We start from the raw sequence: 72,089 nt of genomic DNA on the forward strand, positions 1-72,089 counted from the left end.
CACAATGAGATGGAGAAGCCTCAGAGAAGGCACCAATGTGGTTACTCCAGGGTGACAGAGGCGTGACTCACTTCAATTTTTGTTGTCACAATTGCTTTTGAGGATCTAGCTATAAATTCTTTCCCAAGGCTGATGTCCAGAGTTGTGTTTCCTAGGTTTTCTTCTAGGATTCTTAAAGTTTGAAGTCTTACATTTAAATCTTTAATCCACCTTGAGTTACTTTTTTATATGGTGAAAGGTAGGGGTCCAGTTTTATTCTTCTGCATATGTCTAGCCAGCTATCCCAGCACCATTTATTGAAGACTGCCGTTTCCTCACTGCTTACTTTTATTGACTTTGTCAAAGATCAGATGGCTGTTGGTGTGTGGGTTAATTTCTCAGCTCTCTATTCTGTTCCATTGGTTTATGTGTATTTTTGTACCACTATCATGCTGTTTTGGTCACTGTAGCTTTGGAGGATAGTTTGAAGTCAGGTAGTGTGATGCCTCCAGCTTTGTTCTTTTTGCCTAGAAGTCCTTTGACTATTCTGGATCTTTTTGGTTCCATATGAGTTTTAGAATAGTTTCTTTCCAATTCTGTGAAAAGTGATATTGGTCATTTCACAGGAATAATGCTGAATCTGTAGGTTGCTTTGGGCATTATGTCCGTTTGAATTATATTGATTCTTCCAGTTCGTGAGCAAGGAATGTTTTTCCATTTGTTAGTGTCATCTATAACTTCTTTCAGTAGTGTTTGTAGTTCTCCTTGTAGAGCTCTTTCATCTTCTTGGTTAGATGTATTCCTAAGTAATTTTTTTGTGGCTATTGTAAACGGGATTACTTCTTGATTTGGCTGTCAGCTTGACCATTATTTGTGTATAGGAATCGTACTGACTTTTTACAATGATTTTTGTATCCTGGAACCTTACTGAAGTCATTCATCAGTTCCAGGAGCCTTTTGGTGTACTCTTTAGGGTTTTCTAGGTATAGAATCATATTGTCTGTGAAGAGAGATAGCTTGACTTCTCTTCCTATTTGGATGCCTTTTCTTTCTTTCTCTTGCCTGATTGATCTGGCTAGAGCTTCCATTAATTCTGTGTTGAATGTAACAAGATAAGGATGCATATTGTAATCCACACAACAAATAAAAAAATATAAAAAGCTATTATTAAAAAGCCAATGGAGAAAACAGACTAAAATACAAAAAAACGCCTCAACCCAAAAGAAGACATGAAAGAAGGATATATATAACAAATAACAGCGAGACCAAATAGAAAACAAAAAGAAAGTGGATACACTTAAACACAGCCATGTCAATAATCCCGCTAAATATAAATGTATTAAACACTCCAACAAAAGACAGAGGTTGATGAACTTGATTTAAAAATCAATATCCAATTATATGCTCTTAACAAATAATGCACTTAAAATACAAAACACAGCTAGGTTGAAAGTACTAGGATGGAGGAAATATGCAATGCAAACAACAGGTGAGTATGGAAGAAATAACGGAGCTTCAAAATACATGAAGCAAAATTTTACAAAGTTAAAAAGAGAAGTAGATAAATCCATAATCACAGCTGTAAATTTAAGCTCTCCTCTATTAATTATTGGCAAATGAAGCAGACAGATAAATTAGTAAGGATATATATAGTATTTGAAAACTCCTATCAACCAAATTTGACCTACACCAAGATAAACCAAATTCTGGGTCATAAAATGAGTTTCTATATATTTTAAAATATTTAAATAATGAAATATGTTCTCTGACCACAAAGAAATTAAATTAGAAACCAATAGCAAAAGCATATCTAGAAGATCCCCAATACTTGGAAATTAGGGACATTTTTCTAAATAACTCATGGTTTAAAAAGAAATTAGAAGTGAAATTAAAGATATATCAAACTGCATAAGAAAACACAATATATCAAATTTTGTGAGATGCAGCTTAAGCAGTCCTAAGTGGAAAATGTATAGCTTTATTTTTATATTAGAAAAGAAGAATGGTTTGAAGTGAATAATATAAGATTTCACCTTAAGGGGCTATAAATTACATTCAAATTGAATAGAAAAAATAAAATAGTAAAGATAAGGAACAGAAATAATTGAAATAGAAAAAGCCAAAGTGATAGACAGTAATCAAGAAAGCTGAAGACAGTTTTTAAAGGAATAAAATTCATAAAAGCCCAGCTAAAAGTAATCAAGAAAAAAAACACAAAACATAAGTTACCAATTTCAGAAATTATAGAGGTTGCATCGCCACACATGCTACACGCATTTCAAAAATATGAAGGGAATATTATGCACAACTTTGGTCAACAAATTTGACTATTTAGATGAAGTGGAAAAAGCCTTTGAAAAACAATTTTCCAAACTAACATTAGACTGGACCTTTTGAATAGTGTAAATACCAAAGTTAATTCAAAACATAATAGATTCTCAAAAGGAAAGTTTCAGGAATGGATGTCTTCACAGATGACTACTACTAAATACTTAAGGAGGAAACAATACCAATTTTAAACAAATTGAACATTACAAAACATTGCAGACATAAATTAAACACCTAAATAAATGAAGAGATATACATTCAGAAATTGAAGGTCACAAAGTTGTTAAGATTTCAATTCTCCCTATATTGATTTATAAATTCAACACCGTCACAATGAAATCATAACAGGCTTTGACATTAATAGAAAAGCTGATTCTAAAATTTTTAAGAATGTAGGGAGTGTAAATTAGTTCAACCATTGTGGAAGACAGTGTGGTGATTCCTCAAGGATATAGAACTAGAAATACTATTTGACCCAGCCATCCCATTACTGGGTATATAACCAAAGGATTATAAATCATGCTACTATAAAGACACATGCACACGTATGCTTATTGTGGCACCATTCACAATAGCAAAGACTTGGAACCAACCCAAATGTCCATCAAAGATAGACTGGATTAAGAAAATGTGGCACATGTACACCATGGAATACTATGCAGCCATAAAAAAGGATGAGTTCATGTCCTTTGCAGGGACATAGATGAAGCTGGAAACCATCATTCTGAGCAAACTATCACAAGGACAGAAAACCAAACACTGCATGTTCTCACTCATAGGTGGGAATTGAACAATGAGAACACTTGGACACAGGGTGGGGAGCATCACACACTGGGGCCTGTCGGGGGGTCGGGGGCTAGGGGAGAGATAGCATTAGGAGAAATACCTAATGTAAATGACGAGTTAATGGGTGCAGCAAACCAACTTGGCACACGTATACCTATGTATCAAACCTGCACGTTGTGCACTTGTACCCTAGAACTTAAAAGCATAATAATAATAATAAAGAATGTATGAGGGACCTAGAATAGCTGAAATGATCTTGTAAAAAGGAGAGCACAGTTGGATGAGCTGTGTTACCTAATTTTATGTCTTAGCATAAAATTGTGACATGACATGAAATTAATCATGACAATGTGGTTTTGGCATAAGGATAGGCAAATAGATCAATGGAACAGAATAGATGAGGAGTTGGCAATCTCTTTTTCTAAAAGGACAGATAGCAAATACTTTATGTGATGCAGGCTATACAATCTCTGTCACAACTACTCTGTTATAGTGTGAAAGCAGCCATAGCTGATAGTTAAATTAATGTATCTGTGTTCTAACAAAGTTTTATGAACACTGAAATTTCAATTTCACATAAATTTTACATCATAAAATATTCTTTTGCTTTTTTTCTCAACCATTTAGAAATGTAAACCAAAAAAAAAAAAACAAAAAAACAAAAAAAAAGACCCAAAAACACCTGTCTTAGTTTACAAACCATACCAAAACAGATACAAATGGAAATTTGTTTGAGGGAAGTGGAATGATTCATATTTTGACTGAGAATTAAACAAGGCCACTGTACCTTGGAAGGATTTTAGATAAGACATCCAAGATAGTAGGTCGTGGTAAAGGGTGGGAGAGAACAGAATGAACCACTGAATGGGGGTGGCTGTAGGGAATGCCTTTAAGGAAACACCTTCTCCCTGCTTTGTGACCCACCAGAATTGAACATGGGGAAATGATGAGGGTAGCAGGTCATTTTGAAATGGACCCAAACAGAGATATAGATCAATGGAACACAACAGAGCCGTCAGAAATAATGCCACATATCTACAACTATCTGATCTTTGACAAACCTGACAAAAACAAGAAATGGGGAAAGGATTCCCTATTTAATAAATGGTGCTGGGAAAACTGGCTAGCCATATGTAGAAAGCTGAAACTGGATCCCTTCCTTACACCTTATACAAAAATCAATTCAAGATGGATTAAAGACTTAAATGTTAGACCTAAAACCATAAAAGCCCTAGAAGAAAACCTAGGCAATACCATTCAGGACATAGGCATGGGCAAGGACTTCATGTCTAAAACACCAAAAGCAATGGCAACAAAAGCCAAAATTGACAAATGGGATCTAATTAAACTAAAGAGCTTCTGCACAGCAAAGGAAACTACCATCAGAGTGAACAGGCAACCTACAAAATGGGAGAAAATTTTTGCAACCTACTCATCTGACGAAGGGCTAATATCCAGAATCTACAATGAACTCCAACAAATTTACAAGAAAAAAACAAACAACCCCATCAAAAAGTGGGCGAAGGACATGAACAGACACTTCTCAAAAGAAGACATTTATGCAGCCAAAAAACACTGAAAAAATGCTCACCATCACTGGCCATCAGAGAAATGCAAATCAAAACCACAATGAGATACCATCTCACACCAGTTAGAATGGCAATCATTAAAAAGTCAGGAAACAACAGGTGCTGGAGAGGATGTGGAGAAATAGGAACACTTTTACACTGTTGGTGGGACTGTAAACTAGTTCAACCCTTGTGGAAGTCAGTGTGGCGATTCCTCAGGGATCTAGAACTAGAAATTCCATTTGACCCAGCCATCCCATTACTGGGTATATACCCAAAGGACTATAAATCATGCTGCTATAAAGACACATGCACATGTATGTTTATTGCGGCATTATTCACAATAGCAAAGACTTGGAACCAACCCAAATGTCCAACAATGATAGACTGGATTAAGAAAATGTGGCATATATACACCATGGCATACTATGCAGCCATAAAAAATGATGAGTTCACGTCCTTTGTAGGGACATGGATGAAATTGGAAATCATCATTCTCAGTAAACTATCGCAAGAACAAAAAACCAAACACCGCATATTCTCACTCATAGGTGGGAATTGAACAATGAGAACACATGGACACAGGAAGGGGAACATCACACTTCGGGGACTGTTGTGGCGTGGGGGGAGGGGGGAGGGATAGCATTGGGAGATATACCTAATGCTAGATGACGAGTTGGTGGGTGCAGCGCACCAGCATGGCACATGTATACATATGTAACTTACCTGCACGTTGCGCACATGTACCATAGAGCCTAAAGTATAATAATAATAATAATAATAATAATAATAATAATAATAATAATAATAAAAAGAAAAAAAATTAGCAAAAAAAAAGAAATGGACCTTCGGGTAGTATTTGGGGTGGAAAAATCCCCTTTCTCCAACCACATTTTGGCCACCCCAGCAACACCACCCCCACAGAGGTATCAGTGCTTTGTGATGTCCAAGCCACCCCAGGACTACCATTGGATAGGGGTGCCCCATTCTGACCAAACAAAGCTGAAGGGTGGGGCTCCTCATTACCCAGGGGTGGGTATACATAAGGAGGTCAGGAGCATGGGGTAGACCACTGGGAGGCTTAAATATGGCTAAGGAGACCCACACACCAGTGAAGCCTAAAGAAAATATGAAACAACCAATTATAAGCACGAAAAAGCCAACCCCAAGAACCAAAGAGAAGAAGGAAAAGAAGAACTCTTCTCAACAAAAGACCAACAAAAATGGCAAGGTCAGGTGATCCTATTCTTGTTCCTTCTTTTCTTCCCCCTCTATTCTCTCAAGACCCCTATCCTGTCCTTGCCTAGCACAACCCCCTTCCTCAGTGTGCACTCCTATTCATAAAGCTCCCCTTCCTATACAACCTCTTTCTCTTCCCCTAAACCAATGTCCTTCTGGCTCACTGTGTTGTCCTTCTAGGTGGAGAAGAAAATCATAAAGGTAAAAAAACCCCTTCAAAGGAATTCAAGAAAAAAAACTCAGTCACCTCCTTCCTGCTCCAAAAAGCCTAGGATAACAATGAGACCAACAATATTTGTGTGTCACCACGAGCAGAATAAGACACAACAAAAAAATCAGAAGAGCAAGCACAAAAGACAACAGAAAATAAAAATCAGAAGAGCAAGCCCAGAAGCCGCTGGCAAAAGCAAACCATCCCAAGTAACCATCTCTGCTGCCAGTAAATGCAGAGCGTGGATCAGAAACGTACAACTAGCAACAGCAACTCTGGGGAATCACCAATCACATAAAGGCCAAATCTGAGACCAACAGTGTTCCACCCATGCTGATGAACGCAATAAAATCAGCACAATGTAAAAGGATGATGTGGATGTTTGTCTGTAGTGGGGAGGGGGTTAAGAAAGAAAAACTGCTAAGAGGGAGAGAGGCAGGGTCCTGTATGGTTGGGGGCCAGACCAACAGGTATACAGTTAGCTATCGGGGGATAAGGAGTGAGTGAGGACTAAGAAGTGAAGACAAATCAACACTTTACCCCACAGACAAGAAGAAAAAGGGCTTTGGTGTTTCTACATGTACTTAGGGTAGGTGTGGGTAGCAACATCAAGGTCTAAATTCCCAGAACCCAGTTAGGAGGAGGGTTTTATGTGTGATGTGTGTGGCAATAACACACCCCACAAAAAGACAATAAAACCACCTCCAGGTCATCCGTGTCATAGTGGTGTATGTCGTAACCCACACTATCCTATAAGCAAGTAAAGGCCCTCAGGAGGACCCAAAACTCATCCTATCAAGAGTCACTCTCTTGCGATAGTTTACTGAGAATGATGATTTCCATCAAGAACAAAAAACCAAACACCGCATATTCTCACTCATAGGTGGGAATTGAACAATGAGAACACATGGACACAGGAAGGGGATCATCACACTCTGGGGACTGTTGTGTGGGATCATCACACTCTGGGGACTGGGGAGGGGGGAGGGATAGCATTGGGAGATATACCTAATGCTAGATGACGAGTTAGTGGGTGCAGTGCACCAGCATGGCACATGTATACATATGTAACTAACCTGCACATTGCGCACATGTACCCTAAAACCTAAAGTATAATAATAATAAATAAATAAAAGAAAAAAAAAAGAAGAAAAAAAAAAAAAAAAAAGAAAGTGTCACTCTCAGCACCCTGAAAGACAAATAGTGAAGTTTGGAGGCCACAAACCCAGCACTAATTAGGTCACTTTCTTGTTAAGTAGCTTAGGATGGAGCAGTGGCCTACCAAGCGTGGGGGCAGTGGCAGAGGTCTGCCCACTTGCTGGCCATAAAGAAAAACATTGTCTGCAGAGAATTTTAATATAAGAATAATAAAACCCAGTAAAAGTCAGTCTTTTACTTATTAGCACCAGATACAAGTTTTCAATTTTTCCCTACCCAAATCCTCTTCTGGTCTGAGTTGTGAAAGATTGCTGTGGTTAAATTTAAGCTTGAATAAAATCAATGTAAGGTGCAAATTAGCTGATTTTTAATATTTATGTTTTAATAATCATTTTATTCTACAGGGAAGTTAATTTGGATAAATCCTTATTAAATAGTTGATGCAAGACATAGGCTGTTCCTTTCTAAAGTAAGCTCTTAACAATTTGGAATTGTTTTGATGCAGCACAGGCAAGCCCCACACTTGGGGCTTAGGTGGGAGGGTTCTTGGCTTCACTCAGGAAAGAATTCAAAGGCAAGCCAGTGGTGTTAAACAGCAACTTTAATTGAAGCAGAAGTGTAGAGAGCAGCAGAGGTACTGCTCCTGCTCCTTGCAGAGCAGGGCTGCCCCATACGCAGTGTCCCCAGAATAGCAGCTCAGAGGCAGTTCTACACTCATGTTGATTCCCACTTTTAATTATATTCAAATTAAGGAGCAATTTATGCAGAAATTTCTAGGATGAGGGTGGTAACTTCCAGGTTGTCAGGTCATTGCCATGGAAAGGGGCAGTAACTCCTGGGTGTTGCCATGGCAATGGTAAATTGACATGACACATTGCTAGACAAGGCTTAAGGAAAGCTAGCTGCTTCTGCCCTAGACCTGGTTTAGCTAGTCCTCAATCCGTTCTGCTGTCCAAGCCCCGCCTCTGGAGTCAAGTCCTGCCTCCTACCTCAGTTTGAGCTTGCTTTGAGCATACTTCCAGACTGCAGTCCCTGTGGTAATATATGATACATATGTCTACACTTTAAAAGTACACGAAATTAAAAATTATAACGTGATTATAAAGACAAAGAACAACCAGAGTTACCTCAGCTCTGTGATTCTGTGTAATCACTTGCTTTTATTGGTGTCTAAATCAGTGAAACGAAGTGTTAAATTTAAGGAGTAAAATTTGGGGGGATAAAGACATTTTTATTACATTTGAAAATAAAATATTTTACTGAATTTGAACAATATACTCAAGCATGAAATGTATTCTTTAATTGCTCATTAATACTACATAAAAATCAAAATGCTAAAATTTTATATCAGTTGCATAATTTAGTAGTTGCCTACATTTTACTTTTACATGTTTTAATTTTCTTAAAATTGTCTTATGATTTTTACTATGACAACTATATGCAAAATGTTTTATAGAGAAAATTTACACTGTATTTTCTTTCTTGTTATAATTATTTGTGTTAATTCATGTGTATTACTAAAAATATTCTGTTGAGGTAGCAGCGTTAAAAATATATCTCACAACTTAGTGTATATACTAAAAATCATTCAATTATGCACATTTATTAAATGGTTAATTGTACATTAAATGAATGAATTGTATGGCATGTAATTATAGCTCGATTAAATTGGCTGTGTGTGTGTGTGTCTGTATCCAGGTGAGAAGTATATTAATTGTGTCATGGAGGGAAATATTTTTTATCTAAAATCTCTCATAATTTGGCCCCAGTCTCTGGTATTTTTGTTTTTCTTTTTTCTTTTTGTTTTAAACAGCTCTATTGAGGAATAATTAACCTACAATAAACTGTATGTTTAAAGTATGCAATTTGATCAGTTTCCACATATATGTACATCTGGTAAATCAACACCTCAATTAAAATACTGAACATATTCATTCATAATCTCCAAATGCTCAAAACTGGAGACAATCCGAGTGGCCATTAATAGATTAAATAATAAACAAATTGTTGTATATTCATACAATGGAATACTACTCAGCAGTAAAAAGAGGATGAACTAAGAATACACATAATGACATGAACGAATCTCAAAATAATTACACTGAGAGAAAGAAACCAAACAAAGTATTTATGATTCCATTTATATAAAATTTTAGAAATTACAAACTAATCCATAGTGATAAAGAAAATCATTAGTTGCCTGGAGACAAAGTTGAGTCGGGGTGAAAGGAGCAGAAAGGAGGGATTACAAAGGAGCACACAGAAACTTTTGGGAATAATGGATATATTCATTACCTTAAGTGTGGAGATGGTTTCATCAATGATTATGTACGTCAAACCTTTTCAGTTTGTACACTTTATTTATTTATTTTTTGAGACGGGGTCTCACTGTGTTGCCCAGGCTGGAATGCAGTGGTGTGATCTGGGCTCACTGCAGACTTGACCTCCTGGGCTCAAGCAATCCTCCCACCTCAGCCTCCCTAGTAGCTGGGGCTGTAGGCACACATCACCATACCTGACTAATTTTTTTTTTCATTTTTTGTAGAGAGGAGGTCTCACTATGTTGCCCAGGCTGGTCTTGAACTCCTGGGCTCAAGGGATCCTCCCACCTTGGCCTCCCGAAGTGCTGGGATTATAGGCATGAGCCACTGTGCCCGGCTGTACACCTTAAATATATGCATTTTATTTCATGTCAACTATACCTAAATAAAGGGTTCTTAAGCTATTGTTATTCTAGAGAGATAAGGGCAGATAATTACATTTACAGAACAAAAACAGAATGGACAACTATTATATACCCATCATAACTAAAAATAATAAATAAATAAGCAATAAGATCCCCAAACCAGGATGGTTTCCAAATGTAATAATAGAACAAAAACTAGTTCTTGAAAATTAAAAAATATAACAACTAAATTTAAATATTAATTAAAAACTCACGCAACCACATGATTAAATTCCAAAAACATTATTTTAAATAAAAGAAATATACTCTATAATTTTTCTGAAGTTTGAGAAGAGTCAAAACAATATGTGGCAATAAATATCAGAATACTGTTTACCTTTGGGTTTGATATTGACTGAAAAATGGGCATGAGGAAATATTCTGAAGTGATGAAAATGTTCTATATCTTGATATGTGTGGGGGTTACATGACTGGGTATATACATGTGTAAAAGTTCATCTAGTTATACATTGAAATTTGTGCATACCTCAATTTCAGAAATTGAATACTAATGCTAAAATACAAAGTGAAGAAATTCCCTATGAAGTAGAATAAAAGAAAAATAAGAGCAAAAATAATAACTTCAGAAGGTCAATCCAAAAGATCTAACATCTGAATAATAGGGATTCCAGAAAGAGAAAACAAAGAAAATAAAGAACGTGCAATTATCTTTAGTAATATATATAATTTCCGTAGAACTGAGGTACTGGAGTCACCATTTAGACTAAAAGAACCCAATGAGTGTCCACCAAAAGGAATGAATATATACATATTATCATCTGAAATTTCAGAATTTTGTGATAAATAAATTATCCTGAATGCTGTCTCAGATAAAAAAAGTCAAATATCACATATGAAGGAATGAGAATGAAAATTGCATTTCACTTCTTTATACCAATACTGGATGCTAGAAGATACTGGAAGAATGTCTTAATATATTATTTATGGAAAATAAATTTTATCTTAGGATTTTATACTGAGCCAAACTATGTTTCCAATGTTATGACAGAATAAATACATTTTTAGATATGCAGGCTTTCAAAATATTTACCTCCAATTCATCCTGTTCTGGTTACATAAAAACGACCCTAAGTCATAGTTGCTTAAAAAAACAACAATAATTTTGTTGTTGTTGTTAATGACTCAAATTCGAGTAGGTCTAAATGGGGAAGGCTGGGCTCGTGTTTCAAGTGGTATCAGTTAGGGCCCACTTCAATTGAGACCTGAAAGGCCCACTTCAAGATTGCTCACTCATGTGTCTGGCAGTTGATATTGGCTGCTGGCTGAGAGTTTAGACAGAATTGAGAGCTGGAGTCCTTGATTCTCTCCATGTAGTCCTCTACCTGTGACCTGTGATTCTTCATAGCATGGTGGCTGGGTTCAAAGGATGAGGATTCTGAGAGAAAGCCAGGTAGAAACTACTGATTTTTATGGCCTAGACTTGGAAACCACAAGGCATCATTTCTATCATGCTCTGTTAGTCAAGGTATGCTCAATGGTCTGCCCAGGTTGAAGAGGAGGGAACACAGAGTCCACCTCTGCACAGAGGAGTGGCAAGATTCTGGAGAAATATGTTGGACAGAACATATCTCTGTGGCCATTCTTGGGAAATAAAATATAGAATTTACTGCACACTCTTTCTAAGGCAACTATTGGAGAGTGGGCTACACTCAAATGGGAGTGTAGGCCCAAAAAGTAGAAGATGTGGATCTAAGCAATCAAGAATTCAACACAAGAGAGATGCAAAGAAAATCTCTAGGATGAGCTGGGCGCCATGGCTCATGCCGCAATCCCAGCACTTTGGGAGGCCAAGGCAGGTGGATTACTTGCAGTCAGGAGTTTGAGACCAGCCTGGCCGACAGGGTGAAACCATATCTACTAAAAATACAAAAATGAGCCAGGCATGGTGGCAGGGGCTTATAATCCCAGCTAATCACGAGGCTGAGGCAGAAGAATCGCTTGAGTCCAGGAGATGGAGGTTGCAGTAAGCCGAGATCTTGCCACTGCACTCCAGCCTGGGTGACAGAGCGAGACTCTGTCTCAAAAAAAAAAAAAAAAAAAAAAAATCTCCAGGATGATGGTAAAAAGAGATCTCTAGATCACAGCTGTTCAGCAGGCCTAGAGCAATGAGTTCAGATTCCAGCAGTCCTGAAAGTTCTGGGAGAGATTTCTTCAAGAAGATGAAATTGCCAGGAGGAGAGTTTGGGGTTGATTTGGTGGTAAGTACATAGAAAATCAAGTAAGTTTTAAAAATGCTAGGGAAAAATGTGAAGGAGATGGAAAATAATCATAATGTACTTCATGACTAAGTTGACTATTGTATCTATATAATCATAATAATGTTAACATTGAATATTGATCTAAAAGTATAACTATATTGAGAGCATATGGATGGGTCATGGGATGTGTGTGTAAGAGAGAAGCAGAGAGAGAGAGAGACAGGTACAGAGGCTAACTCCTATCTTCTGTAGCATAAAGTCAATCTAAAAAATGCTTCAAGCTGTAAACCCAAGCCCTATTCATGCAAGCATGGAATTTGGAGAAGTAGCTGTAAATAGAAATATAATCAGCTCAAAGAACTAACTGAAAGTGGTTGCATCTGGGGAGCAGAATACAAGAAAGGACTGTTGCTTTTTTCTTTTTTTTTTTTTTTTGCCATCACGGGGCCAGAATTTCTCTTAAAAAAAATTATTTAACTTTAAGTTCTGGGATACATGTGGAGAATGGACTGTTGCTTTTCTTAACAGGTCTTATAGATCCAGTTGTCTCTTTAAACTACATGTGTATATTTATTTAATAAAAAATAAAACTAATTTTATTTATTTATTTTTTAAATTTATTTATTTATTATATTATATTATACTTTAAGTTCTAGGGTACATGTGCACAATGTGCAGGTTTGTTACATATGTATACATGTGCCATGTTGGTGTGCTGCACCCATTAACCCGTCATTTACATTAGTTTATCTCCTAATGCTATCCCTCCCCCATCAACAACCCCATGACAGGCCACAGTGTATGATGTTCCCGCCGCTGTGTCCAAGTGTTCTCATTGTTCAATTCCCACCTAAGAGTGAGAACATGCGGTGTTTGGTTTTCTGTCCTTGTGATAGGTTGCTCAGAATGATGGTTTCCAGCTTCATCCATGTCCTTACAAAGGACATGAACTCATCATTTTTTATGGCTGCATAGTATTCCGTGGTGTATATGTGCCACATTTTCTTAATCCAGCCTATCATTGATGGACATTTGGGTTGGTTCCAAGTCTTTGCTATTGTGAATAGTGCCGCAATAAACATACGTGTGCATGTGTCTTTATAGTAGCATGATTTATAATCCTTTGGGTATATGCTCAGTAACGCGATTGCTGGGTCAAATGGTATTTCTAGTTCTATATCCTTGAGGAATCACCACACTGTCTTCCACAATGGTTGAAGTAGTTTACAGTCCCACCAACAGTGTAAAAGTATTCCTATTTCTCCACATCCTCTCCAGCACCTGTTGTTTCCTGACTTTTTAATGATTGCCATTCTAACAGGTGTGAGATGGTATCTCATTGTGGTTTTGATTTGCATTTCTCTGATGGCCAGTGATGATGAGCATTTTTTCATATGTCTGTTGGCTGCATAAATGTCTTCTTTTGAGAAGTGTCTGCTCATATCCTTCACCCACTTTTTGATGGGGTTGTTTGATTTTTTCTTGTAAATTTGTTTAATTTCCTGTAGATTCTGGATATTAGCCCTTTGTCAGATGGAGAGATTGCGAAAATTTTCTCCCATTCTGTAGGTTTCCTGTTCACTCTGATGGTAGTTTCTTTTGCTGTGCGGAAGCTCTTTAGTTTAATTAGATCCCATTTGTCAATTTTGGCTTTTGTTGCCATTGCTTTTAGTATTTTAGTCATGAAGTCCTTGCCCATGCCTATGTCCTGAATGGTATTGCCTAGGTTTTCTTCTAGGGTTTTTATGGTTTTAGGTCTAACATTTAAGTCTTTAATCCATCTTGAATTAATTTTTGTATAAGGTGTAAGGAAGGGATCCAGTTTCAGCTTTCTACATATGGCTAGCCAGTTTTCCCAGCACCATTTATTAAATAGGGAATCCTTTCCCCATTTCTTGTTTTTGTCATGTTTGTCAAAGATTAGATGGTTGTAGATGTGTGGTATTACTTCTGAGGGCTCTGTTGTGTTCCATTGATCTATATCTCTGTTTTGGTACCAGTACCATGCTGTTTTGGTTACTGTAGCCTTGTAGTATAGTTTGAAGTCAGGTAGCGTGATGCCTCCAGCTTTGTTCTTTTGGCTTAGGATTGTCTTGGCATTGTGGGCTCTTTTTTCATTCCATATAAAACTAATTTTAAAAAGATATTCCTCCTCCAAATCAGTCCATTAATTGCAGTAGTCTTCCTTTCTTTTCTTTTCTTTCTTTTTTTTTTTTTTTTTTGAGACAGGATCTCACTCCCATTGCCCAGGCTGAAGTGCAGTGGTGCAATCATGGCTCACTGCAGCCTCAAATTCCCAGGCTTAGGGGACTCTCCCACCTCAGCCTCCTGACTAGCTGGAACTACAGGCATGCACCACCATGCCTGGCTACTTTTTTTTTTGTATATTTTTAGTAGAGACAGGGTTTTGCTGTGTTGCCCAGGCTGATCTCGAACGCCTGGGTTCAAGTGATCCGACTGCCTTGGCTTCCCAAAGTGCTGGGATTAGAGGCGTGAGCCACCACGCCCAGCCTAATTGCAGTAGTCTTCTAAACTTCCTGCTGAGGCCATGGGCAAAGCCCGGCTTTTGTAAAAAATCATTTCCCTTGACGATAAGGCTGTGGCATTTTTTTTTTTTTTTTCAGTGCTTACTGCTTCCACGGTACTTAGCGTTCCTGCCAATAAAAGAAGGTGGGGGGTAATAAGAGTTGTTCAACTTCATTAGTAATGGGAAAAATAAATGCAAATTAAAACAATAATAGGTTGGATTAGGAGATATAACACTGCAGTGGTTAAAATCATGGGCATTGGAACCAGGCTGCCTGTATTCAAATACAAGCTCTATTGCTTGTAGCTGTGTGACCTTGGACATGTTGCTTTAGTTCTCTTAGCTTCAGTTTTCACATTTGTAAAAAGGAGTTTATACAGTATTTTCTTCCTATGGTTGTTGTGAGGATACAACGAATTAATACGTACAAAGTGCTCAGAACAGAGAAAATACTTTGCAAAGTAATTTGGCAAATCTAGTAAATTTGAAAATGCTTATACTTTGTGGCCCAGCAATTCAATTCCTAAGTGTCTCCCTGAGCAAAACTCTCAGAAGTGGGCACAAAGGGACATGCCACGAGAGCATTTTCTCCAGTACTCTTTGTCATAGCAAAATATAAAATTAAAATTAAAAAGTGGAAACAACCTAATTATCTCTCAGTTGATGAATGGGTAATTAAGCTGTGATTTACTTATACAGTAGAATGCTACATAACTATTAAAATGAATGAACTAGAGTGAATACTACAGCAACATTAATCAGCATGAATAAGTTTTTAAAAACAATATTGCATAGAAAAAATGAAGAAAAAGAGCAAACATACACTATTCAATTTTTAAAATTGTAAGAATATTTGAAATACTCTTTTTTTTTTGAGATGGAGTGTCACTCTGTCACCCAGGCTGGAGTGCAGTGGTGCAGTCTTGGCTCACTGCAAACTCCGCCTCCAGGGTTCAAGTGATTCTCCTGCCTCAGTCTCCTGAGTAGCTGTGATTATAGATGCCCACCACCATGCCCGGCTAATTTTTTGTATTTTTAATAGATACAGGTTTCACCATGTTGGCCAGGCTTGTCTTGAACTTCTGACCTCTAGTGATCTGCCCACCTCGGCCTCCGAAAGAGCTGGGATTACAGGCGTGAGCCTCCGTGCCCGGCTGAAATAATTGCTTATATTCATACATAAGTACAAATATATGCACAAAAGTGATGCATGACAACTGCAGGACAGTGTTTACCCAAGGAGAGATATGGATGAAGAAGTCATGGGTTGTAGAGTTTTGCTGTATTTGTAATACATTATTTCTTAGAGAGAGCTGAAGCAAATGAAGCAAAACGGTAGCGTCCAGTTAATTGCATGGTGATTGTAGGTGGCTGTTTTATCATTTTATCAAGTGCAACTTACAATTAATCTGTAGATTTAACTTCTATAAAATATGATTAATAAACTGAAAAACATTATACAAATGTTAGACCACTATCATTATTCATATGTCATTATTCAGGCAATATATGAACATGCAGGGCAAAGATAATGCTTAAGTTGAGAAACAGCCAAGGTGTAATGCTGGTAGACTGTCCTAGCATTCTAAATTCCAATGAGTTTATTTTTATTTACTTATTTTTTTTGAGATGGAGTCTCGCTCTGTCACCCAGGCTGGAGTTCAGTGGCGTGATCTCAGCTCACTACAACCTCCGCCTCCTAGGTTCAAGCGATTCTCCTGCCTCAGCCTCCCCAGTAGCTGGGATTACAGGCACCCTCCACCACGCCCAGCTAACTTTTGTATTTTTAGTAGAGATGGGGTTTCACCATGTTGGCCAAGCTGGTCTCAAACTCCTGACCTCAGGTGATCTGCCTGCCTTGGCCTCCCAAAGTGCTAGAATTACAGGCGTGAGCCACCACGCCCGGCCTGACTTTATTCTTTGGGTCACTCATGAATAATGAAGACTGATTAACAAAAAATAAAATGATTCCCACCTACTGCTGGAAGTAGCAATGGAGAAAATTTGAAGAAGACCAAACACTGATAAAATTTCCCATCCTTAAAGTCTGGCTAGCTCTCTCCTCCACTGTGAACCCTTCACTGATCACCCTCCTCCCCAGTCAGAATCCACCTTCTTAGGCTCCTGCAGCATTTCATCACAAGCAATGTTCTCATTAGCTTTCCATGAATTTATCTTCCCCAATAAACTGTGAGACTGAGAACAGAGGATATCTCTATTTCACTTCCTATATTCCCTGCTGGGAATATCCTTTCTTACCCACCCGTCAAGCCTCAGGTCCAGAAAACCCTTTCCTGATTCCCCCAATTTGGGTTAATGCTCTTCCTCTGTGCCTCCATAGTACCTTAAGCCAATTTCTGCTGCAGTGTGTGTCACACCATATTACTGTCATTCCCTGTTTACCTGACACTCCATAGAGACTGTGAGCTCCTTGACGTCAGGGACTGTGTCTCCGCAGTGTTCAACAAAGGACTGGCCTATAGAGGTATTTCAATGTTGCATACTTAAATCAAGAAAACGTACCAATTCTGCAATTAAGTCTTATATACGCATAGCAGATGCTCTGGCTTGATTGTAGTCGAAGTATAGCTGGTGTGGAGGGTTGAGTTCTAATTGTCATTATTGATCTCGTTGTGAGCATGGAAGAACCGTAAAAACACCAAAACCTAGCTGGGAGTATATACAGGAGTGACACTTTTCAAATGGGCATAATTAACAAGGGAGTGTAACAATTTTGTGATGGCCTTTCACGTTCATTTTTCCCAAGCCCCATCTGATCACCTTTTTAGTAGTAATATATGGAATATAGTAGCTTGGTTTTTTTGTTTTTGTTTTTGTTTTTTGTGTGTTTTTTTTTTTTTTTTTTTGACACGGAGTCTCACTCTATCGCCCAGGCTGGAGTGCAGTGGCATGATCTCAGCTCACTGCAACCTCCGCCTCCCGGGTTCAAGTGATTCTTGTGCCTCAGCCTCCCGAGTAGATGGGATTACAGGTGCATGCCACCATGCCTGGCTAATTACTGTGTTTTTAGTAGAGGTGAGGTTTCACCATGTTGGCCAGGCTGGTCTTGAACTCCTGACCTCAAGTGATCTGCCCACCTCAACCTCCCAAAATGCTGGGATTACAAGCGTGAGCCACTGCACCCTGGCTATAGTAGTTTGTTAAACTAAATACCATTCTGTTAGCTTTTTATTTATTTGTTTTTTGAGACAGGTTCTCACTCTGTCATATAGGCTGGAGTGCAGTGGCACAGTGACAACTCACTGTAGCCTTGACCTCCCACACTCAGGTGATCCTCCCACCTCAGCCTCCCGAATATCTGTGAATACTGGCACATGCCACCACACTCAGCTAATTTTTGTATTTTTTGTGGAGATGAGGTTTTGCCGTTTTGCCCAGGATGGTCTCAAAGTCCTAAGCTCAAGTGATTTGCCTGCCTGAACCTCACAAAGTACCAGGATTACAGGCGTGAGCCACCATGCCCGGCCCCCATTCTGTTAGCTTTATAATAACATTAACTAACATTTATTAAGCACTCACTAAGTTTAAACCGAGATCGATAAACAGTTATTCACGTGTAATACTTCCCGAAGTATCTTCGCAGTACTATTACTACTCTATGTTATAGGTGAAGAAACTGAGGCTCAGAAAGATTAAGTAACCTGCCCAAAATCACTCAGCACTTAAACCTGGGTAAGTTGACTACAAAATCAATCTTCTTAAACATCTCGACAATATTTCATTTCCTTTTTAACACATCGTGGTGGCCATTTAGGATGGCCTCCTGTGATTCCTGCACCCAGGTAGTCATTTCCCTTGAATGTGGGCTGGTTTGTGACTTATTTCTAACTAACAGTATCTGGTGCTGGCCGGGTGTGGTGGCTCACGCCTGTAATCCCAGCACTTTGGGAGGCCGAGTTAGATGGATCACTTGAGGTAAGGAGTTCGAAAGCAGCCTGGCCAACATGGTGAAACCCTGTCTCTACTAAAAATACAAAAATAAGCCAGGCATGGTGGCATGCACCTGTAATCCCAGCTACTTGTGAAGCTGAGGCAGGAGAATCGCTTGAACCCAGGAAGCCAAGGTTGGAGTGAGTCAAGGTTGTGCCACTGCACTCTAGTCTGGGTGACAGAGCAAGACCCTGTATCAAAAAAAAAAAAAAAAAAAAAAGAGTATATGGTGCAGGTGATGGGTTATCACTTCTGTGATTAAGTTATAAGAGATGGTAATCTCCGTTTTTCCAGCAGATCTGCTACCTTATTGGCTTTGAAAAAGCAAGTTGTCTTGAGGAGGACACTGTGGCAAGGATCTTGGGGCAGCCTCTGGCCCATAGCCAGATAGAAACTGAGGCCTTTGGTTTTACAAACCACAAGGAACTGAATTTTCCCAACAACTACATGAGACTGGAAGCAAATCCTTCCCCAGCCAACCTTCAGAAGAGAATCAAGCTCTGGTTAACACATTGATTGTAGCGTCATTAGAGACCCTGAAGCAGAAGATCCTGTTAAGCAGTGGCCAGTTTCCTGACCTACAAAAACAGTCAGATAATAAATGGGTATTGTTTTAGGCCGTGAAATTGTGGCGATTTATTGTGCATCAATAGATTACTGATACAACCATTAAAGATACTGCTACAACTAAGTTATATAAATTATGTATATTAATATATAAATATTGCAAACACATGAGTTTACTATATGTCATGCACTATTCTAAGTACATTACATGTATTTACTCACAACTATCATATGAGGTAGGTACCACTATTGCCTCCATTTTCTAGATGAGAAAATAGAGGTATAGATGTTGTCAGTAACTTGGTCACACATCTAGACAATGGTGGAACTTAGATTTTTATCCAGGTATTCTGGCATTGAGAGTCTCACTCCTTAACCACTCTTATATTGAATCCAATATAATAATTTCTGAAAAAGATTCACGAGAGAATGTGGCCATTAAAACTTAATTTATTAACATTTATTTATTTATTTTAATTTGTGCAAACATATAAGGTACATAAATTTTGTTACATGTATATAATACATAGCGACCAAGTCATGGTATTCGGAGTATCCATCACCCAACTACAATACATTTTTGTTAAGTAGTCATCCTATTCTATTAGTAAACACTGAATTTATCCCTTCTATCTTACCGTATGTTTGTATCCTTTAACCCACTTCTCTGTACCCTTCCCCTCCCCCAACACATCCTTCCCAGTCTCTGTTATCTAATTTTTCACTCTCTACCTCCATGTGTTACAATTTTATAGCTCTCACATATGAGTGAGAACATTAGCATTTATTTTGAAAGCATACTATCTTTTTTTAAAAAAAATTATACTTTAAGTTCTGGGATACATGTGCAGAATGTGCAGGTTTGTTACATAGGTATACATGTGCCACGGTGGCTTGGGGCACCCATCAAGCCATCATCTACATTAGGCATTTCTCCTAATGCTATCCCTCCCCTGGCCCCCCAACCCCCAACAGGCCCCGGTGTGTGATGTTCCCCTCCCTGTGTCCATGTGTTCTCATTGCTCAACTTCCGCTTATAAGTGAGAACATGAGGTGTTTGGTTTTCTGTTCCTGTGTTAGTTTGCTGAGGATGATGGTTTCCAGCTTCATCCATGTCCCTGCAAAGGACATGAACTCATCCTTTTTTATGGCTGCATAGTATTCCATGGTGTATATGTGCCACATTTTCTTTATCCAGTCTATCATTGATGGGCATTTGGGTTGGTTCCAAGTCTTTGCTATTGTGAATAATGCCGCAATAAACATACGTGTGCGTGTGTCTTTATAGCAGCATGATTTATAGTCCTTTGGGTATATACCCAGTAATGGGATGGCTGGGTCAAATGGAATTTCTAGTTCTAGATCCCTGAGGAATCGCCACACTGACTTCCACAAGGGTTGAACTAGTTTACACTCCCACCAACAGTGTAAAAGCATTCCTATTTCTCCACATCCTCTCCAGCATCTGTTGTTTCCTGACTTTTTAATGATTGCCATTCTAACTGGTGTGAGATGGTATCTCATTGTGGTTTTGATTTGCATTTCTCTACTGACCAGTGATGATGAGCTTTTTTTCACATGTTTGTTGGCCACATAAATGTCTTCTTTTGAGAAGTGTCTGTTAATATCTTTTGCCCACTTTTTGATGGGGTTGTTTTTTTTCTTGTAAATTTGTTTAATTTCCTGTAGATTCTGGATATTAGCCCTTTGTCAGATGAAGAGATTGCAAAAATTTTCTCCCATTCTATAGGTTGCCTGTTCACTCTGATGATAGTTTCTTTTGCTGTGCAGAAACTCTTTAGTTTAATTAGATCCCATTTGTCAATTATGGCTTTTGTTGCCATTGAAAAGCATACTATCGATATTGAACTTGAGTTGGAAGAGGCGAGTCCGGTCTCAAAATGGAGGTAAAACCGCCGCCCGGTTGTCCCCCAGCCCGACTCCGGCCGTCGCCGTCGCCGCCGAGGGGAGGAGGGCCATGATCCAAAGGAACCAGAGCAGTTGAGAAAACTGTTTATTGGTGGTCTGAGCTTTGAAACTACGGATGACAGTTTAAGAGAACATTTTGAGAAATGGGGCACACTCACAGATTGTGTGGTAATGACAGACCCCCAAACAAAACGTTCTAGGGGCTTTGGTTTTGTGACTTATTCTTGTGTTGAAGAGGTGGATGCAGCAATGTTTGCTCGACCACACAAGGTTGATGGGCGTGTAGTGGAACCAAAGAGAGCTGTTTCTAGAGAGGATCCTGTAAAGCCTGGTGCCCATCTAACAGTGAAGAAAATTTTTGTTGGTGGTATTAAAGAAGATACAGAAGAATATAATTTGAGAGACTACTTTGAAAAGTATGGCAAGATTGAAACCATAGAAGTTATGGAAGACAGGCAGAGTGGAAAAAAGAGGATTTGCTTTTGTAACTTTTGATGATCATGATACAGTTGATAAAATTGTTGTTCAGAAATACCACACTATTAATGAGCATAATTGTGAAGTGAAAAAGGCCCGTTCTAAACAAGAGATGCAGTCTGCTGGATCACAGAGAGGTCGTGGAGGTGGGTCTGGCAATTTTGTGGGTAGCGGAGGAAACTTTGGAGGTAGTGGAGGTAATTTTGGCCGTGGTGGAAACTTTGGGGGAACAGGAGGCTACGATGGTGGAGGTGGTGGCAGCAGAGGTAGTTATGGAGGAGGTGATGGTGGATATAATGGATTTGGAGGTGATGGTGGCAACTATGGCGGTGGTCCTGGTTATAGTAGCAGAGGGGGCTATGGTGGTGGTGGACCAGGATATGGAAACCAAGGTGGTGGATATGGTGGAGGTGATGGAGGATATGATGGTTACAATGAAGGAGGAAATTTTGGCGGTGGTAACTATGGTGGTGGTGGGAACTATAATGATTTTGGAAATTATAGTGGACAACAGCAATCAAATTATGGACCCATGAAAGGGGGCAGTTTTGGTGGAAGAAGCTCGGGCAGTCCCTATGGTGGTGGTTATGGATCTGGTGGTAGAAGTGGTGGATATGGTAGCAGAAGGTTCTAAAAACAGCAGAAAAGGGCTACAGTTCTTAGCAGGAAAGAGAGCGAGGAGTTGTCAGGAAAGCTGCAGGTTACTTTGAGACAGTCGTCCCAAATGCATTAGAGGAACTGTAAAAATCTGCCACAGAAGGAACGATGATCCATAGCCAGAAAAGTTACTGCAGCTTAAACAGGAAACCCTTCTTGTTCAGGACTGTCATAGCCACAGTTTGCAAAAAGTGCAGCTGTTGATTAATGCAATGTAGTGTCAATTAGATGTACATTCCTGAGGTCTTTTATTTGTTGTAGCTTTGTCTTTTTCTTTTTCTTTTCATTACATCAGGTATATCGCCCTGTAAATTGTGGTAGTGGTACCAGGAATAAAAAATTAAGGAATTTTTAACTTTTCAAAAAAAAAAAAAAAAGAAAAGCATACTATCTTAAAACAGCCACACCTAAAAACAGATGTCATAAGGAAAATCTATTTTCCTGTATCATGACTCTATTAAGTAAGGTCTTTCCAAAGGTAACCATGGAGGATGAGAGGTTGGAATCTAAATAGGTGAAAATTGGAACGAACTCTTGAATAGTTTGTCTTTTCTCATCTGGCTAAATGCTCTCAATTAGAATAAGATACACTGCAATTTATTCTCAAAATGTTTTAATTAAGTCAGAACACAGAGACCTTGATATTTCCGTGATTTCATTTTATTCTGGAGATAACGACTAAAATAATTTACATATTAGATTCTTGGCATGTCATATTTAGTAGTAGTGGTTAACGAAAGAGGAGGGATTTGTCTTCCAAACAAAACACTGAGGTTGAAAATAGGATAAAGAGCAGCAACATTAATTTAGAACTAGGACAATTATTTTCAACATTGTTTTTAGCGTGCTATCAATTTTTACCAGAAGTTAATATATATTTATGCCAATAAACACTTAGTCACCAGAAATAGCATATGTCTGTTTTTAGAATAGGGGAACTTCTGGGTAGCTAACAACAATGGCAGCCACCTAGGTCCCAATCTCCTAATATCCCTCCAAAATCAATACAGAACAACAAGAGAAAAACAAAACTATGCAAAACCATGCTCTCACAATAATTTGAAGAGAAAGAATACTCCAAATTCAAAAGAACTGTAACTAAAAGGAGAAATAACACCAAATCATAATGCATTGCTGTTCATGCTTCTCTTTCCTCCTACTCGCCCTGCCATGAGACATTGTGGCCAGCAAGGCAGACTGAATAAATCTGAGGGAAAAGCAGAAGAGGGAAGATAGCTAAAGGGCCAAAAGATAAGTAAAACCACCACTGGAAAGAGTGAATTTACTCTAAATTTTTTAAAAAAGTGTCTAAGTAGATCAGAGTATATGGACTACAGGGGAAAAAAATTTAAAAGTATGTGTGATTTGAAGGGGCAGTCTTTGAAACAGCCTCTGGGAAATAAAAAAAGGTAAAAAAGTAATGAAGAATGATTTGGCAATTGAGTGGTGAAGGGGAAAAAGGCAAAAGGTCAAAATTTATGTTCAGCAAGAGAAGAAAGAACCACAAAAATCAGAGAACAGAAAAACCCCCTTCTCTATTACCAAAACAAAAGCACAAATTTACTAAATAGCTGAACTTTGTTATGCTGACAGAAGAGGGCGCCATTAAAGTAGGAATCTCATAAAATACCACAGTATCACAAAATGAAAACCAAAAAGAGCCATACACAGTTGTTGAGAGAGAAATTTATGGCACTAAATACTTACAATAGAAAGGAGGAAGGACTTCGAATCAATAATCTAAGTGACTACCTCAAAAAACTAAAGAAAGAAGAGCAAAATAAACCCCAGGCAAGCAGAAGAAAGGAAATAAAAAGAGCAGAAATAAATGCAGTTGAAAATAGAAAAACAGGCCAGGCGCGGCGGCTCATGCCTGCAATCTCGGCACTTCGGGAGGGTGAGGCAGGTGGATCACCTGAGGTCAGGAGTTTGAGACCAGCCTGTCCAACATGGGGAATCCTCGTCTTTACTAAAAATACAAAAATTAGCCAGGCGTAGTGGTGTACACCTATAGTCCCAGCTACTTGGGAGCCTGAGGCAGAAGAATCACTTGATCCTGGGAGGCAGAGGTTGCAGTGAGCTGAGATCGCACCACTGAACTCCAGCCTGGGTGACAGAGTGAGGCCCTGTGAGAATCGGTTTCAAAAAAAAAAAAAAAAAAAAATAGAGAAAATGAAGGGCTAAAAAAATCCCATAGTATTCCATGTTGTTTATCCATTCATCATTTGATGAACATTTGCATTGTTTTCACTTTTGGCTATTATGGATTATGCTCTTATGAGTATTTGTGTACAAGTTTTTGTGTTGACATAGGTTTTTATTTATCTTGGGTGTATATCTAATAGCAGAATTGCTGGGTCATATAATACCTCTATATTTAACTTTTGCAGAACTGCCAAACTGTTTTACAAAGTAGTTGCATCTTTTTACATTCTCACCAGCAGTGCATGAGTGTTTGAATTTCTCTACATCCTTACCAACACTTGTCATCGTTTATCTTTTTGATTCTAGGAATACTAGTGGGTATAAAATGTTATCTCATTGGGATTTTGATTTCCATTTCCCTAGCAACAAATAACAATGAGCATCTTTTGATGTGCCTATTGGTCATTTGTATGTCTTTTTTTTTCTTTTGGAGAAATGTGCTGAAATTCTTTGCTTGTTTTTCAATTGGGTTATTTGTCTTTTTATTATTTAATTGTAAGTACTCTTTATATATACAGGATACAAATCCCTTGCCAGATAAATGATTTTCAAATTTTTTCTTCCAGTCTGTGAACTATCTTTTCACTTTTTCGATGGTGCATTGGTTACAGGAAAGGGGCCCCAATCCAGACCCCAAGAGAGGGTTCTTGGATCTCATGCAAGAAAGAATTTAGGGCGAGTCCATAGGGTAACGTGAAAGCCAGTTTATTAGGAAAGTAAAGGAATAAAGATAGCTACTCCGTAGACAGAGCAGCCCTGAGAGATGCTGGTTGCTCATTTTTATGGTTATTTCTTGATTATATGCTAAATAAGGAGTGGATTATTCATGCATCCCCTTTTTAGACCATATAGGGTAACTTCCTGGCATTGCCATGGCATTTATAAACTGTTATGGCGCTGATGGGAGTGTAGCAGTGAGGATGACCAGAGGTCACTCTCGTTGCCATCTTGGTTTTGTTGGATTTTAGCCAGCTTATTTACTGCAACCTGTTTTATCAGCAAGGTCTTTATGACCCGTATTTTGTGCCGACCTACTATCTCATCCTGTGACTTAGAATGCCTTAACCATCTGGGAATGCAGCCCAGTAGGTCTCAGCCTCATTTTACCCAGCTCCTATTCAAAATGGAGTTGCTCTAGCTCACACACCTCTGACACTTTGAAGCACAAAAGTTTTAAATTTTGATCAAGTATAATTAATCTATTAATATTGTTTTTGCTTTCTTTTTTGTGCCATATCTAAGAAATAATTGCCCAGTTCAATTGATTTTTGACAAAGAATGAAAAGCAATTCAATGAAGGAAAGATAATTTTTGCAACCAATGATGCTGGCACAATTGGACAACCATAGGGGCAAAAAAACAAACCTCCCCTAAACCTCACATCATATACAAGAATTAAGACAAAATAGATCATGGATGTAAATATAAACATAAAACTCTAAAACTTTACAGTAAACATATGAGAATATATTTGGGAAATAGGGCTAGGTGAAGACTCTTAGACATAATACCAAAAGAACAATCTATATAAGGAAACATTGACAAGTTGGACTTCATCAAAATTAAAAATTTTGCACCACAGAAGATGGTTAATTTTATGTGTCAACTTAACTAGGCCATGGGCTGCCCAGATCTTCGGTTAAATATTATTTCTTTGTGTGTCTGTGAGGGTGTTTCTGGATGAGAGCAACATTTGAATCATAGAGTGAATAAAGCAGATCGGCTTCCCCAGTGTGGATGGACCTCATCCAATCTGTGGAAAGACTGAATCGAATAAAAAGCTAAGTAAGAAAAAATTCATTCTCCCTGTCTGACTTTTCAGCTAGACCATTGGTCTCCCTCTTTCAGACTTGGTCTCAGACTGGAGGATATCACTGGCTCTTGTGGGTCTCCAGCTTGCCACCTGCAGATCTTGAACTTTTCACTGTCCCTAATCAAATGACCCAATTTTTAATTGTCTATCTATCTCTATCTGATCTGTATCTATCTATATTTCTCTCTCTCTCTCTCTCTCTCTCTATCTATGTATCTATCTATCTGTCTATCGCTCTCTGAATATTGAAAGAAAGATACTGGCTTTGTTTTTCTGGAAAATACAGAATAATAAAGATTTTGGTACAGAGTGGTTTCAGAGAAACAGAATTTTAAGGATGAGTTTTGTGAATGGTTCTAAGGTTTCTGGAATTGGCTGTCTAATCTCATTAGATTTAAAGATGCTAATAACCATTTCCAGTAGTGAAAAAAAAGCACTGATAATCCATGGCACGATCTGGCAACTGAAGTATGCAAAATGTTTCAATTGGATATTCCTAATCAACCACTTATAAGAAGCAAGAAGGAGGAGGTGGAGCAAGATAGCCAAATAGAATCCTCCAGTGATCATCCCTACATAGGAACACTAAATTTAACAATTATCCCTGGAAGAAAGCACTTTCATAAGAACCAAAAAACAAGTTGAGCAATCACAGTACCTGGTTTTAATACTTAATATTAAGGAAAGAGGCACTGAAGAGAGTAGGAAAGACAGTCTTACATTGCCTATACCGCCCCTCCCCCATTCCCCAGTAGCAGACAGAAAGAGAATCTGTGTCCTTTGGGGAGGGAGAGGAAAGTGACTGTGGGACTTTGCATTGGAACTCAGTGCCACCCTGTCACAGCAGAACACAAGACAGGGAAGAAGGATTTGGTCAATGCCCATGGAGTGAGCGTTTAGATCAGCCCCAGTCAGAGGGGAATCCTACACTCCAGTGGGAACTGAGTTCTGACCAGCCCCACCAGTGGTGAACTGAAGTGCCCTGGGGTCCTGAAAAAATTTGAAAGGCAGTCTAGGCCACAAGGACCACAGTCCTCGGGCAAGTCCTGCTGCTGTGCTGGGCTCAGAGCCAGTGGACTTGGGCACAAGTGACCCATGGAGACACCAGCTGGGGCAGCCAAGGAAGAGCTTGCAGATCCAACTCCAAGCAATGCAGCTGGGGAGAGACTGCTTTTGCTTGCGGAAAGGAGAGGGAAGAGTAAAGAGGACTTTGTTTAGCAATTTGGATACCAGCTCAGCCACAGTAAAATAAAGCACCAAGCAGAGTCCTGAAGCCCCCCAGTTCCAGGCCCTAGCTCCTGGGTGACAGTGCTAGACCTACCCTGGGCTAGAAAGAAACCTGCTACCCTGAAGGAAAGGACCCAGCTCTGGTAGGATTCAAGACCTTCTGACTAAAGAGCACTTGGGCCTTGAATAAACGTCAGCAGTAGCCAGGCAGTAGTTGCCATTGGCCTTAGATGAGACCCAGTACAATGCTGGCTTCAGGTGTAACCCAGCACAGTCCCAGCTATGGTAGCAGTGGGAGTGCTTGCATCACTCCTCCCTCAACTCCAGGCAGCCAACATGGAGAGAGAGACTGTTTCTTTGGGAGAAAGTGAGGGAAGAATACAAGAAACTCTGCCTGGTGATCCAGGAATTTTCACAGATCTTAGCCAAGCCCACTAAGACAATACACCTACGAGGAGTATACAAGAGTTGCAGTGCTACTGGGCTTTGGGGCTTCCACTAGTGCAGATATGGCTGCAGTGACCAAAGACTTAGATCATAACACTCCATTCGCTTTGAATACCTGGAAAGCCTTCTCAAAAGGACAAGACAAGAAAGGCCAAACTGTGAAGATTAGAAAAAATACCTAAGTCTTCAATGCTCAGACATTGATGAACATTCACAAGTATCAAGAACATTCAGAAAACCATGGCCTCACCAAATGAACTAAACAAGGCACCAGTGACCAATCCTGGGGTGGCAGAGATATGTTACCTTTCAGACAGAATTCAAAACAGCTGCTTTGAGGAAGCTTAATGAACTTCAAGACAACACAGAAAAAGAATTCGGAGTCCCAGAATAGAAATTTAACAAAGAGATTGGAATTATTTAAAAAATCGAGCAGAAATTCTGGAGCTAAAAAATTCAGTTGACAAACTAAAAAATGCATCAGATGGCTGGGTGCAGCTCGCACCTCTAATCACAGCACTTTGAGAGGCTGAGGCATGCAGATCACTTGAGGTCACGAATTTAAGACCAGCCTGGGCAACATGGTGAAACCCTGTCTCTACTAAAAATACAAAAAAAATTAGCCAGTTGTGGTGGCATGCACCTGTAGTCCCAGCTACTCAGGAGGCTGAGGCAGGAGAATCACTTGAACCTGGGAGGCGGAGGTTGCAGTGAGCCGAGATTGTGCCACTGCACTCTAGCCTGGGTGACAGAGCAAGACCCTGTCTTAAATACATACATACATACATACATACATACATAATGCATCAGAGTCTCTCAACAGCAGAATTAATCAAGCAGAAGAAAGATTTTGTGTCCAAGAGGCTATGCCTGGAATTGGGGACCCCAAAAGCCTGCTTGTTGCTCTACCCTATTGTGGCTGAGCTGGTATCTAAGGTGCAAGACAAAGTCCCTTTTACTTTTCCTTCTTTTCTCAAACAGAAGGAGTCTTTCACTTATAGGTGGGAATGTGCTTGGTCACACCTGAAGTCAGCACATTTCAGAGCCCAAGGCCCATGGCATACTTCTTAGTTATTACTGCTGGCTATTCGGGACCAACGGCTCTTTAGTCTGGAAGTGATGAATCCTGCCTTCCTTTCAAGGCAGCAGTTTCCATTTTGGCCCAGGGAGTATCTAGAAATGCCCATAAGCCATGAACTAGAATGTGGGCCTCATGACTCTGCTTGGTGCCCTATCCTGTGGCTGAGCTGATATCCTACGTGCAAGATAAAGTCCTCCTTACTCTTTGCTTTCCTCTCTTTAAGCAGAAAGAATGAGTCACTTTTATTGCTTCAAGCTGCACTGCCTGGGGTTGGGGAGGTTTGGCACAATCACTCCCTTAGTCACTTCGACTGGTGTCTCCTTAGGTCGCATGCCACCCTAGTCTTCTGGCTCTGAGCCCAGCTCAGCACTAGGAATTGCCTAGTAATCACAGTGCTTGTGTCCTAGACAGTCTTTCAAGTTTACCAAGGACCCCAGGGCACTTTGGCCCACAGTACGAGGCTTGCCAAGAAACTCAAGTTCCAACTGCTGGGATGGGTGATTCCTCTCTGGCTGGGTCTTGTCCAAATGCTCCCTCCATGCCTGGGTACTGGCTGAGCCCAGCATGGCTTTGTTCTCCATTATGACAGGCAACACTGAGTTCAATGTAATGTCCCCTAGTCACTGAGCTCTCCTTTTCCAATGTGCACATACTCTCTGCACCACAGGGATGCTGCCAGGCGCTGGTAATATAAAACTGTCTCTCTGACCCTCTTCAATACCTCTTTAGCAATATGGAGTTAAAAATAGGTATTGTGATTGCTTACCTGATTTTTGGTTATTGTGATGGTACTTTTCTGTTGCAGACAGTTGTTAAAATTTGGTGTTTCTGTTGAGGGGACAAATGGTGTAGGCTTCTATTTGGCCATCTTGTTCCACCCTCTTTAATTTTTTAAGAGATAGTTCTTGTCCTAAAATTTTTCTTTTCTATAACATTCTGTACTTCTGGTATGAGTAGAATATTTTCTCTTATCTCTAAGGATGACAATGATAATGTTTGAAAGTTTTCTTCTGCCACCTGCATAGCCTGTTTCCTCAGAATCCCTTCAGTTCTGTTATGTTATTCTTTCTCTTTAGCACTGAAAATTTTTCTGAAAATTCTGATGATTGTAGGCTATTTGTTTATATATAAGAATGAGATTGGAAGTTCTTTGTGCATAGGTGGGATTGTCTACCAGCAGCCATCTGAAGTTGGAGGAAGATACCTGAAGGGTCCATTATTTGACTGTTAACCATCCTTTTCTATTTTGAACTCTGTGCCTTACTCCTGTTTTCAACTGTATTCCATGCCTTCAAATTCTGAGTCACTCTGTGTTCTACAGGGTGACTAATTTACCTACTGCTCTTTGTCCCCCTCTGCAGACGCTTGGGCTATAGTGCCCTCTGAGCCTTCCATTCCCTCTCCTCCAGCCATAAACTGTCTTCACAATTTCTGTTAAACCTTTTATTTGGCTGGTATTATCTCTCCTGTTTTATTTATTTATGTGAGTATGTTTATGTATTTGTAATTACAAAAGCAACATTATTTTTGTCTCCCACTATTTTAAATTTGTTCAGGTTTGGTAGTCTATCCTTTGCCTTTTGGTGAAAACTCAGGCTGTCTCAGTGATTTCCTGATCACTCTTTGACAGTCTCGCAGGGTCTTGCTCTGCCACCCAGGCTGGAGGGCAGTGGTGCGATCATGGCTCACTGAAGCCTCGACCTCCCAGGCTCGGGTGCTCCTTCCACTTCAGCCTCTCAGTACCTACATTACTTTTTAAAATTAAAAAAAAAAATTTCATTTATTTATTTTCTTTGAGACAGAGTCTTGTTCTGTTGCCCAGGCTAGAATTCAGTGACTTGATCTCAGCTCACTGCAGCCCCTGCCTCTCAGGTTCCAGTGAGTCTCGTGCCTCAGCCTCACAAGTAGCTGGGATTACATGCATATGCCACCATGCCCGGCTACTTTTTTGTATTTTTAGTAGAGATGTAGTTTCACTATGTTGGCCAGACTGGTCTCGAACTCTTGGCCTCAAGTGATCCACCCGTCTCAGCCTCGCAAAGTGCTGGGATTACAGGTGTGAGCCACCATACCTGGTTCCTACATTACTTTTTAAAATACATTATACTAAATGAAAGAAGCCAGACATACATCATAAATTTCACCCATTTAAAGTGTACAATCTGGCTGGGCGTGGTAGCTCACGTCTGTAATCCCAGCATTTTGGGAGGCCTGAAGTGGGTGGATTGCTTGAGCTCAGGAGTTCCAGACCAGCCTGGGCAACATGGTGAAACCCCAGCAAAGAAAGAAAGAAAAAGAAAGAAAGAAGGAAGGAAGGAAGGAAAGAAAGAAAGAAAAAGAAAGAAAGAAGGAAGGAAGGAAGGAAAGAAAAGAAAGAAAGAAAGAAAGAAAGAAAGAAAGACCAACCTAGGCATAGTGGCATACGCCTGTAGTCCCAGCTACTCTGGAGGCTGAGGCAGGAGAATCCCTTGAGCCCAGGAGGTCAAGGCTGCAGTGAACTGTGATTGGGCCACTGCACTCCAGTCTGGGCAACAGAGCAAGACTCTGTCTCTAAATAAATAAATAACTAACTAACTAAATAAATAAGTAAAGTGTATAGTTTAATGGTTTTAGTATATTTACAGTTGTGTTATCATCACCACTATCTAATTACAGAGCATTTTTATCACCCTAAAAGAAATCTCATAATTACTAGCAGTTGCTGCCAACTCCCACTTGCCTCCATTCCCTTGCAACCACTAATCTACTTTCTAAGTCCAGAAAATGCCTATTCTGGACATTTTATATAAATGGCATTATACAACATGTGACCTTTCACGTTTGGCTTCCTTCACTCAGTATAATTTTTTAAAAATTTTACTTTAAGTTCTGGGATACATGTGCAGAATGTGCAGGTTTGTTACATAGGTATACATGTGCCATGGTGGTTTGCTGCACCTACCAACCCGTCATCTAGGTTTTAAGCCCAGCGTGCATTAGATATTTGTCTTAATGCTCTCCAACCCCTTGCCTCCCACCCCCTGACAGGCCCCAGTGCGTGATGTTCCCCTCCCTGTGTCCATGTGTTCCCATTGTTCAACTTCCAATTATGAGTGAGAACATGCAGTATTTGGTTTTCTGTTCCCGTGTTAGTTTGCTGAGAATGATGGCTTCCAGCTTCATCCATGTCCCTGCAAAGGACATGATCTCATTCTTTTTTATGGTTGCATAGTATTCCATGGTGTATATGTGCCAGATTTTCTTTATCCAGTCTATCACTGATGGACATTTGTGTTGGTTCCAAGTCTTTGCTATTGTAAATAGTCACTCAGCATAATGTTTTTAAGGTTCATCCATGTCGTAGCATGTATTAGTACTTCATTCCTTTTTATGGCTGAGCAATATCTTATTGGGTAGTTATGCCTTACTTCATTTTTCCATTTTATCAGTTGGTGGACATTTGGGTTGCTTGTACTTTTTGGCTATTGTGAATAATGCTGCTGTGAACATTTGTGTACACATTTTTCTGTACACATATGTTTTCAATTCTCTTGGGGATATACCTATAAATGGAAATACTACATCATATGGTAACTTCATCTTAAAATTATTGAGGAAATGACAAAATGTTTTCCACATCAGCTGCACCATTTTTTCTTTCTACCAGCAATATTCAATGATTCTAATATCTTCACATCTTTGCTAGCACTTGTTTTTTCCTTTTTAAAAATTTTAGCCATCTTAGTGGGTATGAAGTAGTATCTCATTTTGGTTTTGATTTACATTTCCCTAATGACTAATGATGCTTTTTTTCATCTCCTTATTGGCCGCTTGTATGTCTTCCTTGGAGAAATGTCTATTGAGATAATTTGCTCATTTTTAATTGAGTAATTTGTCTTTTTATTATGGAATTATAAGTATTATTATGTATTCTACATACAAGTCCCATATCAGTTATATTTGTAAATATTTTCTCCCATTCTATGGTTGTCTTTCACTTTCTTGATAGTGTCCTTACAAGTGTAAAAGTTTCTAATGTTGTTGAAGAATGTATTCATTCTTTGAGCACTTGTGCTTTTTGGGTATTATATCTAAGAAACCATTGCCTAATCCAAGGTCATGAAGATTTATACCAGTGTTTTCTTCTGACCCTTTTATAACTTCAGAGTTTTAGATGAGACATTTGGGTCATTGATCCATATGGAGTTTATGTGTATAGTGTGAGTTAAGGGCCCAGCTTCATTCTTTTACTTCTGCATATCCAGGTGCCTCAGAACCATTTGTTGAAAAGATTACTCTTTCCACACTGAAGGGTCTTGGCACCCTTGTCAAAAATCAATTGACCATAAATGTCTATTTTTAATGGAAAATTATCTTCATCTTAAAATTCTATGGCAATCCAAACATGCTCATGTTAAATGTTAGAGTAAAATATGCAAGGACTCAAAAAATTCCTCCTATGAACTCTTCTGGAAGCAATTGGAGGTTTTGCTCTACTAAAATGAAGGAGTAAGCCAAGAAAAAGAAAGACATAGGGTAAGATCCAGGAAACAAAGACTCTAACTCCAGGGGATGGGAAGGGAGAGTCCCAGGAAGACAGTCATGTTCAAGGCCATGAGAATAACTGGCTTAGTTTGTAGCAGGGGAACAGGGAGCTGCAAAAGGGCAATCTTTAGGGGGAATATGGAAGCAGCAGATTTTTAGATGAATCAGAGTGTTTGGAAAAATTATTGATAGATATTTTACAGAATTGTTAGAATACCTGGTGGGGGGAAGCATTAGAAATATTGAAATCTCAAATAATAAAATACTGAAGCCATTATTAACTGCAAAAAAAAATCTAACAATAATATACTAAGACTAACAATAATGTACTACTTTGCTTAGCAGCAAACAATAACTGCATAGCCATAATCGTGTGAACCTGGCAATGATTTAATCAAGCATTGTGATAGAAATTTTAAGGGAATTGATGAATCTGGGTGTGCAGTGTGGGGAGGTATAAGAAAGCTAAATTGTCAACTACTGTAAAAGAAAATCAATAGATAGTATCTAACATCAATAAATAAATAGCTCTTTAGGCATATTATTTAGATAATATAATGTGGAAATCAGAAGAAACAGCTATTATTGTTTCTTGGGAGAGTGATGGGGAATGCTGGGGTAGGGGACTGCTGTTATTTGCTATGTCATGCCTCAATATTATTTTATGTTTATGTGTCTGTGTTACTATGAAAACAAAAATTGTTACTCTTTAACTCACAAGCCAGCAGGAGCTACAAAGAGACTACCACCTCATAACACGGCTCAACTGGAAACTTAGGCTTCACCTTTGATTATCTGAACTTGGCCTCCATGTGGGTGAAGTATGTGGCAGAGACAGAAGGGCCTTGAGCCTTCTAGATGCCAACCTCTGATGATGTGAATTAATGCGTGCAGGTGGCTTTCAACTGGCCAGCTAATTTCTGCAATATAGGAAATGACTGTAATTTCTGTTTTTGCATCTGGCCTTAAAAGAGAAAGTGGCCCCAATTGCCTATTGAATTTATGGAGATGAGATCTCAAGTATCTTAGGATAATTGTTGGATGAAGGGACAGGCTTTGCCAGAAAAGCAATTTTAGTACTTTCCCCTCTCATAAGGTACTCTGAAACAATTTTTCTATTTAAATTTTTTAAAGTACCATATCTTTAAAAAATCTCCATTTTTGCCGTGACTGGCATGTTTTGTTAATGCATTTTAGCTGCCATCCTAGTGTCCGAGGTCACCAAAACAGGGTTCTACTTATCTAGCTTTCTTTCTCATTTACCCTGCTTTATAGTTACATGTTTGTCTTACTACCTAGGTCCCAAGTATATCTCCTGTTAGTGATCATAATGATAGGTGCCCCTTTTCTGTTCCTTATCTATCTCTTTCATCACCTCCCTAAACCATTTTTTGTGGTTGTTTGCGTCACATTCCCACATTTTTCTCTCCATTGTCCATTCATTTAAGAAATATTCATAGAGCAGCTATAATATGCATTAAAACGTGACACTCCCCGAGGAGTGCTCTCAACAGTCTAATTGAGGTGACATACAAATGATGAATAGAAATAGTAATTAACTAGAGTTAATGATGTAATGACAAAATTATTTCTATACACGGTGAATGCTACGGGATTAAAAAATAAAGGTAATACGTGCTCATTGCAGGAAATTGGCAAAATACAGAAAATATACAAAAAAATATGAAAATTGAGTCGGACTGTCTAGGTTGGAATCCTGGTACGTGGCCTTCAAATATTTTTTTCTGGCATATGTTTTATGATTCTTAATTGCAGTTTAACATGTTTTTCCTCCATGTTTCATTTTTCCTACCTTATTCTTTGCTATGCTTGTCACTGTCATTTCCTATTTCTTTAACATTTATCCTTATTAGAGATATATCCTTGGGCAAGTTGCTTAACCTCTCTGAGCCCTCCTTTCTTTATCTGTTATGTAAGGAGAATAATATTAGAGGGATACAGGAGGCGGAGGTTGTTGCAGTGAGCCGAGATCGCGCCACTGCACTCCAGCCTGGCAACAGAGCGAGACTCCGTCTCAAAATAAATACATAAAATAAATAATAGTCATCATGATAATAATATTAGAGGGCTAATAGGCTTACCACAGAGCCTAGTAAACGTAAGCGGTAGTAGTCACAGTTGTCATTACCACCACCATCAGTTTTTTGGTACATGACCCTCAAATATTTTTTTCTGGCATATGTTTTGTGATTCTTAATTGCAGTTTAACATGTTTTCCCTCCATGTTTCATTTTTCCTACCTTATTATTTATTTGCTAAACTTGTCACTGTCATTTCCTATTTCTTTAACATTTTCTCTAATTTCTCCTTTTTTTTTTCTACCGGTAATATTTCTTTTCTACCATTATTTGGAAATAGTCTGACAGGCAAGAAATATTTACTGAGCTGCTACAAAGTACAGGTACTGTGTTAAGTCTCAGGGAGACTGAAAATAGAAAGTGAAGAAATTCATTCTTTTTCAGTAAATTTGCTTACATAGGGAGTCATTTTTGGCATAGGCAACAAGAGACCTAGGCCCTGGTCCCTAGTTCTGTCACTCTCCAGGTTGTATGACCTCTTTCACTTTCTAATTTGTCCAAATGGGTACATTAATGCCTGCCCTGCCATTGTCATCAGGCTGTGGATTATGGAATGTCAATGAGCTTTTGCAAACTAGACATATGGAAAAAAATGGCAAGTACATACGTTTAGAGAGAAACTGGTTCCTAGCTTCTTTATTAGTGGGCAGCATAGGCTGTTTTTGTTCTTTTTTAAAAATTTCTTCTTAGGTTGGCACAAAAGTAATTGCCATTACTTTTAATGGCAAAAACCCCAATTGCTTTTGTACCAACCAATAATTAATCTTCTTACCTTCACTCACTTTGTCAAGAATAGTTAAATCTCTGGTCAGAGTTACCCTGAAGTAAACTGGTTTAATATACTAAACCAGCTAAATGTTTGATGATATACATAGTTATTATAAAAATAAAATGCTGCCCTCTGTATAGACTAGATGGAGCCCTCCCCTTCCCCCACCAGCTTGTCCTCCATAGACCATTGAAATTCACTAGCCCTTGGTCTGTACTGAAAAATTGATGTATTATTTAGATCAGAGATTCATTATTCTGAGGCATTTTAAAAGCAGCAAGACCAAGTAAAATCAATATTTGCTTGGATTTTGCCAGGTATTAAAATTAACTTTTTCTTCAGCATTTGAGAAAATCAAATACAACTCCATTCTTTTTATAATCATAAAAAGAATCATATTCATATGCTGCCTTGGATTTTGTTTTAAAATATACAGAAATATAAAATGTTTGGGGGCTATATGAGACAATAATAGCAGAGTTTACAATCACTGAAGCTAGGAGACTGGCCATGGAGACTCATTACTTATTCTCTCTACTTTTTGTATGTTTGAAAATTGGACTTGATGAAGAATAAAAATGAAACAAATTAAAACACAGAGGTCATTTTCACTGTTCATTGTAGTTTGTTTCTATAGGCATTTTCATGGCCTAATAATTTTGATTTGTTAATTGGGAAATCTATAAGATCATGTGGAATTTGAAACTTTTACAGGCATTTTGGATTTGTTTTTATTTCACTGAAAACCCTGTGGGGGGCATGATTACTTTTGTTGTTCTTGTTATGCAGTCAAGGAAACTTTACGGTCAAGTGAGTTGCCCGAAGTGGGCTAGCAGCTAGGTTTCTTGACTGCCATGCTGAAGCCCTTTTTACAAAAACATCAGAGGGCAAAATAATTCACAGGTATGTTTGAATAAGCCTTCTTTAATTACTGGGATATTTTGTTAATGTGATGCCAGCAAGTTATTTTAACATATAAAATTTTAAGTTCATGAGGCCTGATGACAAGTAAGAAACTCCCATTTATCAAGCCAGGCACTGTTTTAAGTGTTTTATATTTAAGTTTTTCCCAAAATCCCTGGGTTTCAGTTATGCATCCTGCAACTCACTGGCTGTGGGACCTTGAGCAACTTAAATGACATCCCTTAGCCTCAATTTCCTTATCTGTAAAAGGGGGGTGATAATACCTGCCTAATTGGGAGTTTGGCAGAGTTAATGAGATAGCATATATAAAGTGCCCAACACAGTGCCTGGAACATACCAAAATGATTAAAGAGATGATACTGAGAAAACAAAAGGCAAGGAGGAAGATGCCTATAAGGCTCAGAAGAAAGCACAAATTGTTTAGAAAACTGTAAACCATCTGACATGGCTGCCTCCAAACTCTCCCCCGCTCTGCGCTACTCTCATTCTACATTATATGATAGTCACCTTGTTTTAATAATACAGGCATGATTGTGTTAACTCCCCACTCAAAGCTCTTAAATGGTCCCTATAATATCTCAGCATTCCAGAATCTTTTTGTCAGCAAAATGGAAAGCATTTCAAAGTTTACTGCAAAATTTGTACTTTTGCAACTCTCCGTAGAGTACAAGTACAATGCTGTGTGAAGTATATGCTGGTGATAATTTAACAACTTAGGAAGGTAGAGAAGAACAATTTAATAAATGATGATAAAAATATAACCTCATATTTCATATTTTATATCAACATTAGTTTCAGGTACATACAAATGGAAACAACAAAAATGGGGGCCAAAAATTAAGACCATAACAATGTGAATATTTATTGCACCTCTGTATAGAGGACATGTTAAGCTTAAAAACGATAGAAGAAAAATCATAAAAGGAACTATTTAAATATCTGACTATATAAAATAAAAAGCTTCTACATGCCAAATATAATAAAAGACAAAGAACAAACTTGGAAAAATATTTGCCATGTATATGACAGAAAAAATAATGTCTTGAATAGCTAAAGAGCACATACAAAATAATGAGAAAATCCAAAGGCTTTCAGTGGAAAATGACATTAACAAACAAGTCACAAAAGAGGAAAGTGAATGGCTAATAAACATATGAATAAATGTTCACCTGCACTGGTAATCAAAAATGCTAATGGAAACAAGAGCCCAATTTTCACTTATTAATTAACAAAGATGGCAGGGCGCGGGGGCTCACGCCTGTAATCCCAGCACTTTGGGAGGCCAAGGTGGGTGGATCATGAGGTCAGAAGATCGAGACCATCCTGGTCAACACGGTGAAACCCCGTCTCTACTAAAAATACAAAAATTAGCCAGGCGTGATGGCATGCGCTTGTAATCTCAGCTACTTGGGAGGCTGAGGCAGGAGAATCACTTGAACCTGGGAGGTGGAGGTTGCAGTGAGCCGAGACTGCGCCACTGCACTCCAGCCTGTCCAGCCTGGTGACAGAGCAAGACTCCATCTCAAAAACACAAACAAAAACAAAACGAAACAAAACAACAACAACAACAACAAAAACACAAAAAAAGAAACAAAGGTGAAAAAAGATAATACTCCAATACTCTAGTTAGCCAGAGCAGCATAGGAAAGGGATTCATACATTGGTAATGGGGGCATAAACTGATGCAGTCTTCATGGAAAGCAATTTGACAACATATTTCAGGAGCTAAAATATCATCTTATCCTTGACCTGTAGCTCCACTGTTAATATAATAACAATCACTTCTCAGGAAGTAAGCTGAGGTCCAGACAAAATTTATGCAAAGAGATGCCCATTTATAATAACCAAATTGTCAATCAACCTAAATGTTCAACAATGGGGATTTGGGTAAATACATTATTGTATAATCTTAGAATAGTATGCAGCTATTAAAAACTGTGCCTATGGGAGAATTGCTTGAATTCAGGAGGTGGAGGTTGCAGTGAGCCAAGATCGTGCATTCCAGCCTGGGTGACAGGAGCGAAACTCCATCTCTAAATAAATAAATAAATAAATAAATAATAAAAATTGTGCCTATGATGACTGTTAAATGTCTTGGAAAGCCTTTATTATATAATGTTTAGAAATAGAAAGATGATACGTCATTGTACATATATGTTTTCACCTGGGTTAAAAAAACATAGATGCATGGGAACAAAAGGAAAAACTGTTAATGTGGTAGGTTTCTCAGGGAGGTGAGATTATAGGTGCTTATTATAACATTCATGGTCATTTTTTCTGTGTTTTACAAATTTTTGACAATGGCCATGTATTTTTGTTATTTACAAAAAAGGAATATTTAGAATAGACCATGAGAAATGCTGCAGACTACAAATATTCCCCATTATCAACATTTAATCACAGTTATTATTAGAGCGTTTGATGTCCAGCAGATGGAGCTGCATCCCTTACCATTTGGCTTGCACTCTGGGACTGTAAAAACTGTTTTCATTTGTTTTGTTTTGTTTGAAGCAAATCCCTTATATCCTCCTAAAGGTTTTGTAAAGCATATGTTCTTTAAAAAAAAAAAAAAGATTACATTTAAAATTTGTTTTGAGAATTTTATGAAACCCCTCTGTGGTAATTAGAGGCCCCCTGGGGTGTCACAAAAAGCAGGGCCATGCAATGGATTTGGGGAACTGGGTTACTTGAGAGATTAGCTGATTGTGTGGAGCCACAAAAGGAGTCGGGGCAAAGTCAGAAAAAACAAGTTGAGGGTCCCGTTCACTGGGCTTCATTTGTTGAGGAAAGACGGGGTAGAAAATTGTATTTTGATGTGTAAGTGCACAGGCTTAGCATTTCTGCATAATTCCAGAATTGATGTTTTCACCGGTTCCCAACACACATTTAGGGTGGTGATTAAAACACTGGCTTACTTAAGACCTCCATTCAAAGTCAAATTTCACAACTTCCTACCTGTGTGACTTTGGGCAAATCATTTCATCTCTCTGTGCCTAACTTCCCTCATTTGTAAAATAGAAATAGTAATAAAACCTACTCATAAGGTGTTGTGAGGGTCAAATTATATGCATGTAAAAGTGTTTGACATAATAATTGGCAAATGGTAAGCACAAAAAAAATGTTAGCCATGATTATAATTCATTCATTTATTCAACACACGCATTGGTACCAACTATGTGCCAGGCAATGGGCTGCACACTGGCAAGAGAAAAAACAGACACGTTCTGCCCTCTAGGAGTTTAGAGGAGGAACAATACCATGCCTAAGAAGCAGTGTGAGAAAGCTCGGGACCAGGATTTCTGGGTCTCACTCTGGCCTTGGCTTATTTTAGGACCTCAGATATAATAAATTACTTAATCTCCATTTTCTTCTCAGTAAAACAAGGGATTTGGATGAGATGGTCTCTTTCAGCTCTGGAGCATTCTGACTGTATTTCAAAGAACATTGCTGAATGAGATCAAATCAAAGTTATTATCTTTCAAATAGATTCACATTATGCACTCTCTTCTCAGGAGGTGCAAAATTCTCATAATTAGGAAAAGGTCCAAGGGCAAACAGAATGATTACAGCAGAGGCTGGATAAGACACCCATATCTGAGACGCCAGAGAAAAGAAAAATCAGTCTTCAAAAAAATACCGAAACAGTGCCTTACAAAAAATATATTTATGGTTACTTTAATTGCCAAAGAATAAAAATTAGTTAATTTCCATTTCACAAACTTCGTGGGACATCAACATTTGTTTGCTATTTTCAGATTACAACAAAATTGTGTTTTGTTATTACAGCACATTTGTGTGTGCGTGCATGTGTGTGTATGAGCATGTCGATGTCTGTGGGTGTGGTTGCTTTTTGCTATCATTATTTTATTCACTTAAACCATCTATCAGCAAACATTTTCTGTAACGGACCAGATAGCAAATATTTTAGGCTTTCTTGGCCATATACCATCTCTGTTGCATATTCTTCTTATGTTTTTAATAACCATTTAATGATATAAAAACCATTCTTCAATCCCAGGGTGTACAAAAATAGACTGACGATTAGATTTGGTCTGTAGGCCAGTTTGCTGACCTCATCTTAAATCAAATTTTCAGCTTCCTGTCTCCATGAGTTAGGTTTCATGGCATGTCTCCACCACCACCCCATCCCACCTTACTCAGTGCACAGGTCGTTTCTTACCCTAGTCTCCTCTACTTGTTCTCATCCGATTGTGCACAGTCCCTGCTTCCCATCTAATCACTCTAATTCCAGCGACATCCTGGTGTACAATGCAGTTCTAGCAGAAAGCATCACCCCAAAACAAAATGGTAGTTGGTGGTCTGGTCCACGAGATTGACTGCTCCATGGACATGCACCCATCAACTTATCTGTCCCATGAAGCAAATCACAAGGTTTCCTGGGCCCAGCTCCTTAACCATGGCAATGGCTTTGACTCACTTCTACCTAGAACCAAACTTTTCATTATTCAGCAAATATTTACTGTGCACCAATTATATGCTTGGCATTGTACTAGACTCAGGACACAGCAAAGAACAGTGTGGGCATGGCTGTGACCCTCACAGAGCTTACAAACCACAGCGAGGGAAAAAGACATGGAGGCACATCCGTGTAGTAATGCTGGAATTTTTGTGTAATATTTCAAGAAGTACAGGGTTTGGTGGGAGCACAGAGAAAGGCATCTAACCCAGCTGTGGAGGTCAGGGGAGGTTGCCTCCAGAGGAAGTGACACTTAACTCTTTCTACGTGGGAAAGATACATGGAACCCTCTATTAGAGCTGATTAGAGCAGCAGGCACCCTAATCTCCTTAGTAAATGGGTCTTGAGCTCTACTTAGAATTTTGGTGACAGTAATCCTGCCAAATCTGACTTTATCCCTTTGGACTAAGCTCCTGGTCTTGGTCCTACTTTCAAGGCTTCATTCCCCAGAAATACTGTCTTCACACCTCCTCCCACTGGTCATGCCCTTACATCTACAACACTGACTCTAACCTAGTCAGTTCACCTCTTCCAGGTAAAGCATTTTTGCTAAAGTGACCTGAATTGAGTAGCCAATTGGCAAGAACAGTGACAATCAGCTTTCAATGATTAATATTGATACCAGCAATTACTCTTTTCAGATATTGGACATTTGCCTTTTCCAGTGGGCTTGGTTAGTTATGAATAGGCATCCAGGTTTAAATGGATATTTTCTATACTCAACATTTTAAGTGTAAATTCTGAATCCCTAGGGAAAATTGGTCAGAAAAGGTCCTCTTACTCTTCATTAACTGTAAAATGAATGTAAAGAATCTCTTCCATTTGTGCCCCCCCAACCCCGTGCAGGGGCTTCTTGGGAGGTATGTTAGCCTATTCATATGTTAATTCCGCAGAGCCCTCTATCTTTTCACAGAGGCCCTGTACAATGATGGGGGAGTCTGCATATTTCAAAAGAGCAGCATATGCTTCTTAAGGTGAACGTGCAATATAACACTGCAGGGGAAATACAGTGCATTTTTCTTTGCCCCTTTGCAGAGAGAGTTTACAAGCATCATTTGGAAATTGATGGCATTTTTCTGTATAGAAATTGAATTTCACAATTAACCATGATTTTTTTTTATTTTAGAGGTCCAGGTCTTCTAAACAACATTCTTTTTCATGTAAATAAAAGAAATAAAAGAAAAGAAAATTTTAATTCCTGGAAAAGCACCAGAAATGCCTTCCCCTGAAGCTGTTTAACTGTTGTTTTGAAAATGCATTCTCCTCAGAAAAAATTCTGAGTTGGGAGGGAAGCGGACAATATGTATAACTTGATATCTTAAATCTCCCTCTCACTCTCTTTTTTTTCATTCTTAAGCCTAATGCATCCTATCACAAGAGTGCTGAATGTTTAGGTTATAATTTCAGATATGCAAATGATTCATTAGTAGAGTATTTGATAATCATATTTCAAAAAACTTATGATAGACATTAATTGTGTCTTCTACAATTATATTCCAGTGCTCAGTAATGACAAACACTGTGTATTAATTTCACATGTATTAGAAATAATGATTAAAGTAAAACCTATTTGATGTAATGACCATTAGTTCAGAGCTGTAGAACGATGCTTCGTGGCTTAAGATGAATAATAATGGCCCGTTTTTCATCAGACAGATGTTCCATCTTATTGTAAAAAGATGGTACATCACAGAAATAGAAAATGTGGAACAACTAGAATATACTATGTCACCAAGCTTGATTAACTAATTGAACAATTAGTGTCTGAAAAGCATTAGCATTTGCAGTGCACTGTGTGCTGTTTTTATCATGTTTTCTGTGGGACCAATTTTGAAGAATGTTTTACAAAAGTAAAATTTAAAAATTAGAGAAGAAATATGTAGTAATATAGTTCAAGTTGGTGTGGACGATGAAATGCTGGAATGTCAAACCACAGTGTTGTAAAAGTTAAAAAAAAAAGCGTAACTGTTAATGATGGTTGTCCCCTGGGCAGGTTACTGGGTGGCTGAGGGACAGGAATAGGAGAAAGATTTTTTTTGGATTTACTTTTTACTCCTTTTTAAAATGTTTTGCATTGTATATTATATGCATCGTTAAGTATTTTTAAATAATTTCATTATAAACAACAATAACAACTCATAACCATATATTGAAGTGGAGAGGAAGCATGAGAAACTACCATGATAGGCTTCGGGGCCACACACACACACACACTAATTTCCCAATTCTGTTTCTTTCTAGTTATGAGGCCTCGAGAAGGTTGCTTATCTTTCCTAAACTAAGAGAACCCACCTCATGGGTTTGATAGGAGTATTTAAATAGGTTGTAGAATGACACCTGTCACATGTTAAGTGCTTGATAAATGTTGACTAGCATTATTGTTTATATCATACTAAAAACAGTCTTATCTAATACAGTAGTCCTCCAACATCTATTACTCTCATTTTCGTAGTGCCAATTTAAAATAGTATTTATGTGGCTTGCTTTTATTTATTTATGGCCTAACCCATTCCATTGAGAAAGAAGTGAAAGATTCATTTTTCTCTTCTCCCTCCCTTCTTTCCTTTCTACCACAAACTTTTCCTGGGTACCTACTAAGGGCTAAGTGCACAGTGCATACAGAACCTTAGAAATGATCCATACTAATTTTTCGACTGATATAAGAATTTATTTCTGTCGTATACCTTAAAGGTGACCCAGCTACAGTTTTAACCCTCCATGTAACAAGAGACCTCACTGCTTCCTGAATCATACTTTCCTTTGTTGAACAATTCTAATTTGTTAGAATGATCTTTTTCACATTGAACTAAAAATTGTTGTCCCTATGGCTTCCATAGTTGGGTAAACCTCTATAATTTTCCTAACTCGTCTCTTACTTGCAGTTCTTCACTTCTGTCACAGTGCTGGTATCAGAAGCCAGATCCCCTGACTCCTTGTCCAGTACTGTTTAGAGGTTATTTTATTTTTTATTGATTTTTGAGACAGAGTCTCACTCCATCACCCAGGCTGGAGTGCAGTGGCACAATCTCGGCTCACTGCAATCTCCGCCTCCTGGGTTCAAGCAATTCTTGTGCCTCAGGCTTCTGAGTAGCTGGGATTACAGGCATGCACCACCACGCCTGGCTGATTTTTGTATTTTTAGTAGAGACAGGTTTCGTAATGTTGGCCAGGCTGGTCTTGAACTCCTGACCTCAAGTGATCCACCCGCCTCAGCCTCCCAAAGTGCTGGGATTACAGGCATGAGCCACCGTACCCAGCCTAGAGGTTATTTTAAATAAAAATCTCTGCTAGCCCAGTTGTCTGCCTTCGATTCCATTGAACACCCTGACCTTCTCCAAAAGACTGACAGTGTCGAGGACTCCATTTTAAACACAAAGGAAAAAATTGCAAGAGTGCTTCCCAGGCAAGACCTAGTGCATCCTAGTCAAAGTTCCTCCAATCCAGTGGTTACCCTAGCATCAAGTATTGTACCAAGGACAAGAGTCTGGTGAGAGCAATTCTTCATGAGTTCTATAGCTGTGCTAGTCAAAAAGTGCTTTCCCTCGGCTGAGAATCACTAAACACAACACAAGCCTCCTTGATATTCTATTCAGTTTTTCAGAGCTTCAAAATTTACTACTAAGTAATTTGATTTGCTCAGTGTTTCCAGTGTTCATTGGGAGCAAAATACCCTAGTCACTTTGTCAACTTGCCACTTAATCAATGCAGAGAACAGGTGATCTTACTATGGGTTGTTCAAATGTGCATCTTCTGAAATAGGTGCCGGTCTCAGAGTCTGGGAAACCTTTGTCAAGGTCAGATGTAAGATAGTCAGGTGAATCATTCTTATTCCTAGATCTGGTGAGTGCGCTAGCTGGGCAGGCTAGGACTGGGTTTGCAAATAGGAGGAGATATCTTTCAGTGCAAGTCCCACTGAGACAGGTCCTGAGTTATGCCAGGAGGGGGCAGCAGAGAGCTGGCCTACCTATGAGCCAGGCGAACCCAGCGGTGAGGGGAGTACAATGGAGAACTCGAAGCTGAAGAGTGTGGGATTGTCTCCCAGAGGCGTAGAAAAAGACACTAATCGAGTAAGAGGCCTAGTGAGGGAGTTGCCAGGTGGAGGGAGATAATCACGGAGGAGGCACCTTCGTGAGGGCAAATTCACTAACTCGGGAGGCAGGGCCCACCCAATTTAAAGGCGAGCCTGGCTTTGGAATAAAACAAACCGTGGCATGAAACTAGGCCCTGGCTTGGGAAGGCTAACATTCTGGAGCCTCAGTTTCCTCATGTATAAAAGGAGAATAATAGCAGTGCTTACCTCATATGGTTGTTATGAAATACATCTGGCATATACTGAACAATTAAAAACTACCTAATAATAACTACCTGCTGTTAAAAAGACACAAACTTGGCCAGGCACGGTGGCTCCTGCCTGTAATCCCAGCACTTTGGGAGGCCGAAGTGGGAGGATCACCTGAGATCAGGAGTTCGAGACCAGCCTGGCCAAAATGGTGAAACCCTGTCTCTACTAAAAATACAAAAATTAGCCGGGCGTGGTGGCAGGAGCCTGTAATCCCAGCTACTTGGGAGGCTGAGGCAGGAGAATTGCTTGAAACCAGGAGGTGAAGGTAGCAGTGAGCCGAGATCATGCCATTGCACTGAAGCCTGGGCAACAAGAGCAAAACTCCGTCTAAAAAAAAAAAAAAAAAAGACACAAATTCAATGAAATAATGAGGTTTTGAGGGGCCACTAGAGAACGTCTGAACAGAAATGTTAATGGTCTGCCCTGCCTACCTTTGGAACCTCACATCAGGGCAATAGAATCATACTACTAACTTGCTCCTATTCCTGGTGTTTTCAGATTAAAGTCTGCAGATATATCACCATAAAACAAGTCAATCTTCACAAATATCTGTGTCCAAATACTGTTTCTCAGACTGTCATTTGCAGCCAGAATTGGCACAAGAACTTCTCTGCCGAACCTTGGATCAGAACTCGTGGTTAGAAAAATATGCCCAGTCTTCAGAGGGGAGTGGTCAGCCAGTGATGGGCTTGTGGGGGAGCCTGGATGGGGAACTGCTTTAGAGCTGAGCCTCAGATCAGATCACAACATTGGTCCCACTGAGTTTTCTTTGGGTGTTCCACACCCTGAGCTCCTTTCAGAGTGCAAACACTCTTGAATTGGATAATAAAATCAAAATAACACACACAGGACTGAAAGCTCTGGGCACAGTGGTGAAGGAGAGGGTTATAGAGAGTGGGAAAGAAAAGTGAAAGTGGGGGCTGGGCGCGGTGGCTCACGCCTGTAATCCCAGCGCTTTGGGAGGCCGAGGTGGGCGGATCACGAGGTCAGGAGATCAAGACCAACCTGGCTAACACCGTGAAACCCCATCTCTACTAAAAAATAGAAAAAATTAGCCGGGCGTGGTGGCGGGTACCTGTAGTCCCAGCTATTCTGGAGGCTGAGGCAGGAGAATGGCGTGAACCCAGGAGGTGGAGCTTGCAGTGAGCCGAGATCGCGCCACTGCACTCCAGCCTGGGTGACAGAGCGAGACTCCATCTCAAAAAAAAAAAAAAAAAAGAAAAGTGAAAGTGGGAAGCTGGGATCACGAAAGTGAACCTCGCTGAACAACCAGCTTTTTTCAAGACTGGCCAAAAGCCAAAATCTAGAACTCTGTATACATATTCAGTCTTTCCAAAAATTTCAACCTAAAAAATAGTTACAGAGTGGTTACCTACACTTGAGTAAGATGTTAAAGGAGAACCTTGATACAAGATTTTTAAAAATGGCCCCATCTAGTATTAGAGTGCCTTGAGGAAAAGCACTAAAGAAGACCAAATGAAGATCTTTGAATGAGAAGAACTTCTTAAGCACAACTGCTTATGGATGTCTGGGGGCTGTATTTGAGGAATTATCCGGATTTTTTTTTTTCCCAGCAAGCATATCAATACAAAGTTCTGGGACCCTTTTTTTAAGGAATTGGGCATCTGCAGAACCAAGGTAGGTGTGGACTCCTACTAGAAAGTTCCAGTACTTTCTTTCCAGGAAAATGATTCATGGGGATACAAGTTCAATTATAGTTTATTCTTTGAAGTGTGCTAGATATCAGACTAACAATTAGGGCATTATATTTGCTTCATGATAATAAATTATTATTTACTTCATCAAACACTGTGTGATAGGATAGTCAGAAAAGCTCCTTTAAATAGTTTAAACTGTCTAGATGCTTCTACACCTAATATGTGTACTATGCGAGAGAGAGAAAGAGAGGAGGAGAGGGAGAAGCGAGAGGATATCATATTTTTTAAATTCATTATAGGCCAAGAGCTTATAGGATTTTTAAAATAAATTTTTTAATTGACAGATAACAATGTATGTATTCAATAAGTCTTTTCCTTTGTCACTTCCTCTGTGAAGCTGTGATATACCGTCCAGTCCTCTATCAGAGCACTTCTTTTGTATTTAATTAACTATTTATAGGTCCAGTTTACCCAGCTGCTGAGATCCTTAAGGGAAGAAGCTGGGTTTCTTTCCTCTTTCTGGCCCTAGGGCCCAGTTCTGGGTGTGACAGATAGCAGACACTCAAAATATTAATTGAAAGCATACATGAAATAAGAACATAAAATGTTTCTAGTTCTTTAGGATAAAAATAAATTATCCACCTAACAGAAAAATTGCATATCATGTTTAATTTTGAGAAGGCCACCATATATATATATATATATATATTTTTTTTTAGATAGAGTCTCACTGTGTCGCCTAGGCTGGAGTGTAGTGGCACAATCTCAGCTCACTGCAACCTCCGTCTCCTGGGTTGAAGTGATCCTCCCGCTTCAGCCTCCCTAGTAGCTGGGACTACAGATGTGCACTATCACACCTGGTTAATTTTTGTATTTTTAGTAGAGACAGGGTTTCACCATGTTGGCCAGGCTGGTCTCAAACTCCTGACCTCAATGATCCACCCGCCTTGGCCTCCCAAAGTGCTGGGATTACAGGTGTAAGCCACCATGCCAGGCCCAAAAACATTTGCATAATTTTTTTCTGAGATTACTCAGATATTACCAAGACTACAAACTATGGCATGGCCTTTCTGTTAAAGGGCAGCTGGAGGCAAAAGTGTGTGATGGATGAAGTCCATTATCAATTTCCCTTTTCTGTAGCTTTCAACCATGCTCTTCCACCAACAAGAATTTATTGAGCACTTACTATGTACCCAGTATTTTTGCTGGACACCACAACAAAAGATATACAAGTACACAGAAGAAGTCAAGGAGACTAGCTTAGCTGACCCCAAACAATTAGGGAGAGAGACACATGACAAAGGACTAGCTGCAGATGCTGAATCATTCAGGTGCAGATTCTAAATGCTGTAGGAAGTCAAAGGAAAAAGAGATTGATGAGGGAGTTGTGTTCTGGGAAGGCTTCCTGAATGAAATTGAACTGAAACTGGATCCCCAAGGATGGGGAGAATTTAGCAAGTAAAGGGCAAGAGGAGATTATTTCAAAGAGGGGGATCAAGGTGAACAAGGGATCAGGAAGCAGGAATGAATGTGCCTTGTGTTTGTATATGCCTTGAGCATCACAAAGTGGCTGTCCACAACAGAGTACCTCTTTACTGGTTCAAAGTCAAGGCATGCTGAGGAGGAAGGCAGGCTATGTGCGAAGTGTAGGGAGCACCCTGGCCAACTCGTGGTGAGTTTATCAGCTCTTTCTACTTCTGTTTTCTATTGTACCTTTGTGTTATCTGTCTTCTAATAGTACAGGAAGATGAGTATAGTGGTTATTAAGTTTTTCACTACAGTAAGGTTCCTCGTCAGGGGCAGCTCCCTCCCTCAACGCCATGGTGAGCTTGCTGAACATGGAAGGAAATAGGACTGGTTAGAGCTTGAGTTTGGAGAGGTGAGCAGGGGCCAGATTAGAAAGAGCTCAATATGTTATCAGTAGAGTTTGGGTGATAGTAATACGTTTTTTTGATGTTTTACACCTTACCAGAGTGCTTTCCTGTCATTTGTCTCCTTTTATTCTCAGGAGAACCCTATAAAGTAGGCAGGGATGACATTTCTATTCCTTTTTTTAACAGATGAGGAAGCTGATTCAGACCAGGAAGTTTCCAGGTCTGGGTTCAGTGCAGTAGAGAAGTGCAGAGGCCAACATATAGATAGCTTTATTTTATTTATTTACTTTTTTTAAAGAGTCTGGGTCTCTCTTTGTTGCCCAGGCCGGAGTGCAGTAGTGCAACAGTAATGCAACCATAGTTCACTGCGGCCTCGCATTCCCAAGCTCAAGTGATCCTCCCACCTCAGCCTCCCAAGTAGCTGGGACTACAGGTGTGCCCCACCATGCCTGGCTAATTTTTATTTTTATTTTTATTTTTTTTTGTAGTGACAGGGTCTTGCTATGTTGCCCAGGCTTGTTTCAAACTCCTGGCTTAAAGTGATCCTCCCACCTTGTCCTCCCAAACTACTAGGATTACAGGCATGAGCCACTGCACTTGGCCACAAATATTAATATGCAACATAATTACAGCTCCCTCAAAGAAATGGGGTCCCTGAGCTTTGGTATCTGGGGGCCTGGGATGGGCACAGGAGGAACAACATTTGCCTCGAACTGCAGCGTGTAGTGCTAAGATGGCCAAATTGAGAGGCAACATCCTTGGGTGGTACCAACTTAAAGCCAGTCATCCAAAGGAGGCATCAATGCAGACAAGCTAGGCAGAGAGAGAGAATCTGGAGGTGAGCCAATAGGATCAAAACCAGGAAGACCAGACAAGAAAAGGAACTTTTCAACAGAAGGATGAAAGGCAGAACATGCAGATACTCCCTAAGCTATGGAGGGGAGCTAAAATAGTCATTGCAAGGATCCTTGTGGTCTTTGTTGTTTGTGGTGAGGTGTCATTAAAAATTCTGATGGAGTGGCTAGATGTGGTGGCTCACATCTGTAATCTCACCACTTTGGGAGGCCTACGTGGGGGGAGGATCACTTGAAGCCAGGAGTTCAGGAGCAGCCTGGGAAACATAGTGAGACCCCATCTCTACAAAAAATTTAAAAATTAGCTGGGCCCAGTGGCTCATGCACGTGATCCCAGCTACTCAGGAGACTGAGGTGGGAGGATTGCTTGAGCCCAGGAGTTTGAGGTTGCATTGAGCTATGAACATGCCACTGCACTCCAGTCTGGGCAACAGACCCCAACTCTAAAAAAAAAAAAAAAAAAAAAATCCTGATGGAATCTAAATACCAACATTTCCTCACACCTCACTTCTTGCTCTGTTCAGGTAGCTGGTGTTTCGCCATTTGCCTGGCCAAAGGCTTTGATGTGCTTTAGAGAATTCTGAGGTTGGAGGCAGGAACCATTCCTTCAACCTTTATATTTTTCAGGAGCTTGAATTGAAAGTTCTAGCCTTGCAGACATCTCCAGGAAGGCCTGAGGTGCTTGAGGGGGAGGGGACTCCATGTTGTGTGCTAGACCTGAATTCCTGAAACCCGAGCATTATCAAGGAACCTCCCGATAAAGCTTACACATTTGTATAACTACCCTGGCTGGCTTCCCATATCCACCATCCTCTGTGTTTATGTGAATTGCTAGGCCAAATAGCAACAATAACAAAAACAACTTTATTAGTGAATTTAGGCTCCTGGGTGTGTCCAAGCCTTTGCTGAGTCCCACCCCATTTTGTATTCTGGTCCTCAGTCTTTTTTTTGTTTGTTTGTTTTTGAGCTGGAGTGTCACTCTGTTGCCCAGGCTGTAGTACAGTGGTGTGATCTTGGCTCACTGCAACCTCCGCCTCCTGGGTTCAAGCGATTCTCCTGCCTCAGCCTCCTGAGTAGCTGAGACTACAGGTGCCTGTCACTAAGCCCGGCTAGCTTTTTGTATTTTTAGTAGAGACAGGGTTACTGTATGTTGTCCAGGCTGGTCTTGTACTCCTGGCCTCAAGTGATCTGCCCACCTTGGCCTCTCAAAGTGCTGGGATTACAGGTGTGAGCCACCGTGCCTGGCCTGGTCCTCAGTCTTATAATGGAGTGTTTCTCATCCCATTAGGGCTCAAGGTGTAGGTTCCTTCCTTTTTACTAAAGTAATGATAGTCTCAGGGACTCATGGTGACTTCATGGACTCAACTCTGACTCACAGACATAAGGCATCCCGGTTAGAGAAACCAGTAATCCATGAGGCCATCATTTAGATGGGTGTGTATCTAGCATCCCATTAGTTGTGCTGTCCATGACACACTGTTCCTGCTTCCTTTTGGTCTTTGTCTTCTTCTGCCTTGAGTCCCATGAGATGACTTTGTCATGGAAAAATAAAATCCTATATTTCATGCCACTTTTCTGCCAATCACATTGCTGGTGTCGCTAGCAAACACTACCTCATGTAATAGCCCTAAGCTAAAGGTCTTAGGCAAGTCCCCAGTTTATGATAAAATGTTTTCAGGTGTGAAAGTGGCAATGGCACTTCCCCATCACCACTGTGATTCGGCAGTAGAACTGAGACTAAGATGGCTTTGACCTACTATGCAAGTTTATTCTCATACAATGTGTGGAAAGGATTCCTCAGTTCTTCTACCACCCCCACGGGTAATCTGCTGCTCTCTCTGAGCCTCACCTTCTTGGATCAGCTCTGGGAGATTCAGGTCCTTACACAATTCAACCATGGAGACCGTATAACCTCATCCTTAGCAGCAGGTGGTTAAAAGGAGATGCTTTCAGGTTTTGGAACAAGACCTCTTACCAGCCATAATGATGTTTTTGTTGTTTCTCAAACATCCTATACTCCTACTCACCCATGGGGCCTTTGCACTTGCTAGTCTCTTGATGTGAAATACTCTTTCCTTCCGTCTTCACATGGCTAGCTTCTTATCTTCATCCAGGTCTCTGCTCAGAGAGGCCTTCTTTGACTACCCAAATTCACATAGCCTTCCCCCCATCACATCCTCACTGCCTTTGTACTTACCTCCCTTAACTTTCTTTCACAACACAGCACCTCAACCTTATATATATATATCTCTCTCTCTCTCTCTCTATATATATATATAGATATATATTAATTTCTTTGTTGGTCCTTGTTCATGGTCTGACTATACAATATATAAGTCTGACTATACAATATATACAATATATAAGTTATGTGAGGTCAGGAACTTTGTTATGTATGAACTGTTCCCAGCACCCAGAATTGTGAACGGCACATAGTAGGCATTTAATACATTTGGCAAGAATGTTCTAAATTTACAGTTACTATTATAATTACTTTTTATCATTGTTATCAACCGGGCTGAAAGGAAGGTACTAAGGAAGGGAAGTCACAGTCAGATTCTCCCCATCGCCACTGACTTCTATCTCCCATCCCTGAGGACCATGAGGAAGAAAAAACAAAAACAAAAAATTTGAGCCCCATATAGTAGCTTCGGGTTGTCACATGCCGGCCAAAGTAGAATTCTTAGAGTTATGGATGCCCACCTTCCTCCATGGGACTCACTGGGACACTGCCTCCCCAACCCTGTGAACCAGCTACTTCTACCATGCTTCAATCACTCCCTTCAAATCATCTGGAATTCACATTGACTGCTTAACCAATTCACCTGTAAACTCAACCCTTTCCTAAAACAGTCTTTTCATGACTTAGCCTTAAGTGAAACCTAGTTCCTCAGTAAAGAGACCATCATTCCAGCTGCTTCTTGAGCTGCCTACACGTCATGTTCCCACACTTCATGGGCCAGCAGGGCTAGTTTTTTCTTCATTCTCCAAACCCATTTACAGCTCCTCCACCCTCTTTTAAGCAAAGACAAGACTCAAAACCAACGACAACAGAAAACAAGGCCAAAAATTTCTGCTCCTTTGGAGACATATGCCTCACTTGAACTGCCCTTTAACCTTCCCTGTCACCATCATCTACGGGTCTCCTAGACTTATCTCTGTATTGATGAAACACTTTGGCAGTAGGCCCACTCTTTCCCCATGCCAAGTCTTACCACACATTCTGGGCAAAGTCAACAGCTTATGTGAGCAACCTATCTGACACCTTAATCTTGAAGCTGCTTGACTTCCACCTCAGCCACCCTCATCTCCCATCTCACCTTGTAATTTTTTAGCACCCCAGAATTGTTCCATCTCTAAGACCACGACTTCTGACATTCCTCTCTGGCCACAACTTCCTAGCCCTTTAGTTTGCATAGTCAGTCCCTGCCACTCCCACTACCCCCAACCCCCGACCCCACTGCCTCATCCCTCTACTTTCCCCTATTTTCTTCACAACCAGTGAGCCTCCCCCCTCTCTCTTCTTCCCCCTACACAAAATATAAGGGAGCATACATTCTCTGGTGCCAAACCCACACTTGTATGATCCTAAGAATGAGTGCCTCCTTACATTCTGTGCCAGGGAAGGGGGGTGTGGGAAGGAGGCTCAATCAACTCAACCTACTATCTAGGAAATCCTCAAATCTGGATTAACTCAAATTATCTGCTTTTCTTTTTTTAAATACCTTTCCTGGGGTAGCTGAGCACCACCAGAAAAAGTCACACAACAAGATGAATTCATTCCACTGCACATTCATGATTGTTTACCTCAAGTGGTCCTTAAACCTAGCCTAGTAATTCACTCATTGCCACACACTGTACAATAACTATTTTAAATCTTTTCCACTTTCCTTAAACCTTTGACCCTGCTACCTACTTCCATCTCCACTCTTAGACAATGACTCAGGTCTCTTCTTAGGGAAAATAGAAGTCATCAGATACAACTTACTTCAATCTCCTCCACCACATTTATAATCCTAGCTGCATCCTTTTTCTATGTCAGATGAGGTATCATCTTCTTGCCGTGATCTACTTGCCTTCCTGCCTGCCTTTTCTGGCATCTTGCCTGATTGAGTAACTATTCTGTCTTTCTTCCTCTATTGAAAATCTCTTCCCTACTATCAACTTCTCATCAGCATTTAAACATGCACCCATCTTTAAAATATATCTTTCTTTGGTCACATGTCTCCCTGCCAGACTACTGCCCTGTATCTCTCTTGACCTTCACAACTAAACACCTTTAAAACAGTTCCCACATTTTCTCATTAACACTCCTCCATCCACCACAATATTTTTTTTCTGTTTCCTTACTCCTCCCATCATGAAACTGCTCTCACTAGTGATCTCTTTGTTGCTAAAGCTAATGGAAACTTTCAAGCATTCAATAACCCGACTGTTTAGTAGCAGTCAACATTACTGACCACTTCCTCCTTCTCAAAGTTTTCTTTTTTTTCCTTGTTTTCCACAGAAACACACAATCTTGCATTTTTTTTTTTTTTTTTTTTTTTTTTTTTTTTTTTAGATGGAGTCTCACTCTGTTGCCCAGGCTGGAGTTCAGTGGCACAATCTCGGCTCACTGCAACCTCTGTCTCCCAGGTTCAAGCGATTCTCCTGTCTCAGCCTCCTGAGTAGCTGGGATTACAGGCATACGCCACCACGTCCAGCTAATTTTTGTATTTTCAGTAGAGATGGGGTTTCACCATGTTGGCCAGGCTGGTCTTGAACTCCTGACCTCAAGTGATCCACCTGCCTCAGCCTCCCAAAGTGCTGGGATTACAGGCATGAGCCACTGCGCCCAGCTGTATTTTTTCATTTTTCTCTGGATGTTCTTTTTTCAGTCTTTGTGTTGGATTTTTCTCCATCTGCCCCAAATATTTTCATCCACTCAGTCTTTTACTGGATATTTCCACTTGGATGTCTTACAGGCAACTCCAACTCAGTATGTTCAAAATTGAACTCATCTCCCTCCTACACACACACACACACACACACACACACACTCACATACACCAGCTTCTGTGCAGTGTTCTCTATTTAGGTTAATGTCATCAAATAGCAAATCTAGAAACCTGAGACATCTTTTCAACGTTGGCTCTGCTTTTCTCTCTTTCTTTTCATAGCTGGCTAATCAATAAGTCATATTGCTCTAGCCTAAACCAGTCTTATCAACATTTTCTCAAGGGCACACTTATCAGAACCTGGTTCTCTCTAACCAGCTGCAAGGAGCTTAGAAAAAGATGGTTCTGGAAAGCAATGACCAGTCAAAGTACCCCGGCTGACCCAAGATTAGCCCAGTTACCTCAAGGACGTGATGAGATCAGTAACCCCAGCATGCATGTAACTCTTACAGAAGATAAGGAAGCTACTCAGTGTGTGGTCTATGCACTAACAGCACCTACATCACTCAAGAGCTTATTAGAAATGCAGAATTTCTTTTTTTAAAATTATACTTTAAGTTCTGGGATACATGTGCAGAACGTGCAGGTTTGTTACGTAGGTATATGTGTGCCATGGTGGTTTGGTGCACCCATCAACCCGTCATCTACATTAGGTATTTCTCCTAATGCTATCCCTCCCCTTGCCCCCCACCCCCCGACAGGCCCCAGTGTGTGATGTTCCCCTCCCTGTGTCCATGTGTTCTCATTGTTCAACTCCCACTTATGAGTGAGAACATGCAGTGTTTGGTTTCCTGTTCCTGTGTTAGTTTGCTGAGAATGATGGTTTCCAGCTTCATCCATGTCCCTGCAAAGGACATGAACTCATTCTTTTTTATGGCTGAAGATGCAGAATTTCAATCCAGTGCTACCTCCTACTACCAATTGAATCAGAATCTGCATTTTAGAAGATTGGTAGGAAAAAGAGAGGGCAAAGCTTGGACTTATTAAAAATAAAACTTCCCAGCTATGCCTATGTACCCTTACATGTCTGGGGCAGAGCCTGGAGGTGTTTGGGAAACTCTGGACAAAAGCATTTCATTTTCACGTAATATATTTACCCATCTTAAAAATTTACATTTTAAAAATGTATTTTTACATTTACATTTAAAACTAGATTGGCCGGAGGCCGGGCGAGGTGGCTCACGCCTGTAATCCCAGTACTTTGGGAGGCCGAGGCAGGTGGATCACAAGTTCAGGAGATTGACACCGTCCCGGCTAACACGGTGAAACCCCATTTCTACTAAAAAAAAAAAAATACAAAAAATTAGCCGGGCATGGTGGCACGTGCCTGTAGTCCCAGCTACTCGGGAGGCTGAGGCAGGAGAATTGCTTGAACCCAGGAGGAGGAGGTTGCAGTGAGCCGAGATCGCGCCACTGCACTCCAGCCTGGGCGACAGAGTGAGACTCTGTCTAAAAAAAAAAAAAAAAAAAAGTAGATTGGATGGGTGCGGTGGCTCTCGCCTGTAATCCCAGCACTTTGGGTGGCTGAGGCGGGCAGATCACGAAGTCAGGAGTTCGAGAACAGCCTGGCCAATATGGTGAAACCCCGTCTCTACTAAAAATACAAAAATTAGTCAGGTATGGTGGCCAGTGCTTATAATCCCAGCTACTTGGGAGGCTGAGGCAGGAGAATCGCTTGAAACCGGAAGGTGGAGGTTGCGGTGAGTGGAAATCACGCCACTGCACTCCAGCATGGGCAACAAGAACGAAACTCCATCTCAAAAAAAAAAAAAAAAAAAAAAGTAGATCATGGCAAGAAGATGAATGACAATGGAAGGACCCTGCTTAACTTTCAATTATGTGATTTTTGCTTTTGTGGCTACAGTTAGAGAATCTAGTATAGGCAGAGGATGCTTTTATGGTATGACGTATGACATGCTCAGGCAATGCTCAGGCAGACATTGCAGTATTTATTATTATACATTAACGTAGAGTAAAGTTGACTTTTCAATGAGGTTTTCAAAATAGTTGAGCCCATTTTCATTTAGGTGGCTGTAACTTTACCATCTACCTTTGCATATTGCTTAATAATTGGCAGAGTTTAGAATTTCACTGGTCTCATAAAAGCTCCTTAAGGTGAGTACTTCAAGTTTTATTGCCCCCTTTCACAGAGGAAGAAACTGAGTCTTTGGGAGTTCAAAGAAATGTATTTTCCTCATGATTACTTGGCCTATCAGAACCTGAGACTGGGATCTGATCATCCTCTCTCCCAACATCCATCACAAGTATTGCTGTTGTGGATGTTATAGTAATTATTGGGTCTAGGTCAGTGCTGCAAATGTGTGTCACTTCACTGAGATGATACTGAAAATTGTGGTTTCACAGGGTAAAATAGGGGTAAGAATCCCTGCTTATGCTCTTCTCTTAGATATGAGAAGCATGCAAAGCCCTTCAACATCAAGCATGCATTCTTAATAGGATGATATAATCTCCAAAGTGGGAAGAATATTGGTTCTTGGGTGACAGAAAATTTCGATTTATACAAAGCACAGGTATACATACAGTACATAAACAGATATAGAGTATATCTGTGGTATTAAAATTTCAAAAGGGGGCAATTAGGAAAAAAGGCCTAAAAAGACTCCTGGAGGTGGGAGGGTAATAAGGAAAATGAAGGTTGAGGGACTGACATAGAGAGCCAGAGGAGCTCTGTCTTTCAGAAACGCTTCAGAAAGACCCGATGTAAGTCAGTACTTTATGTAACTTAGTTAGCCCCATCACCCCTTTGAGACATAGTTGCTGTGAAGAACATAAGCAGGGAAGTGGTGCCGCAGAGTGCCAAAAAGAATCAGATGTGGATTCAATATTTTCTGTCCCACATCTACAGATTTCACATTGGGCAAATCATTCCAGGCCTGGTTAAAGGACCAAGGCTAAGGGCTCAGGTCTGAGGACGGTTGCCTGGTATTCAATCCTAGCTCTGACATCTACCATATGGGGTCCTTGAGGTTGGGCAAAATGTTGGGCCTCCCTGAGCCTCACTTTGCTCATCTACAAATGTGGCTCTTTAAAGTACCTACCTCTTAGGGTTCTTGTGAGAATCCAGGGAGTTGATGTCTGGCAAGATAGTAAAGCAGTGTCTGGTACTTGGTAGCTACTGTCTAAGGGAGCATTGCCTGGTGCATTGTAACTACTACCCAAGTATTTGTTAAAGTAGATGAACCGTCTAGGGAAGCCATTCTCCCACTGAGCACATTTTATGCCTGCTATATTCAAGGCACTGATACATGTGTGAGGCACATGCAGACATGTCAGAAGTAGACCCTAGCTTCAGGGACTCTACTGTCTTTCAGGTGAAGCAATAAGAGTATGGAATAACCAGGACAGAAAGTAGTGCATGTATAGTCAGAGTCATGAGTGGTAACTAGTACTTTATAAATACAGACGGGGAAGACATAATGTACAACAGGGATGATGGAGAAATCCTCCACTAAAGAAGAAGGATTTCATTTGGGTCTTAAGGAAGGCATTAGATATTGAGGTACATGGTAATTGCTGGAAATGTGGTGGCAAAATATTAGCAGAGTGGAGAATATGTAAAAAGGCTTGGAGGAGGGAAAGCCCAATGTACGTTTAGGGGAAGGTGATTAATCCACCTTCACTAACGCATAAGGTTTGACGGTGGGAGTAGGATATAAATCCAGGGGTGAAGACAGGAGCCAATAATGCTTTCTGTAATGCTTTGATAGTAATTTCTCCCAGATAGAATGCAAGCATTAGGACATCAGGATCTGTGTCTGTCTTGCTCTGTGCTTTATCCCCAGTGCCTAGCACAGTGCTTAGCAAAGAGTAGAGTCTCAGTAAGAATATGTTAAAAAAATGAATAAATTAAAGAAACAAATAGGTTTCAAGAAAACAGTTTTCTAAAAAAAGATTTGGAATCATTGTGTCAATAGAGAGAAGCTGCTGAAGGAGACAAAGATGTGAGATTAAATGTCATGGAAGTTGGTCAGGTCTTTGGCCATCGATACACATGCATCAAAGAACAGAAGAATGTGAATATCCATTGCGCAGGAGCCTGAGTCCAAAATGAGTTTCTTAACCAAAATCCACAAGTCAGAAGTAAAGGAAAGATGGAGGAGACAAATGTGGACAATGTATTACTCCACTTTCTATTGCTAGAACTGAATACCACAGACTGGGTAATTTATAAAGAATACGGGTTTGTTTAGCTCATAATCCTAGAGATTGGAAAGTTCAAGATCAAGGGGCCTGGTGAGGGCTTTCTTGCCACATCATAACATGATGGAGGACATCACATGGTGAGAAAGCAACAGTGTGCCAGCTCAGGTCTCTCTTCCTCTTCTTATAAAACCACCAACCCCACCTTTGGCTGCAGGGTGAGGGGGTGGGGCTCAACCTGATGACCTTATCTAGCCCTAATTTGGAGGTTCCACCTCCAAATGCCATCAGCATATGAATTTGAAGACTTAGTTTCCAAACATAAAATTCAGGGGGCACATTCAAGCCATAGCAGGCAGGCAGCTGTCTCTGAGATAATTGAGCTGGTGAAGGCCTTTTTTTCTCTGCAGCACATAGGGAAAGGATTGGTAGGGGGACAGTACAGGCCTCAAAGACATTGGTGGGCATAGGACTCCTTTTTCTGCGTGGAGGCAGCAGGAATTGAAATCCAGGAATCTGGAAGTCCTCAATAAAGCTTGGGGCCAGGCCAGAGGGCCTTCTTAGAGAGTGATGTGCATGGGCCTAGTGGTGACCCCAGCAAAGTCCACCACCATCAGGCCACCAGACACATGCTGGCCTGAAGACATGGAGCAATACACTGGGTGTTCAGTAGTGTTTGGATTCTGAAGATGAAAGACTGGGCAGAGAGCATTCTGCCTTTGAGTACATTGCTGTCCCTGTTGTTTCTTGACCTGGTAACAAGAAGGTTCCTAATGTATCATCATGTCTGAAGTTGGAGTTATAAACACATTGTATACCAGAATTTTATGTAGCCTGCTGGGAACTTGAAATGACCATATGGACAGGTGCTCTGGAGGCAGAAACACACCAGATTTGTGTCCCAGTTCTTCCACCTCCTAGTTCTTACCTCTGGGACCTTGGGCCAGGCCCCGAGTCATTCTTGCCTCAGTTTCTTCATGTATAAAATGGCATCTATCTCATAGGCTTCTTGGGAGGATTAAATGAAGTAATGTTTGGAGCATGCTTGTCACATAGTGATTAAGATCTGACCCCAATTCACAAACCTCCAAGAAAGCTGGCCTCCAGGACAAAAAGGACATGTCCACTATGCCTTATCTGAAATCCCACGAATAGCGCAAAAGCACCATTTATAAAAGGGAAACTATAAACTATACCTTATCAAAATCAGGACATGCAAAAAAGGTGAAAAGACTATGAGAAAATATTCACAAACCATATATCTGACAAAAGACTAGGACCTAAAATATTAAAAAAAAAACCTTGCAAAACTCAAGAAACAAATAATTTAATTAGAAATCGAACATAACACATGAATAGTCGTTTCACTGAAAAGGATATACAGGTGGCAGATAAGCACATAAAAAGATGTTCCAGGCCAGGCATGGTGGCTCATGCCTATAATCCCAGCACTTTGTGAGGCTGACACAAGAGGACAAGAGGATTGCTTGAGCCTAGGACTTCGAGACCAGCCTGGGCAACATAGTGATACCCTGTATCCTAAAAAAAAAAAAAAAAAAAAAAAAAAAAAGGTAAAAAAAATTTTAAATGGTGTTCCACATCAATACCTCAACATAAGGAAAATGCAAATTAAAACTACAGTGAGATGTCACTACACAGCTATCAAAGAGAATGCTTGAAATGAAAAGTAGTGATAATAACAAATGCTGCTGAGGGTATGGAGAAACAGAATCACTCATACATTGCTTTGGGAATGTGAAATGGTAAAGTCACATTGGAAAATCATTTCTTTAAAAAGTGAACATGCAACTGCTATATGACTGACAATTGCACTACTGAGCATTTGTCCCAGAAAATGAAGACTTGTGCTCATGCAAAAATGTGTACATGAATATTCATAGCACACTTATTTGTATTAGAAAGACACAACACGGCTGGGTGCAGCGGCTCACGGCTGTAATCCCAGCACTTTGGGAGGTCGAGGCAGGCGGATCACCTGAGATCAGGAGGTCAAGACCAGCCTGGCCAACATGGTGAAACACCGTCTCTACTAAAAATACAAACATTAGCTGGGTGTGGTGGCGCATGCCTGTAATCCCAGCTACTTGGGAGGCTGAGGCAGGAGAATCACTTGAACCTGGGAGGAGGAGGTTGCAGTGAGCCGAGATTGCGCCACTGCATTCCAGCCTGGGCAGCAGAGAGAGACTCTGTTTCAAAAAAAAAAAGAAGGGAAAACAAAACAAAACTTGGAAACAGCCCATATGTCTTATGGTAGGTGAATAGTTAGAGAAAAATACTGTGGTATATCCACCACCACAGGATATGACCCAGCCATGAAAATTAGTGAACTGTTAGTACACACAACAGTCTAGATGGCTCTTCAGGGAATTATGCTGAATAAAAAGAGCCAATCCATAAGGTTACAGACAGTAGGATTCCCTTTATATAATATTCTTTTTTATTATTTATTTCTTTATTTATTTTAAACTTTTATTTTAGATTCAGGGGTACATGTGCAGGTTTGTTATATAGGCAAACTCATATCGCAGGGGTTTGTTGTACAGATTTATTTCATCACCCAGGCACTAAGCCTACTACCCTATATGATTTTTTTTTTTTTTTTTTTTTTTTTGAGATGGAGTCGCACTCTGTCGCCCAGGCTAGAGTGCAGTGGCGCGATCTCAGCTCACTGCAAGCTCTGCCTCCCGGGTTCACGCCATTCTCCTGCCTCAGCAGCCCGAGTAGCTGGGACTACGGGCGCCCGCCACCACGCCTGGCTAATTTTTTTGTATTTTTAGTAGAGATGGGGTTTCACCGTGTTAGCCAGGATGGTCTCGATCTCCTGACCTCGTGATCCACCCTCCTTGGCCTCCCAAAGTGCTGGGATTACAGGCATGAGCCACCACGCCCGGCTCTATAATATTCTTGTAATGACAAAATTATAGAACTGGCAAACAGATTAGTGATTACCAGGGATTAGGGATGGGTGCTGGGGTCTGGGAGGGAGGTACATGTGATTATAAAAGGATAAATGAATGATCCTTGTGGTAATAAAAATTGTTCAGTATGTTGACTGTGCTGTTAGATATGTGAACCTACATATGTGATAAAATTCCATGGAACAAAATACACACACCTGCAAATGGGTACACGCAAAACCAGGGAAATGTGAATAACATCAGTGGATTGTACAAATGTCATTGTCTTGGTTGCGATCTTGTAGTATAGTTTTCTAAGATGTTACCCTTTGGGGAGACTGGATCTAGGGTACATGGGATCTCTCTGTATTATCTCTTACATCTACTATTACCTCAACTAAGATTTCAATAAACACATAGACAGTGACAGATAAAGTGCCACTAATTGTAAAACTAAATCAGAAATAAAATAAAGCAATGACAGAGAACCTGTCTCAGAGAAGCAAGAGGTACAACTCCCAGAGCGATTTCTATGCTGTGTCATGAAGCCTGATCCAAAGTCCTATCTGGACTTGATGGGACAGAGAACCTCTTCAGTGATGTCTGCCCTCATGAAGGCGGAAGTGTCCTCAGAACTAGTGCTGCATATTCGCCACCCATTCTATGTGGAGGGCCTGTCTCATAATGACAGTGTGGCACTGTGACATCTGGGGTAGAGGGGGTTTTGAGGCAGCAGGGCCTGTTTAGGGCTCCACAAATTCCACCACTGTAGGCCACGCCCTACAAGTCCAGGTGGGTTCCATGATTACATTGGGTTCTACACTAGCCGGATCCCTAAGGGGCTGAGACCACGGCTAATGTACCAGAAGCTGATATTCACTGAACCTAGGCCCTGTGCTCTACATGAATCAATTTACTAAGTACTTTGCATGAATCAATTTACTTAATCCTTGCCACAGTCCTATTGCTTACTTCTGAAAACCAGGCTTTCCTGTTCCCACATGTTCCAACTCTGGTGTAGTAGGTGTTCATTCTGCCACTGGGTCATTGGCTGATACTGACTTCTTCGTAGAGCAGCTGAGAGGTCCTTGAGAGTTACTCTCATCAGCCACTCCTCACTCACCTCCTGCCTCCTGTGCCCCAGGATTGCTGGCTAATTAGGAAGTGGCCAAGTGGGACCGTGCAGGGATCCTGGACTCTCCACAGCCACCACATCCTGTGGTCAGACAGCAGGGCTCCAGGGCAGGGATCTTGGGTAACAATAGCCGACCTACATGGAGCATTGCCTGGGTGCCAGACCCTGTGCTCAGAGTGCCACCCTTATCCTCTGACTTCATCCCCACCAGTGTCCTGTGAAATTGGTAGGATTTCCATCCCTTTTTTGTGATAAGGAGATCAAGGGTTACAGAGGTGAAGTTGCCCGAGTGCACAAAGCTGATCAGTGGAGAGCAGTAATTTGCACCCAGGCTTGGCTGACCCCAGAGCTCATGATCAAGTTTAGAGTCCTGCACAGGGCCTAGCGAAGGTCTCAGTAAATGTACAATGGCTGAATGAAAGGCCACTGGATAAATCTCATCCTGGGGCAGTACTAGTAGTCCTTAGGGTATGTGTCTTGAAATGAGGTAGCAAACCCGTCAACTGGGGTAATAGGTGTGATCTGAGCTTGTGCTAAAATATCCATCTCCTTATAGAGGCGTCAAGGAGAATTGTTCGTTTGTTGAGTACCTGCTATACATCCAGTTCTGGGCTACACTTCAAGGATGAATGAGATGGGGTCCCCTGTTTTAGAAAACACTCAGTGTTGCTGTGGAGACCAATGTCAGTTGTGAACTTCATGGTCTTTACCTGCTGTTTCTATCTTGTGAGGCCCCATCCACCTTGTCACCTTGCTTCTGATCACCACTTGGGCTGTGACTGCTACGCATTTCTGTGACAGGTTTCACTTAGGGGTTTTAGACTGTTTTGTGATTGGGCTTGGCTGGGCCTGGGCCTCCTGATATGGTGGTTTAACCCTCATTTCAGCATGTGTGTGTGTCATGGGGTGGTGAGAAGGTACATTATTGCAAGAATTTAAGCTTCCTTGCTTTTTCAAGTATCTTTCCCATATACTCTCCTAATTGGTATTTTGTTGGGCTAGTGGTTCTCGAAGTGTACACCCTGGACCAGCAGCATTACCTAGGAATTTTTTGAATGCAAAAGATCAGGCCCGAACCCAGACCTACTGAATCAGAATCCCTGGAGTTGGGCCCAGCAATCTGGGTTTTGACAAGCTCTCCAGGTGATCATGATGCAAGCTCAGGTTTAAGAACCATTGATAAATATAATGGGCCTGGGGTGTGGCTGGTACTTCATAAATGGTCAAGATGGTTACTTGGAATGATTCTGATACTTTGTAGAGCTTACTGGTCAAGAACTTGTTGTTCCTGAAGGAGGCAACATGGACCTGGTGCTCACCTTGGTTTCCCAAGGACCTTCCAGTATTTAGCCCTGAAAGTGCCACATCCTGGCAACTTCCTAAAGTCACAGATAGTTAGTTACCTTACTGATAAAGGGCAATGTAGTACCACCCATTGTTGCCAGGGTGCCATTATGTACCTTGAATTTACAGAGGGGCAAACTGTGACAGAGAGAAGTCACACAGTTTGGAAGGATGTGTTGGTGCCAGAATTCACATCCAGATCTGTCTCACTCCAGAGTCTATGCTTTTAACAAATTTCTCAATGTGGAATTGCTGTGTCAGAGCATGCATGTGAAAAATTTCTAATACTGTTGCTGAATTCTTATTCAAGAGGCACACCACATTGCCTCTTGTGCAAAAGCCACAGCAACACACATATTTTATGCACTATTGTATATATATTAATGCAGCATATATATGTATGTATATATGACAATGCATATAAAAAGATGTGTTTTTTCTATATATTTACCAAATGGGGGTTTATGAACCTGTTTAATCTTTGCCAATCTGATAAGTAGGCCTCATTTTATTTTCTGGTGCACATTTTTGACTTCAGCTAGTGTGATCAGTTGGACAGCAAAGCTGAGTGTAATGGGACACAAGAAATTGAATGGGGCATACCTTGTTTTGGCTTAGTGTGAACTTCATTGAAATAAAGTCCTGATGCACTTCAGAGGCTCCTGGGGATACCATTAAAGATACATATGTGAAAATCTATGAGGATGAACATCCCGTCTCATTGGTCCCAAGTGGATGCCAGGATTGAAGAGACCATTTTGTAAAGAAGCTTGCTGGTCTTTTCTAAGTCTCTAAAGACATCTTCCTCCTTCAAGTTGCAGTTACATGCTTGGGGCTTGGCTGAGAAACCCCTTTAAGTTACCTGGGGGAACAACATGTCAGCGGTTTAGGACACATACTCTCTCTATTCTTCAAGGGAATTTGTCTCTTTCTTCCAAACTCCTCAAATTGGTGGCAGAGTAGAGAGACATTTGATCTGTCAGAGGAATTGGAGAGGGCACAGGAATTCAAAAGCATGAGGTTGGAGGAGATATATACATGTTGTAAATGTGGAGAATCCACTAGCAGGTGAAAATGGGAGCCGTATCCCTGTACAAAGCCTACAAAAAGTTTGTGACTGAGGTGTTGAAAATACAGAAGTTCTGACTCTCAATTCTTGTTTGCCTTTGAGGTCTCAACTCACCTGGACTGTTTTACCCCAAGGGTTCAGGGATAGCCCTCATCTATTTGGCCAGTAATTAGCCCAAGACTTGAGCCAGTTCTCATACCTGGACATTCTTGTTCTTCGGTATGTGGATGATTTACTTTTAGCCACCCATTCAGAAACCTTGTGCCATCAAGCCACCCAAGCACTTTTTAATTTCCTCGCCACCTGTGGCTGTTTCCAAACCAAAAGCTCAGCTCTGCTCACAGCAGGTTAAATACTTAGGGCTAAAATTATCCAAAGGCACCAGGGCCCTCAGTGAGGAATGTATCCAGCCCATACTGGCTTATCCTAATCCCAAAACCCTAAAGCAACTAAGAGGGTTCCTTGGCATAACAGGCTTCTGCCGAATATGGATTCCCAGGTATGGCGAAATAGCCAGCCATTATATACACTAATTAAGGAAACTCAGAAAGTTGATACCCATTTAGTAAAATGGACACCTGAAGCAAAAGTGGCTTTCTAGGCCCTAAAGAAGGCCCTAACCCAAGCCCCAGTGTTAAGCTTGCCAACAGGGAAAGACTTTTCTTTAAATGTCACAGAAAAAACAGGAATAGCTCTAGGAGACCTTACACAGGTCCGAGGGACGAGCTTGCAACCCATGGCATACCTGAGTAAGGAAATTGATGTAGTGGCAAAGGGTTGGCCTCATTGTTTATGGGTAGTGGCGGCAGTAGCAGTCTTAGTATCTAAAACAGTTAAAATAATACAGGGAGGAGATCTTACTGTGTGGACATCTCATGATGTGAATGACATACTCACTGCTAAAGGAGACTTGTGGCTGTCAGACAACCGTTTACTTAAATATCAGGTTCTATTACTTGAAGGGCCAGTGCTGCGACTGCGCACTTGTGCAACTCTTAACCCAGCCACATTTCTTCCAGACAATGAAGAAAAAATAGAACATAACTGTCAAGTGATTGCCCAAACCTACACCGCTTGAGGGGACCTTCTAGAGGTTCCCTTGACTGATCCCAACCTCAACTTGTATACTGATGGAAGTTCCTTTGTAGAAAAAGTACTTCAAAAGCAGGGTATGCAGTGGTCAGTAATAATGGAATACTTAAAAGTAATCCCCTTACTCCAGAAACTAGTGCTCAGCCGGCAGAACTAATAGCCCTCACTCGGGCACTAGAATTAGGAAAAAAAAAAAAAAAGGATAAATATATATACAGACTCTAAGTATGCTTACCTAGTCCTCCATGCCAACGCAGCAATATGGAGAGAAAGAGAATTCCTACCTTCTGAGGAAACACCTATCAAACGTCAGGAAGCCATTAGGAGATATTATTGGCTGTACAAAAACCTAAAGACCTTACACTACCGGAGTCATCAGGAAAAAAAAAAAAAAGGGAAATAGAAGGAAACCGCCAAGCGGATATTAAAGCCAAAAGAGCCGCAAGGCAGGACCCTCCATTAAAAATGCTTATAGAAGGACCCCTAATATGGGATAATCCCCTCCGGGAAACCAAGCCCCAGTACTCAAAAGAAAAAATAGAATGGGGAAGCTCACGAGGACATAGTTTCCTCCCCTCAGGATGGCTAGCCACCAAAGAAGGAAAAATACTTCCGCCAGCAGCTAACCAATGGAAATTACTTAAAACCCTTCACCAAACCTTTCACTTAGGCATTGATAGCAACCATCAGATGGCCAAATCATTATTTACTGGACCAGGCCTTTTCAAAACTATGAAGCAGATAGTCATGGCTTGTGAAGTGTGCCAACCGCCCCCCGCCCCCGTGCTTCAGGCCATACATTTCAATCCCTGTACCTGAACAATCGAACAACTTCAGCACAGAAATCAACACCACTTCCATTTTAGTAGGACCTCTTGTTTCCAATCTGGAAATAACCCATACCTCAAACCTCACCTGTGTAAAATTTAGCAGTACTATAGACACAACCAACTCCCAATGCATCAGGTGGGTAACTCCTCCCAGACAAATAGTCTGCCTACCATCAGAAATATTTTTTGTCTGTGGTACCTCAGCCTATCGTTGTTTAAATGGCTCTTCAGAATCTATGTGCTTCCTCTCATTCTTAGTGTAGCCTATGACCACCTACACTGAACAAGATTTATACAATTATGTCGTACCTAAGCCGCACAAGAAAAGAGTACCCATTCTTCCTTTTGTTATCAGAGCAGGAGTGCTAGGCGGACTAGGTACTGGCATTGGCGGTATCACAACCTCTACTCTGTTCTACAAACTATCTCAAAAACCAAATGGTGACATGCAATGGGTCGCCGACTCCCTGGTCACCTTGCAAAATCAACTTAACTCCCTAGCAGCACTAGTCCTTCAAAATTGAAGAGCTTTAGACTTGCTAATCACCAAAAGAGGGGGAACCTGTTTATTTTTAGGGGAAAAATGCTGTTATTATGTTAATCAATCTGGAATCATCACCGAAAAAGTTTAAAAAATTCGAGATTGAATATAACATAGAGCAGAGGAGCTTCAAAACACCGGACCCTGGGGCCTCCTCAGCCAATGGATGCCCTGGATTCTTCCTCTTAGGACTTCTAGCAGCTATAATATTGTTACTCCTCTTTGGACCCTGTATTTTTAAGCTCCTTGTTAAGCTTGTCTCTTCCAGAATCAAAGCCATAAAGCTACAAATCGTTCTTCAAATGGAGCCCCAGATGCAGTCCATGACTAAAATCTACTGCAGACCCCTGGACCAGCCTGCTAGCCCATGCTCCGACGTTGATGACATCGAAGGCACCCCTCCTGAGGAAATCTCAACTGCACGACCCCTACTACACCCCAATTCAGCAGGAAGCAGTTACAGCAGTCGTTGGCCAACCTCCCCAACAGCACTTGAGTTTTCCTGTTGAGGGGGGTACTGAGGGACAGGACTAGCTGGATTTCCTAGGCTGACTAAGAATCCCTAAGCCTAGCTGGGAAGGTGACCACATCCACTTTTAAACACAGGGCTTGCAACTTAGCTCACACCCGACTAATCAGGTAGTAAAGAGAGCTCACTAAAATGCTAATTAGGCAAAAACAGGAGGTAAAGAAATAGCCAATCATCTATTGTCTGAGAGCACAGCGGGAGGGACAATGACTGGGATATAAACCCAGGCATTTGAGCCGGCAATGGCTACCCTCTTAGGGTCCCCTCCCTTTGTATGGGAGCTCTGTTTTACTCTATTAAATCTTGCAACTGCAAAAAAAAAAAAAAAAGAAAATATGGAACTTGAAGGAATAATGAAAAGTAAAATTAATGTATATATAGCTTAGACTCTGAAAGGAAGAAGGAGGCCTCAAGAAAGGCCTGAAAACTGGAGGAGGTACTGTCGCAGATGGCTAAAGTTTAGAAGAAAGGAAAGTTCTACATACCATGTTCCAAGAAAGAGGTAGTCTACATGAGTTGTGGAGTCCCTTTGTCCCTAATGTGGTAGCTTTCTGATGTGATTGCCTGCTTGGAAGATTTCTCCCAAGTGACTTACATTCACAGCAGGTAGACTGGACAACTAACATGGATTGATACCTTGGTGAAGAGAAAACCAAAAAAAAATTTCCTTTTTAGAATGTTTCCAGCTGTATCAAGTTGTAATTTAGATACAATAAGATAATAAGATCCACCCATTTTATTTTTGCTTTATTTTTTAGATGATTTAGATTTTATTTTATTTTTATTTATTTTTCTTCAATAAGTTTGGGGGTACATGTGCAGGATGTGCAGGTTTGTTACATGGGTAAATGTGTGCCATGCTGGTTTGATGTACAGGTCATCTCATCACCTAGGTATAAGCCCAGCATCCATTAGCTATTCTTCCTGATGCTCTCCTTTTCCCAACACCCTGGCTCTGACAGGCCCCAGTGTGTGTTGTTCCCCACAATGTGTCCTTGAATCCACCAGTTTTAAATGTACAAGTGGATGAATTTTAGTAATTTTATATGGTTGTGTAATCACCACCACAATTAAGTCATGGTGCAGTTTCGTATATCTAAAAAGTTTCCTTGTGCCCATTTATACCCTTCCAAGACCCCATTAATTTGCTTTCTGTCACTGCAGTCTTTTGTATTTGACTTCTTCTACTTAGCATAATATTTTTGAGATTTATCCATCTCGTTGGGTCTATCAGGATTTGTTCCTTTTAGTTGCACAGTTTGTTTATCCATTCATCAGCTGATGGACATTTGAATTGTTTCCAGCTTGGGGCTACTATGAATCATGCTGCTATGAACTTTTGAGTGTGGGTATTTCTGGATGTATATTTTCACTTCTTTTGTGTAAATATCTAGAAGTGGAATTTCTGGGTTGTATGTTAACTGTATGTTTAATTTCATAACATATAGAACCTCCTCCCATACTGTTTTCCAAGTGATTATATCCACTTTGGATTCTCACCAGCAATTTCTATGAGAGATCTATTGATCCATATCCTTTCCATCACTTGGTATTGTCAGTCTTTTTAATATTAGCCATTTGAATGGGTGTGTAGTGATGTATCATTGTGGTTCTAATTCACATTTTTGCATATGGCTAATGATGTTGAGTATCTTTTCATGTAGTTATTGGCCATTCATACGCTTACTTTTGTGAAATGTCCGTTCAAACATTTTGCCTGTTTTTAATTGTCTTATTTGTCTTTTTCTTACTGAGTGATAGGAAATGTTTATAGATTCTGGATACATGTTAGATGTATATATTGCAAATATTTTCTCCTTGTATCTTATGAAGAATAGAAGTTTTGAATTTTATGAAGTCCAATTTATTAAATGTTTTCCTTTTATGGTTTATGCTTTTTGAATCCTAAGAAATCTCAGCCTACCACAAGGTCCCAAATTTTTCTCTTATGTCTTCTAGAAACTTGATAGTTTTAGTTTGTACATTTGGGTCTATCTATGAAACATTTTGAGTTAATTTTTGTGCCTGGTGTGAGATAAGGGTAGAGGTTTATATTCTTTCCCAAATGGATATCCATTTGTTCCAGCATTATTTGTTTAAAAAACAGGCCGGGCACGGTGGCTCACGCCTGTAATCCCAGCACTTTGGGAGGCCGAGGTGGGTGGATCATGAGGTCTGGAGTTTGAGACCATCCTGGCCAACATGATGAAACCCCGTCTCTACCAAAAATACAAAAAATGAGCCGGGCATGGCGGCACGTGCCTGTAGTCCCAGCTACTTGGGAGGCTGAGGCAGGAGAACTCCTTGAACCCAGGAGGCAGATCTTGCAGTGAGCCCAGATTGTGCCACTGCACTCCAGCCTGGTGACACAGCGAGACTCCGAGACTCCGTCTCAAACAAAACAAAACAAAACAAAAACAAACAAACAAACAAACAAACAGTCCTGGTTTGTTTGTTTGCTTTTCTTCTGTTTTCTCTCTGTACTTGTATTTTACTGAGCTAAGGGTCCATTGTCTGTATCTGGTAACAATCATGTGGATCTAAATTATAAGTGGAAATACTACTGTTGCTTCAGAAATGGAGCCTAGGTTGTAAGGAATATTAGTAATTTGGCTATGGCATTTGGTAATGTTTTGTGGATGTGTAAACTAAGGATACCACAAGAAGAACCAATACACATGTTAATCCATTTATCCTCACCTATCTTTGAAGACCTCCAAAAATATTAACTGTAATTTAGCTCAGAAACTATCAAACCTAGACTCATCCGAATCACTTAAATTGTCTTAAATTGTGCCTTAAATTGTCCTTTATTTTTATTGTAGAGATAATGACTGCATATGGTTTCTAAGAAATTGAACAGTATAGAAGAGAAAGTTTCCTGTTTATTTACTAGTTTCCAGTCAAGAGGTAACTGT

The 72,089-nt window shown here is 40.3% G+C and overlaps 1 protein-coding gene and 1 pseudogene across 1 annotated transcript; both read left to right on the plus strand.

Moving 5' to 3' along the window:
* The first annotated feature begins 5,673 nt into the window (after window positions 1–5,673).
* LOC129024546 (uncharacterized protein AH6.3-like) lies at window positions 5,674–6,478 on the plus strand. The gene is made up of 2 exons (XM_054471663.2): window positions 5,674–5,892; window positions 6,081–6,478. The coding sequence occupies exons 1-2, from the start codon at window positions 5,749–5,751 to the stop codon at window positions 6,420–6,422; spliced, it is 486 nt and encodes a 161-aa protein (XP_054327638.1). The 5' UTR covers window positions 5,674–5,748; the 3' UTR covers window positions 6,423–6,478.
* A 14,681-nt stretch (window positions 6,479–21,159) lies between these two features.
* On the plus strand, window positions 21,160–22,667 carry LOC129024536 (heterogeneous nuclear ribonucleoprotein A3-like; annotated as a pseudogene).
* The last annotated feature ends 49,422 nt before the right edge of the window (window positions 22,668–72,089 follow it).

The sequence above is a fragment of the Pongo pygmaeus genome, chromosome X (assembly GCF_028885625.2).
Source record: "Pongo pygmaeus isolate AG05252 chromosome X, NHGRI_mPonPyg2-v2.0_pri, whole genome shotgun sequence".
Taxonomy (NCBI): Eukaryota; Metazoa; Chordata; class Mammalia; order Primates; family Hominidae; genus Pongo; species Pongo pygmaeus.

Excerpts from the sequence above, each read along its gene's own strand:
- LOC129024546 (XM_054471663.2), top strand. The coding sequence starts at position 5,749 with ATGGCTAAGGAGACCCACACACCAGTGAAGCCTAAAGAAAATATGAAA. Across the intron at positions 5,893-6,080 it reads AGACCAACAAAAATGGCAAG|GTGGAGAAGAAAATCATAAA; the intron begins GTCAGGTGATCC and ends TTGTCCTTCTAG.